At 52.3% G+C, this 68,807-nt stretch overlaps 4 protein-coding genes across 9 annotated transcripts in view; 3 read left to right on the forward strand and 1 right to left on the reverse strand.

Annotated features, from left to right (window-relative positions):
• The window catches only part of DPF2 (double PHD fingers 2), a 21,223-nt gene extending 20,752 nt beyond the window's left edge, over positions 1–471 (forward strand). For all 3 annotated transcript variants that reach the window (XM_053561024.1, XM_053561025.1, XM_053561026.1), the window contains one exon: positions 1–471. This exon is cut by the window's left edge and continues 826 nt beyond it. The gene's annotated coding sequence lies outside the window, so the exon portion shown is untranslated.
• A 2,310-nt stretch (positions 472–2,781) lies between these two features.
• TIGD3 (tigger transposable element derived 3) lies at positions 2,782–5,761 on the forward strand. Its single transcript, XM_053561020.1, has 2 exons — positions 2,782–2,902; positions 3,739–5,761. The coding sequence occupies exon 2, from the start codon at positions 3,755–3,757 to the stop codon at positions 5,168–5,170; it is 1,416 nt and encodes a 471-aa protein (XP_053416995.1). The 5' UTR covers positions 2,782–2,902; positions 3,739–3,754; the 3' UTR covers positions 5,171–5,761.
• Positions 5,762–16,790: 11,029 nt separating this feature from the next.
• On the reverse strand, positions 16,791–26,886 carry SLC25A45 (solute carrier family 25 member 45). The gene is given in 6 exon segments (XM_053561037.1): positions 16,791–19,716; positions 19,718–19,868; positions 20,004–20,262; positions 25,090–25,161; positions 25,353–25,396; positions 26,622–26,886. Coding segments are annotated over 6 exon segments (669 nt in total). The 5' UTR covers positions 26,659–26,886; the 3' UTR covers positions 16,791–19,610.
• Positions 26,887–31,223: 4,337 nt separating this feature from the next.
• Positions 31,224–54,812, forward strand: FRMD8 (FERM domain containing 8). Of its 4 annotated transcripts, XR_008374174.1 has the most exons (12): positions 31,226–31,655; positions 31,973–32,057; positions 35,316–35,483; positions 39,436–39,537; positions 39,890–39,948; positions 40,066–40,232; positions 42,179–42,403; positions 43,518–43,641; positions 44,774–44,917; positions 49,435–49,639; positions 52,968–53,146; positions 53,683–54,812. XR_008374174.1 is itself a non-coding variant. In XM_053561022.1 (11 exons), the coding sequence occupies exons 2-11, from the start codon at positions 31,973–31,975 to the stop codon at positions 53,084–53,086; spliced, it is 1,395 nt and encodes a 464-aa protein (XP_053416997.1). In that variant the 5' UTR covers positions 31,225–31,655; the 3' UTR covers positions 53,087–54,812. The 4 variants fall into 4 exon arrangements, 3 of the variants coding, with proteins under 3 accessions (XP_053416998.1, XP_053416997.1, XP_053416996.1); XM_053561022.1 differs by having other exon boundaries at positions 31,225–31,655; positions 35,319–35,483; positions 52,968–54,812; XM_053561021.1 differs by having other exon boundaries at positions 31,227–31,655; positions 52,968–54,812.
• Positions 54,813–68,807: the final 13,995 nt, after the last annotated feature.

The raw sequence follows: 68,807 nt of genomic DNA on the forward strand, positions 1-68,807 counted from the left end.
GTTTTGTGGGGAGAGGAGAAGCATCAGGGGGCCAGGTCAGCAGCTTGGGGCCACAGGGAGATGTTGGATAATGTGCCTGTTTTTTAACATGATGAAAAAGCCTACCTCCAAAATCCCCTTTTTGTTCTTCCTGGACCTGGGCATTCAGCCTCCTGCCCTTAACTGAATTGGGGGCCTCAGCCTCCTGCCCTGTGATTCCTGACTGTGGGATGACAGGGAAGCCACATAGACATCCCATTCTTCCCTTGCACGCTCGCTAGCAGCTGGTAAGGTCTTCACCCTGATTCCTCAAGTTTCCTGCTTAGTGGCACTGACATTAAGTACTAGGGGGTAGTCCATGAGAAACCCTGGAATGGCCTCCCCCTTGGCTGTGGGCAGGCCCAACCCACTGTTGCTTTGGAGTTGAGGTGTCTCTTTTTTCTTTAGTTCCTGTATTCTAAACATGGGTAAAAATAAACATTTTTACACAGAGCCCTCTGCTGGATGATTTATCTCCCAACTCTCCCAGTTAAGGACATTTCATCCTAAAACGTTTCTCCTTAACAGTGGTTTTTAAAAATGTTTTGAAATAGCTTTTTTCTCCAAAATGAAAATTTTTTTGTTGAACCCCCAATATGTAAAACAGATATGAGATTGGTTATTTTGTTAGTTTTAATTTGTTAGGCGAATTCAAGTTTATAATAATTTCTTGTTATAAAGAACAATGAAGCTGTTTTAATCAGTATAAAATTCAGGTTTAAATCAACTTTAGCATCTGTTTATTTCTATTTTTTTATTTTTATTTTTTTGGTTTGGAGAAAATTTTGCTAGACATGGATACATAGTTGAAAGTGGTGCCAAGTTTGTAACAGTTGATCTTGCAATTTCAGATACTTAAAATGGGCCCCAAAACTTGATTATTATATAAATGTAATAGCATTCATAACATAGGCAGCTACTGACATCAACATAGGATTCATGAAGGTTTTTGCAGGAGGAATGAGGACAGGGACAGCCTGAAGAACAAACTGGCCTCACCCTTGTTTGTCTGGCCTGCATTCAGTTGCTTACGGGCTGGGCTGTCAGTCCAGAGCAGGTGCCCCAAGCTTGAACTGCTTTTACTTGCACAGAGTAAATTTCCCTGAAGCCAAAGGGAACATTTTGTCAGCTTAGCTTGACTTGAGTGTTTGCTTTGAAGTGCTTTGCTTTTTCTTTTTAAAAATAAGGATTGCAAAAAAAAAAAAAAAAAAAAACAAGGATTGCTTCATGAATATGTCATCCTTGCCATCCTAATCTCTCTTTATTATCATTCCAATTTTAATACATACGCTGCTGCTGCAGAAGCACAAACTTTTTTTTTTGTAGAGACAGAGTCTCACTTTATCGCCCTTGGTAGGGTGCCGTGATAACTGTAACCTTCAACTCCTGGGCTTAGGGGATTCTCTTGCCTCAGCCTCCCAAGTAACTGGGACTACAGGCACCCGCCACAACACCCGGCTATTTTTTTGTTGCAGTTTGGCCAAGGCTGGGTTTGAACCCGCCACCCTCGGTATATGGGGCCAGCACCCTACCCACTGAGCCATAGATGCCACCCAACTTTTTTCTTTTTTTTTAAGAGTTGAATCAATTATGGGCCCCCTGAAGTATCCTGAGTATTTTTGAGAACACACTGAAAGCCATTGTTGCATATTTGAAGGTGGAGGCCTGAGCAGCTGTGCTCAGTAAGCAGGGTGCTGTGGCTGGTTGGGGGTGGGGGTGTGAGCAGCAGGACATAGCCACAGCCCGACCTCCTGCTTTGACGCTGAAGTAGGCTGGGAGTAGTGAAGCTGTGATCTTTGATGGCTGAGTAGTTTAAGGGCCAGGAAAGGTATAATAGAGAACTCGGTAGCAGGCATAAGAACAAATTTGGAAAGGATTTTCAGCAAGTGGGATTTAACGTGGGAGTTGGAGGGAAGGACAGTGGCAGCTGGTAGAATGAGTGGATGTAGATGCTTTTTGAAAGCAGAGATGGGGTGCAGAGCTGTGGGAGGGGCGAGGGACGCCCTGGACTGCAGATTAAGTTGTCTTCAGGATTTAAGATTAGTAAGGGAATGGTACTGGAGCTTTTATTACTAATACAGAGGATAACACGAATCGATATTGGACCTTGAGTTTAAGAACTTGAATCTTGTCAAGTACCAAAACTAGTAAAGTTAGTCCTTACTCTTACAACTCAGAATTGACCCCAGGCAAACTTTTCATAGCGGGCGGACAGACTTGAGGCCAGCGCTGTCCATGGTAACTAGCTTTTGTAGCTTGAAACTTGCGTCGGTTTTCTGCTTTGGTCATTTTCCCAAAACAACTGTGAGAGGGCCATTAGCCCTGCTTGGTAGTCGAAGAAGCTGGGGCTTGCTGTGGTCACGGCGAATAATGCCTTGGGACGCCAAGTCAGTTCTGCGGCTCCGGGACGTGCCCAGAGGCCCAGAGGCCGTAGGGCCAGTCCCAGGAGGCCCGCGGCGCTGCGGGGACTCCAGGAGCGTCCTGGCTCCGCCTCCCGCCCCTCTCACTGGAAGCTCTGCCCCTAGAGTGCTGGTCGAACCGCCACTTCCGCGGCCTCCAATGAGTCTTGGCCGGGGGCGGGACGCGGTACCACGGAAGGCCAATCTGGTCGGGCCGGGGCGGGGCTGCGGCGGTAGGCGCCGAGGGGCAGCAGGACGGACTTCCCAGCCAGGAGAGAGCCTGGCGCGGGCGGCGCGCACGGGGCCCAGCTGTGCGCGCGCCCGCCCACCGCCCGCTGCTGGCCGCCCACTGCTGGCGCAGCCCTTCGGCCCTCTCTGCCCTTCGAGTTGTGGCGTCTGTCCCTCTGCTCTGCCGTCACCGCCTGGACAGGGGCTGGGGAGCCGGGCTGGGGGCAGGGGCGGGAGCCACGTTCCGAGTACCTGAGGTGGGTGCGGAGCCCGAGGCCAGGCGGGCGGGCGCCAGGGTCCGCCCGGCCGATGGGCTCCGGGTCAAGGGGGGAGAGACCGGCCAGGGTGCGGAGTCCGGCTTACGGCCTGCCTGGGTCCCGAGCGCTGGTGCCCGCTCACTGGTACCCCTCCCAGGCTCCCACCTTTACGCGGGGACAACCTGCCTCTCGCTGTCCGCAGCCTCCTCACCCCTCTCGCCCTTTGTCGCCTGTGCATTTGCCCTCCCGGTCGAGCCCTGCCTCTCCCTCTGCAGGCCAGACCCTCACCCAGCCTTTCCCTACCAGGACCCAGCACCAAATTAGACTTGCTGCTTCAGACCCCTCCGTCGCCTTTGTCGTCTGCACACCTGTCACCTCAATTCTGCATTCATTCCACCACCCCACCCCCACCATCTTCATCTAAGTCCAGCCCAGCCCTTTCTCCCCATCAGGGCATCTCTGACTGTCCCTACACCTGTCCCCTCAGCCCAAGCCCCTGGTCCTCCCGTATCCTGCTCCTTTGTTGTCTTTGCAGCTGTCCCCTCTATTCATCCTTCTCCCCCAGTGGGGCCAAGCCCAGCCGAGACTCCCCTCTTCCTGACCAGAGAGACAAGCCAGCCCCGTCTCTGCTCTGACATTCCTTGGGATGGAGGCCAGCCTGTCCCTCACTCAGTTTGGCCACTGCCCCTCCTCTTTCAGCCAGTTCCATCTCCCGACCCCATCACGTTCTAGCAGGTTCCCTATCTTCATATATCCTCTTTTCCTTCCTGTGCTCCTCTCCCATCCTTCCTGGCCTCAGCCCACTCTACTCCCCTCATGCTTTCCTCCCCACACAGGGGCTCTGGAGAAGCCATGCAGCTGAGCAGCAAGAAGAAGCTGCATGCCCTGTCTCTGGCTGAGAAAATCCAGGTACTGGAACTCCTGGATGAGTCCAAGATGTCCCAGTCAGAGGTGGCCCGGCGCTTCCAGGTCTCCCAGCCCCAGATCTCACGCATCTGCAAGAACAAGGAGAAGCTGCTGGCAGACTGGTGCAGCGGCACAGCCAACCGGGAGCGCAAGCGCAAGCGGGAGTCTAAGTACAGCAGCATTGACGAGGCTCTGCTCTGCTGGTACCACATTGCCCGGGCCAAAGCCTGGGATGTGACGGGGCCCATGCTGCTCCAGAAAGCCAAGGAGCTAGCTGACATCATGGGCCAGGATTTTGTGCCCAGCATTGGCTGGCTGGTACGCTGGAAACGCCGGAACAATGTAGGCTTTGGGGCCCGCCATGTTCTTGTGCCTCCATTGCCCCCTGAGCCACCATCCCCAGGGCTCATGGCCCAGGCCCAGCTGCCTCTTTCCCTTAAAGACTTCTCCCCAGAGGACGTTTTTGGCTGTGCTGCAGTGCCCTTGCTATATCGGGCAGTGCCTGGCAGCATGGGTGCATGTGATCGAGTACAGGTGCTGCTGTGTGCCAATAGCAGGGGCACAGAGAAGCGGCGGGTGTTGGTGGGAGGGCTCCAAGTTGCACCAACATTCTTCTTTGGGGTCAGCAGTGAGGCTCTGCCTGCCTCCTACCACCCTGAGCTGGGCATCCCCTGGTCTGAGTGGTTGGCACAGTTTGACAAGGACATGGGGCAGCAGGGCCGACAGGTAGCCTTGCTGCTGGCTGCCCAAGTGGTAGAGGAGTTGGCAGGCCTGCCTGGGCTCTACCACGTGAGGCTCTTGCCCTTGTCTGCCTCTAGCACCACTCCTCCCCTGCCCAGCTCCGTGGTCGGGGCCTTTAAGGCCCATTACCGGCACCGTCTGTTGGGCAAGCTGGCTGCCATCCAGAGCAAGAGGGATGGCACCTCACTGAATGAGGCCAGGGCAGGCCTCACAGTGCTAGATGCTCTGCACATGGCAGCAGCAGCCTGGGCCAAGGTGCCTCCTCAGCTCATTTTGAGCAGCTTCATTCAGGAAGGGCTGGCTCCTGGCAAAACACCTCTGTCCCTGGACAGAGGCTCTGAGATGCCACCAGTCCCCAGTGGGCTGAACCGAGAGGAGTTTTTACGCTTTGTGGACCTGGAGGGTGAGGAGCCAGGGCCTGGTGCATGCAAAGAGGAGACAAGCACTGAAGACAAGGAGGGTGGCAGAAAGGAAGGCTTTGAGCCTCTGCCCACTAAAGCCGATGCCCTCCAGGCCCTGGGCACATTGAGGAGGTGGTTTGAGTGCAACAGCACTTCCCCTGAACTCTTTGAAAAATTCTACGACTGCGAGGAGGTGGTGGAGCAACTCTGCTGCTTGTGAACATGCCTTCAATGCGTAGCCCCCTCCTCTTTTGTTTCCCATGGAAACATCCTCTCTAGAAGGCACACTGAGCTGTCTTTTTCCTGTGGAAATACAGCTATCGTAGAAGGGAGAGAAGTTGGGACACCAAATCTGAGCTTAAAGTGGAAATTGTCCAAGCTCTGAGAAGAGGGCTCTAAAGATGCGGCCTTGGGGCTAGGAAACTAGGATATATAGTTTCTAAACCCTGCTTGAAAGTTTTAGAGTCTTGGGGGTTAATCTAGATAGGCCAAGGCTTGGAAAGGTAGATTTGGGCTTTATAGACAGGCTGATCCCTTGAACTCTATGTTAAAAGCAGTTCTGGAGCGGTGCCTGTGGCTCAGTCGGTAAGGTACCAGCCCCATATACCAAGGGTGGCAGGTTCAAACCCAGCCCCAGCCAAACTGCAACAATAAAAAAAATAGCTGGGTGTGTGGTGGGCTCCTGTAGTCCCAGCTACTCAGGAGGCTGAGGCAAGAGAATGGCCTAAGCCCAGGAGTTTGAGGTTGCTGTGAGCTGTGTGATGCCATGGCACTCTACCGAGGGCCATAAAGTAAGACTCTGTCTTTACAAAAAAAAATAAAAAATAAATAAATATAGCCTTAAAAAAAAAAAAAAACAGTTCTGCTTCTGGAAATAAAGTTGGTTTTTTTTTTTTTTATCAGAAAAGAGGCCAGGGTGTTATTTCATGGGAGAAGGGTGAAAACTTTCAATTCAGATTTGAAAAATTGATGACTGATGGTTGCTACAATACAGCTGCCCATGAAAAGTAGGGATCCCCCTCTTCCAGAAACCCAGCAGCAGGGACCCTCTGGGAATGGATACTCTCAGGCTACCTTTGAGGACAGACAGATCCAGAGTATTTCCCCAGACATGCTGCAGCTCCAATAATTTCCCCCTCAGGTTGTGTTCAGGCTTGGGGGTGGAGGGACAGGCCTGATATGTATCAGGGAAACAGAAAAGAGGCAGAACTTGAAATTGTCATTCATTTTTTTCATTTGTTCATTTCACAACACTTCTTCAGCAGGGCATCCTGTGTGACAAGGTTGCAAAGATAGTGTCTCTGCTGGGCAGGACTTTGCATTGACAGTGAAGTGTGATCAAGGGCCGTGGCAAAGTACTGTGGCCCCATAGAGCTGGGGAGATGGCTGGTGGATATAAGCTTTGAGCTGCAGCTTGGATAGACAGAGGAGTGGGAAGGACACTCCAGACCAAGGGACAGCAGGTGCTCAATTGGACCAAATGAGCACAGTGGTGCAAAGGGAGACCTAAGGGGAGGAAGGGCCATTAGCCCCAGACTTAGGAGTAGGATGTCACTGAAGAGTTTCAGGCTGGCAGGAGCAGGTTGCTATAGTTGTTCTGGCCTGATAACAGAGTCATGCTGAGTGATCAAAGATGTGAGACAGAGAGGCAGAAAGACTCTGACTGGTCTAGATCAGGGAAAGTGAAGCCTGAGCCAGATCCTGGAAGCATGAGAGGAAGAAAATGGTTTTTCCTGAACGGTCACAGGTTTTGGAGGCTGACAGACTCTGGCTGGGGCAGATTCTGGCTCTAGGCCAAAATCTCATGTGGTCTCTCAGGCTCCACCACTGGCAATCACAAGCCTGGTGCATAGCTGGTACAGGGCAGCTTTCTGGAAAGCACTGTAGTCAGGGACTTGGAGGTCCCTGCCCAGCTCTGCTCACACACACCCTGCATTCCTAGCCCAGGAATCCTTCTTGGAACCCTGGCTGAGGCATTTTCTGGGTGTTTTTATTAAGACCTCCCTCCTAAAGGCTGGGCTCAGGCCTATAATCCTAGCACTCTGGGAGGCTGAGGTAGGCCAATTGCTTGAGCTCAGGAATTCAAGACCAGCCTGAGCAAGAGAGAGACCTTGTCTCTAAAAACAGCCAGGCATTGTGGAGAGCACCTTTAGTCCCAACTACCTGGGAGGCTGAGGCAAGAGAATTGCTTGAGCCCGAGTTTGAGTTACTATAAGCTATCACACCATGGCACTCAAGCCCAGGGCAACTGAGTGAAACTTTGTCTCAAAAATAAAACAAAAAACAGGGTGGTGCCTGTGGCTCAAAGGAGTAGGGCACCGGCCCCATATGCTGGAGGTGGCGGGTTTAAACCCAGCCCCGGCCAAAAAACTGCAAAAAACCCCAAAAAATCAGACCTCCCTCTTGGGGCTATGGGGAGACCATTTGCCCCTTTCAGCACCTTCCCCTCCAGTTCTTCCTCTCCTTCCCCCCAGCCCAGAGTCCATAAAGAGGCAGAAACTTTTCATCCCCTTTAATTTGGGGCTCCTTGATAGTTAGTCAGTACCTCTGTGACATCTGCCCCTCATCCCATAAAATTGAACAGTGGGGAGCTGGGGCCCCCATTCTTGCATCTTGCAGGCTGCAGTGAATGAATAAAGGCCTTATTGTCATGTTCAGTTTCACTTGTCCTAACTGACCACCTCAGCACCTGGCAGCTCAACAGCTCACTTTTTTTTTGTTTTTGGACACAGTGTCACTATGTTGCCCTCAGTAGAGTGCTGTACCGTCACAGCTCACAGCAATCTCAAACTCTTGGGCTTAAGCAATTCTCTTGCCTCAGCCTCCCAAGTAGCTGGGACTACAGGTACCTGCCACAATGCCCGGCTATTTTTTTTGTTGCAGTTGTCATTGTTGTTTACCTGGCCCGGGCCAGGTTCGAACCCACCAGCCTCAGTGTACGTGGCCATCACTGTAACCACTGTGCTATGGTGCTGAGCCCCAACAGCTCACTTTTAAGCAGTTTATAAGGCCTCCACGGCCTTCCATTTTCTAGCCTAAGATCCCAAATTATTTAGCATTTCCTCACAGATTCTTTTTCCTACCCTGTATTCAAGTAAATTGTTCTTTTCTGAAATCCTTCCAGTTACAAAATATCTCTTTTAAAATGTTGAAGCCAGCTCATCCCTAGGTCTGATCAGAGGAGCACATCTGGATCAGAAGATGGCAGGCGCGGAGGAGCTTCCGAAAGGCAACCACGAGATGCGTTCACACAGGAGACGAACCATGTTCACTGAGAAGCAATTGGCAGCTTTGAAAGTCTTGTATGATAAGAGCCCATACCCAAACCCCAGCCTTCAGAAAGAGACGGCCTCCGAAATAGACACACATCCAACAGCACTGCGGGTTTGGTTCAAGAACCACAGAGCAAAACTCAAGAAAGCAAAATGCAAGGACCTTCAGCAACAACCTCAAGCTCAACAGCAGCCAGTGCCCGAGAGTGGAGTCAAGACAGTCCCTCCCAAGAAGATACGGACACACAACCCAGAACTCCCAGCGACAACTATCCGATAGCCCGTGCTTATGCAGATTCCCAGGCACCCTCATACCAACTGATCCTGTACCCCAGTGTTAAGGACCCTGCAGATGTCTTCCTTGGCCACAGCATAGTCTATTTTGGCTGCTGTCAAGACCCCAACATTTACCGCCTATATCCCATTGTAGAATCCCAGGTCGGTGCCCCCTGCTTCCCTTCTAATGTGCTTGGCTGTTAACTTCTGCAAAGTAGGGAGAGACCCTAGATGTAATGATTCCCCCTCAAGAATCCTAGCAGTAGACAGACACCACACAGACAGGTGGAGTTCAGAAACACGTGGTACAAGGGAAAGGCTCATGAGGCTACCTCCTGTGTAATTCCATCTGAGTGAGTTCTGAGAGAAAGCAGGGAAAACTCTGATTAGTGGCTGTTCATGTGGGCAGAATTAAAATGCTTCATATCTTGGGCGGCGCCTGTGGCTCAGTGAGTAGGGCGCCGGCCCCATATGCCGAGGGTGGCAGGTTCAAACCCCGCCCCGGCCAAACTGCAACAAAAAAAAAAAAAAAAAAAAAAAAAAATGCTTCATATCTTAATTAAGATGAGAGAATCCTGGGTGAATATATTCATTAAAACCCTAAGAACTGTGCATTTTATTTTACATAAATTAAGCCTCAATAAAAATATATAATAAAAAAAATGTTGAAGCCAAAATTACACAATCTCTGCAGGTCTGACCAAAGTGTCAATGAGCATGACAGATCAGCTCCTGTCCTCAGGTGTCCTGTTCCCAGCATAGTAGTGGGAGATAACACAACATTTCACTGCTGACTTCTTCCCAGAGCTTTTTCTTTCAAGCTATAATTAATTTCTTCCTTCTTCCTTCCTTGCAATATCCTGTGCTGTAGATTTCCTAATTGTGGGTGACTTTGTTGGCTTATGCAAGCTGCATTTACTGAACACTTAGTGTGTGGGTCAGGCCCCATTCTAGAACCGCAAAGCCAGTGCCAAGCAAGACAGAGGATCCCTCCCCTGCTCTCTAGCAGGGGGAGATAAAGGATAAACAATAAACAAATGAACACCGTAATTTTAGATATTGAAAGGGCCAAGATGAAAATAAAGCTATGATGTCAGAGAGAGTGAGGAATGGTAGTCAAGGAAATCACATTTGAGTCATGTCATGAATGACTTCTCTGGAAAGGGAACAGTAGGTGCAGATCTGAAAGTTTAGAAACAGCTTGACAGGATTGAGAAATAGAAAGAGTCCCTCTGAGGGAAGTGAGAGGACCAAGGAGGGAAGGAGGTCAGCAGTGTGGTCAGGGGCCTTGAAACAACTTAGATCCCATTCTAAATGGGATAAGAAATCAGCTGGATTGTCTCACTATGTTGCCCTAGGTAGAGTGCTGTGGTGTCATAGCTCACAGCAACCTCAAACTCCTGGGCTTAAGCAATTCTCTTGCCTCAGCCTCCCAAGTAGCTGGGCCAATGCCCAGCTATTTATTTATTTATTTATTTATTTTATTATTATTTTTTTTTTTGTAGAGACAGAGTCTCACTGTACCGCCCTCGGGTAGAGTGCCTGAGCTTATGTGATTCTCTTGCCTCAGCCTCCCAAGCAGCTGGGGCTACAGGTGCCCGCCACAACACCCAGCTATTTTTTTGTTGTTGTTGTTGCAGTTTGGCCGGGGCTTGAACCCGCCATCCTTGGCATATGGGGCCGGCGCCCTACTCACTGAGCCACAGGCGGCGCCCTCAGCTATTTTTTTAGAGATGAAGTCTTGCTCTGGCTCAGGCTGGTCTTGAACCTGTGAGCTCAGGCAATCCACCTGCCTGGGCCTCCCAAGTGCTAGGATTACAGGTGTGAGCCATCACGCCTGGCCAATGTTTCTTTGTTTTTTGCAGTTTTTGGCTGGGCCGGGTTTGAACCCACCACCTCAAGTATATGGGGCCGGTGCCCTACTCCTTTGAGTCACAGGCGCCGCCCACGGCCAGTGTTTTATGTTTTGTTTTGTTTTGTTTTTTGTAGAGACAGAGTTTCACTTTATTGCCCTCGGTAGAGTGCCATGGCATCACACAGCTCACAGCAACCTCCAACTTCTGGGCTTAGGCGATTCTCCTGCCTCAGCCTCCCGAGTAGCTGGGACCACAGGCGCCCGCCACAACACCCGGCTATTTTTTTTGTTGCAGTTTGGCAGGAGCCGGGTTTGAACCCGCCACCCTCGGTATATGGGGCCAGCACCCTGCTCACTGAGTCACAGGCGCCGCCCTTTTTTCTTTTTTTTTGAGACAGAGCCTCAAGCTGTCACCCTGGGTAGAGTGCTGTGGCATCACAGCTCACAGCAACCTCCAACGCCTGGGCTCAAGCGATTCTCCCACCTCTGCCTCCCAAGTAGCTGAGGCTACAGGCGCCTGCCACAACGCCCAGCTATTTTTTTGGTTGCAGCCGTCATTGTTGTTTGGCGGGCCCGGGCTGGATTCAAACCCACCAGCTCTGTTTTATGTTTTAAAAATTAGAATTCTAAGTCCAGGCATGGTGGCTCACACCTATAATCCTAGCACTCTGGGAGGCTGAGGCAGGTGGATTAGCTGAGCTCAGGAGTTCAAGACCAGCTGGAGCAAGAGCGAGACAATGTCTCTAAAAAAATAGCTGGGCGTTGTCCCAGCTACTTGGGAGGTTGAGGCAAGAGGATCATTTGAGTCCAAGAATTTGAGGTTGCTGTGAGCTGTGATGTCACAGCACTCTACCAAGTGTGACAAAGTGAGACTGTTTTGATGAAAAAAAAAATAGAATTCTAGTTCTTATGCGAAGAACAGATGGGGAAGTAGGGAGCAAAGTGGAAACAGGAAGACCATGTAAGTTCTCGGAAGTTCCTGCCTTTGACAGGATTTCCTAACAAGGCATAGGAATGAAGGGAAGAGCGGCAGCAAAGATGGCGTCCACTTTTCCCAACAGAGCCCATTTTTTCATCAAGCTCAGGCAGTCCCATCCAATTTTGCTGGTGTTGCCACGTGCTAAGCAAGAATGGAGGAGAGGACAAAGAAATTATGTGTGTTATTTCAGTTTATTTCCAAACCTATAATGAACACCATGTTCAGATGGTACACAAGTCTCCAGGGCAGCAAAGATGAAGACACAGTCTCTGTTCTTCAAGTGCTCACCAACCAGAGGGAGAAATAGGAAGCTACCTGCAACACAGGTCAGTGAGCAAGACAGCAGGATCCTTCCTCTCAAGGAATGAATTAATATTCAGAAAATGCTTACTACTTGCTGGGCATTATTTTAAACTCTATCTACCTACCTATCTTAGATATAATTGGTATATGTTGGAGATACTTTTTTTTTTTCATTTTTTGTGCCTGGTCTCAGTCTGTTGTCCAGGGGAAAGTGCAATAACATCATCACATCTCACTGTCACCTCAAACTCCTGGGCTCAAGTGATCTTCCTCCCTCAGCTCCCTGAATAGCTGGGACTACAGGAGTGTGTCACCACACTCAGCTAATTTTCCTAATGTTTATAAGGATGGTGGACTTGCTACGTTGCTCAGGCTGGTCTCAAATTCCTGGTCTGAAGTGATCCTCCCACCTCAGCCTCCTAAAGTGCTGGGATTACAGGCGCCCTACTCCTTTGAAAGAGCCAATGTATCTGGCCCAGATATTACTGTATTATAATCATCAATTTTTTAATGTCACCCTTGATAGAGTGCTGTGGAGTTACAGCTCACATCAACCTCAAACTCTTGGGCTTAAGTGATCCTCTTGCCTCAGCCTCCCAAGTAGCTGGGACTATGGGCGCCCACCACAACGCCTGGCTATTTTTTGGTTGCAGTTGTCATTGTTGATTTTAGCAGGCCCGGCTGTGTTTGAACCCCCCAGCCTCAGGTATACGTGGCCAGCGCCCTAACCGCTATGGGCTCTGAACTGAAGGATTATTATTATTTTTTTAAGTTGGACTTAATTGCTGGAAAATTTGAGGATCCTACCACAGGGTCCTCTCACTGGGCGGCACCTGTGGCTCAAGGAGTAGGGCCCCAGCCCCATATACCGGGATGGCGGGTTCAAGCCCTGCCCTGACCAAAACTGCATTAAAAAAAAAAAAGTGCAGTTACTCCTATGTGGCACAAGGGGGTGCTAATAACATGGGAAAGGTTTTCTCTTTTTTTGTGTGTGTGTGGTTTTTGGCCGGGGCTGGGTTTGAACCCACCACCTCCGGCTTATGGGACCGGCTCCCTACTCCTTGAGCCACAGGCGCCACCCTTTTTTTTTTTTTTTTTTTGAGACAGCGTCTCACTATGTTGCCCTGGGTAGAGTGTTGTGGCGTTACAGCTCACAGCAACCAGGAGTAGGGCACCGGTCCCATATGCTGGAGGTGGTGGGTTCAAACCCAGCCCCAGCCAAAAACCACAAAAACAAAATTGGCACCTGTGGCTCAGGAGTAGGGCGCCAGTCCCATATGCCAGAGGTGGTGGGTTCAAACCCAGCCCCGGCCAAAAAAAAACAAACAAACTCTTTGGGCTTAAGCTATTCTCTTGCCTCAGCCTCCCAAGTAGCTAAGACTACAGGCATCTACCACAAACCCCGGCTATTTTTTGGTCCCAGTTGTCATTGTTGTTTAGCAGGCCTGGGACAGGCTCCAACCAGCCAGCCTTGGTGTATGTGGCTGGCACCCTACCCACTGAGCTACCGGCACTGAGCTGGGAAGGTCATTTCTTTCTTTTGTTTTTTGAGACAGAGCCTCAAGCTGTCGCCCTGGGTAGATTGCCGTGGCATCACAGCTCACAGCAACCTCCAACTCCTGGGCTCAAGCGATTCTCCTGCCTCAGCCTCCCAAGTAACGGGGACTACAGGCGCCTGCCACAACGCCTGGCTATTTTTTTGGTTGCAGCTGTCATTCTTGTTTGGCAAGCCCGGGCTGGATTCGAACATGCCGGCTCAGCCTTAGCCATAGGCATGGAGCCGAGAAGGTCATTTCTTTTTTTTTTTTTTTTTTTTTTTGTAGAGACAGAGTCTCACTTTATGGCCCTTGGTAGAGTGCCGTGGCCTCACACAGCTCACAGCAACCTCCAACTCCTGGGCTTAAGCGATTCTCTTGCCTCAGCCTCCCGAGTAGCTGGGACTACAGGCGCCCGCCACAACGCCCGGCTATTTTTTGGTTGCAGTTTGGCTGGGGCCGGGTTTGAACCCGCCACCCTCGGTATATGGGGCCGGCGCCTTACTGACTGAGCCACAGGCGCCGCCCGAGAAGGTCATTTCTTTTTTTTTTTTTTTTTTGTAGAGACAGAGTCTCACTGTACCGCCCTCGGGTAGAGTGCCATGGTGTCACACAGCTCACAGCAACCTCTAACTCTTGGGCTTATGTGATTCTCTTGCCTCAGCCTCCCAAGTAGCTGGGACTACAGGCGCCCGCCACAACACCCGGCTATTTTTTCGTTGCAGTTTGGCTGGGGCCAGGTTTGAACCCGCCACCCTGGGCATATGGGGCCGGCGCCCTACTCACTGAGCCACAGGTGCCGCCCAAGAAGGTCATTTCTTAAAGGCAGGTGTCCCAGACCTGAGAGTGGTTTAGGGAGCAGGGACATGGTTCCTACTTCACACACAGGGGAGCCAGATTTCATTCTTAAATGTTTTTCACCACAAAAGAGAAAGGCAGGCTTTTTTGTTTGTTTGTTTTTGAGACAGAGTCTCACTCTGTCGCCCTCAGTAGAGTGCTGTTGCATCACAGCTCACAGCAACCTCAAACTCTTGGGCTTAAGTGATTCTCTTGCCTCAGCCTTCCAAGTAGCTGGGACTACAGGTGCCCGCCACAATGCCCGGGTATTTTTTTTGTTGCTGATGTCGTTGTTGTTTTAGCTGGGTTCGAACCTGCCAGGCTTGGTGTATAGCACCCTACCCACTGAGCTACAGGCACCACCGGGGCAGGTTTTTATTTATTACACTTGATCTTAGCCAAAAGGCCGAGAAGCGATAGGTTTTTATTTATTTATTTATTTATTGGCCAGGGCTGGGTTTGAACCCACCACCTCCGGCATATGGGGCCGGTGCCCTACTCCTTTGAGCCACAGGAGCCACCCCTGGGCCAGGTTTTCAATCTCCAAAGTTGTGGAGCCAGCATTTGCCCCAGGGCAGCCCAATTTTAACACTGTGGTTTCTACTTGCTTTCTTCACTTCGGGAGGGGTGCTTGGGAAGTTCTTTTGCAAAGTTAGCAATGGTTTAATTTAATTTAATTTATTTAGGCTGGGCGTAGTGGCTCACATCTGTAATTCCAGCACTTGGGAGTCTGAGGCAGGTGGATTGCCTGAGCTCACAGGTTGGAGACCAGCCTGAGCCAGAGCGAGACCTCATCTCTAAAAATAGCTGGGTGAGGGCGGTGCCTGTGGCTCAGTGGGCAGGGTGCTGGCCCCATATCCCGAGGGTGGCAGGTTCAAATCCGCCCCGGCCAAACTGCAGCAAAAAAATAGCTGGGCATTGTGGCGGGCGCCTGTAGTCCCAGCTACACGGGAGGCTGAGGCAAGGGAATCGCCTAAGCCCAGGAGTTGAAGGTTGATGTGAGCTGTGTGAGGACATGGCAAGTAAAGGGCGATAAAGGATTTGTAGAAGGCTACAAAAAAAAAAAAAAAAAAAATAGCTGGGTGTTGTGGCGGGCACCTGTAGTCCCAGCTAGTTGTGAGGCTGAGGCAAGAGAATCTCTTGAGCTCAAGAGTTTGAGGTTGCTGTGAGCTATAACGTCATGGCATCCTAACAAGGGCAACAAAGTGAAACTCTGTCTCAAGTAATTAATATGAATAATAATAATAATGTATTTATTTAGGGACAGAGCCTCACTCTGTTGCCCTGTGTAGAATCAGCAGCATCTGTGAATTTAGTGAAATGCAAATTCCCAGACCGTCCCCAAACCTACTGAATCAGGAACTCCAGCAACTGGGGCCCAGCAATCTGCATTTTAACAAATGTTCAAGGAGATTGTGAACAACTGTCATAAACCAAAGGAAACTGACCTCAGCAGAGGCACTGAGGAGGGTCTCCAGAAAGACAAAGACACGGTACTGAAATGACAGATGAGAGGGAGGGAGGCATGTGAGCAGTGAGAAGAGCAGAAGGTGGACATCCCAGGCCCTTGCCAGTGTGAGAAGGATGCCCAGATCTCCCTGGAAGCCACTGGGAAGCAAGACAACATTACCAGAACTGCATTTCAATATATTAAATTTCTACCCGGGCATGGTGACTCATGACTATAATCCTAGCACTCTGGGAGGCCCAGGCCAGTGGATTGCTTGTGCTCAGGAGTTCAAGACCAGCCTAAGCAGGAGTGAGACTCTGTCTCTACTAATAATAGAAAAACTAGCCAGGCATAGTGGCAGGCACCTATAGTCCTAGCTACTCAGAAGGAAGAGATCCCTGTGAGCTGTGATGCCATGGCACTCTACTGTGGAAGACAAAGTGAGACTCTGTCTCAAAAAAAAAAGTTAAATTTCTTATCCAGATTCAGCAGAAGACCAGGGCTGTGATATTAGGATTGAAAAACATGGAGTAGACCCCAGAAAACCTTTACAAGCTGGTTAATGGGAGTTAGGGATTCCTTGGATGTGGAATTGGAGAGAGGGAGAGCTGCTGTGAGGCACTGCCCACAGTGGAAGCTGAGAGCATGCCTGTCTCAGGTGCCTTGGGATGCCCACAGGTTCATGAGCAGAGATAGACAGTAGTGCAGACCTGGAGCTCAGGGACTTGGGAAGGCTGGAGGCACCACTTAAGTCACATTCACAGAGCGAATCCTCTTAGCTCAGCTGCTTAAGGAGTCTGGTAGAAGTTAAGCCAGAATTGGGTGGCGCCTGTGGCTCAGATTAGGGCACCAGCCCCATATACCGAACCCGCCACCAGCCAAACTGCAACAAAAAATAGCTGGGTGTTGTGGCAGGCGCCTGTAGTCCCAGCCACTTGGGAGGCTGAGGCAAGAGAATCACTTAAGTCCAAGAGTTTGAGGTTGCTGTGAGCTGTGAGCTGTGATGACACCGCACTCTACCGAGGGCGACAAAATGAGACTCTGTCTCACACACACAAAAAAATTCAGCTGGATGTAGTGGTACATATCTGTAGTCCAGCTACTCAGAAGCCTGAAGCAGGAAGATAACTTCAGCCCAGGGGTTTAAAACTGCAGTGAACTACGAGCGTGCCACTGCACTCCAGCCAGGGCCACAGAGAAAGACCCTATCTCTAAAAAATAAAATTAAAAATATATACATTGGGTTCCTACCTGCCCGTCCTTATCTTCCTCCCCTCCTCTCTGCTGGAGTTGTGTCTTCTCCCTGGGCCCCTACACAAGAGGAGTGAGTTGTTTTCTTACCAATCACTGCAAGCTTAATCCTAAAGTCACTCCATGACTGTCTCCTAGCCCAGTGGGAAGAACTTGAACCTGGAACTCCAAGGCTCTGCTCTCTCTGGTTCTAAAGGTGAAGCCAGGCCCTGTAGGAAATGACTCTAGATAGAACCAGGGAGAGAAAAGGGGAGCCTGTGCCCAGACAGTGCAGAGGCCGGCCTACAGGCAGTTATGACCCCAGTAAGGATTTAATTAAAGCAAAACCAAAAAAAGAATTTTTGGCTTTTACTCTTGTGCTAACTGGCCATGTGGTAAGAAATGGCTAAGTATAGAGGACAATCTGACTTCCTGCCCCTTTCTTGCCCCATTTATAAGAGCCACATGCATGCTATTTGCTTCCTTCAAGTTGCCCACTGGCCCAGCAGTGTTCCAATGCCATTGCTGCCGTGTCCAGCCTAGAATTCCTGTGCTGCACTGGCTTGCACACTGTACAAATAGAAGGGACCATAGAAGGGACACTGAGGCACAGAAAGGGCAGTGACCACCTCAAGTCACCTGGGAACTGGCCTCAGGAAGACCCTTCTCATATGTTTTCCATATGAGACAGCTCATTTCCTCTATCAGGAGTATCAGACACTGTTTCTTAAGCATTAGTCTGTGTGAAAATCCCGGGAAAAGCTTTTCGCAACACAGATTCCTGGGCCCCATCCTCAGACACTGAGTTGCTGGTGTTGAAGGTAGAGCCGGAAAGGCTACATTTCTAAGCAGCTCTGCTTCCCCACGGATCACACTTCTATCACCACTGACCTAGAAACCTTCAGACCTTGCCCACTGGGTTAGTTTGAGTGAAGTTTGCTAAACCATCATGACACAGAGACCTCAAAATGCAACAGCCTATGGTGGAGAGGTGAGCTGTGCTCCCAAAATCAGCCTGGTGCTCAACAGCGCCTCTGAGAGTCACTCCCATTGTCACCACTTCCAGCCAACAATGATGGGCAATTTGCACACATCCCATTTGCTCTCTTCTCTCTAGCAAGAACCTAACTACAGATTAGGCCCTACCTAGCTGCAAGAGAGGCTGGGAAACATAACCCAGAGGCCACGCCGGGTGGCCACACTATGATGATGGAGGTCAGGAGAATGATTTGGGGGCATCCTCCAGCAGTCTGTGGCACAGGATCTGGGGAAGGAGCACTCGATGAGCATGTGAAGGGAGCTGGACTCAGCAGGTCCAGCCCAGGGGAATTTGAACTTTGGTGTTGCATGAGAGATGGCCACAGTGTCCTGGGAGAGCAGGGGAGCAAAGCAGCAGGACTCTGGAGTTGAGGGCTTGGATACTGTCCCCTCCTCATGTGACTTACCAGCTCTGTGACAGGGACAAAGCCAAGGCTGCTCCTCTGTAAACTGTGATGATGATACCACAATAGTTTCTATAGGGAGTCCTTGGCAAATGGCAGTAACTTCAGGAATCAAGGTCACCGTGAGGTGAACTCAGGTTGATCTCAGATCAGATGAGGGTATTAGTGGGTACAAACTATGCTCAGCTTTATTGTCATTAAAATAACCTCTTAGCCAGTTTTTCATTCCCACTTAGCAATTGAGATGGGTAACAAAACAAGTGCCATCAGCTCAGAGTGGGCAAGGCAGACCCGTCAACTTCTTGCACAACTCCACAGATGAACACAAGAGAGTGGCAGATGACCACAAGAGAGTTCAGGGCAAGCAAATGGGACCTGGGAGGTTCATGGACAAATGTGTGTGGCAGGACCAAGGAAGCAGGTGTTTGCAACTGGAGAAGGGAGAGATGGACCACGGGTGCAATGGACACTTCATTTAACAAGCGTTTACGGGCGGCGCCTGTGGCTCAGTGAGTAGGGTGCCAGCCCCATATGCCAAGGGTGGCGGGTTCAAACCCAGCCCTGGCCAAACTACAACAAAATAAGTAAATAAATAAAAGAAAAATCTTAAAAAAAAAAAAAAAAAAAACAAGCGTTTACACAATCCGTGTCCATCCAAGCAGTGGGCTTTGCGCTGAGACCCAATCAGAAGTATAGTATAGTCCCTGACCTCAGGGACTCACCACCGTCTAGAAGCGAACCAACAACTCTGAAGTGGCACAGGCAGCGCTATGATCACAGAATGTGAGCAGGGTGCCTGGGCATCCCAAAGTCAGCCTGGGGTGATGAGAAGAGCCAAGGAAGGACTCCAAGGGACAGAGTGCTCAGCCTGGGTCTTGGATGAGGATGGGGTCACCTCCTGACCCTGGACCCAGGAAATAAGCCTTCCAGGCCAGGGCAATGACAGAACACAGGTTGTTCAAGGCCCAGGAAGCCACTAAGAGAGAACAAAGCCTAGTAGGCAGGAGGGCCCAGGTAGTGGATGAGTTTGGGCTTTTTTCTAAGGGTGGTGGGAATCACTGAAGGAGGGAAGCGATACCAAGGTCACACTGAGTCGTGGAGAGTTAAGGTGAGGGTTAGTGAGAGGTTTGAAAGAAGGGGAGGTGAGCAGCAGCAGGAGGTTGGATGGTGCCAGAAGGAGAGTCTCCAGAGCTCTTCAGGAGGCGCAGGGGCTGGGATGCTCCCAGCACCCTGGTTAGTCCCCTGGTGCATTGCGTTCCTTGCTCCACAGACCTTACAGAGGGTCACGGTAGGCTGAGTCTGGCACCACTGTTGGCCCCTGGCTGGTGGGAGGTGCCTTGATTCAAAAGAGCTGAGCCTCCTGGCTGGAACTGCAAACCATGCTTTCAAATTGGCCTCTAATCCCAGCCCAGTCTCGCACTGGTAGGCAAGATTGGGCCTGCTGGGAGCTACTGGCATTGCCTTGCCTCATCTCAACCCCACTAGCAGAGAAGATATTCATAGCTGAGGAAGGTGACAGCATTGACAGGAAAGGCACGGGCACTATTAATGGTGAGGCCATGGAAGAAGACCCCAGGGCCTTCCTGGCACGCTGCTCACCATACAGTCCAGCAAGCCCTGGTACGCCCTCCGCGTCAGCCCGTCCATCTGCATCCGGGACTTGATCACGTCCAAGGGCATGGCTATGATCCAGGAGGTGATGCCAGCAAAGCCCCCTGCCACCAGCACTGTGGAAGAGCCTGGGGCAGAAGGAGCCCACGGGAAGTCGGACCTGGAACAGAGGTGTCCCCAGACCTCCTTCCCAGCCTCCACAGTCCAGTCTGCCCGTGACCTGCACCTCTCTGTCCCCCACCTTTTTATGTTGCTCTACTTACTGGGATTTTGGCCCTCTGGTGTACACTGGCGACAGAGTGCTTCATAGGTAACAAAGTAGATTCCCATTGTAGGAGTGTCTCTCAGTGTCAGAGCCCAGGCTCCTCGGAAGAGCCCCCGTGGCCCTTCCTTCTGAAAGATGGAGGTTGCACACTACACAGGCCCCCGGTACCGGGGTGGGGGGCTCCCCGGCTGGGCCCTTGGCTCTGTCTGGTTTTGTAGCTGGACTTTGGTGAGGTCAAAAGGGGTCAAGCAGTAGGCCTGTCAGGAAGGAAACAGGAAGGCTCTGGATGGGGCTTTGGGCTGGGAAACATGAGCTCATACTAAGCAGAAGCAGGAGAGCGGGGTGCAGTATCCTCCCGGAGGACCACTTTGGCTCCTGCTGCCAGCGCTCAGCCTCTCACATGCACCACTGAGGACAGGCTAGGACATCTGCATCAAGTGGGGACAGGTCACCTCCCCTAGCATTAGGCCCATGTAGGCAAGCAGTACTGTCCCCTTCTCATGCAACAGTGTTGAACTCATCATGCAGGCACCCGGCACTGGGGGACAAGCTCGGATTCTTTCCTGGAGTTGGGGGAAGTGTCTGGCCTCCCTAAAGCCCAGCACCACTGGCTTCCTCTGCCCCACTGGTGTTTCCCCAGCCCAGTCTAGGTGGCTGAGAGGTGCCTTGATTCAGAAGAACTTGAATGTCTTGCATTGAATTGCAAAGTGAGCTTCCAAATTGGCTGGGGCTGTGACCATGAAACAGCAAAGAACTGACCCCCTCCCCAGGACATAGAGGTCATCTCATTAGTGTCCTCACTTCAGAGGTGCTCCCTCCTTTCCCTTCTGCATGACACAGCTCAAAGGCCCCCGTGGGGGGCAAGCACTGGGCCAGCCCTTCCTGCCCCTAGAAACTCCCTACCGTTACTGTCGCAACAAAGAGACTTCTAGGTGTAGGGAGGTGGGTGACCGTGGGATTAGGCCAATCTTAGACCTCTCATCATTGGCTGCAGCAGATGGGACACAGATCTGGGACAGTACTGGGACTTGGCCCTGGGTAAGGGTAAGTGCTGGGGGGATGTGGAGGAAGACCAGGCAAGGGTTAAGGTTTGAGTCAGGGATGTGACTAGCTCAAAGCCAGCTGTTAAGTCCAGGCAGTTCTCCCACCTAAAGGGCACAATGTAAGGCTATATGGCAAATCTCCTGGGAGCAGGACACAACTACAACAGGGACCTTATTTAACAAATGCAAAATTGTAAACTAATCTTTCGTACCCTCATATTAATCTGAAATAAAAACAGAAAAGTCGGGCGGTGCCTGTGGCTCAGTCGGTAAGGCACCGGCCCCATATACCGAGGGTGGCGGGTTCAAACCCGGCCCCAGCCAAACTGCAACCAAAAAATAGCCGGGCGTTGTGGCAGGCGCCTGTAGTCCCAGCTACTCGGGAGGCTGAGGCAAGGGAATCGCTTGAGCCCAGGAGTTGGAGGTTGCTGTGAGCTGTGTGATGCCATGGCACTCTACCGAGGGCCATAAAGTGAGACTCTGTCTCTACAAAAAAAAAAATAAATAAAAATAAAAATAAAAACAGAAAAGTCCAGGTGAGAATGGAGGTCCAGGCTGAGGTTGACCTATTGCTGGGCGGGGAGGGGGGGGTTATTTTGTGAAAGGTATATGTGCTCAGTTCCTCATGCCTATAGACAGCTTGTGGAGGGGGCTGGTGGTCACCTCCAGTAGTAGTCTTTAGAGTGTGGCCAAGCAAGTCTCATCTACTTCCATCTGGGCAGGAAGGGTAGTGGGTTGGGGACTCTACCTTGTGAGATAGGGCAGGACTGTGCTGAGGGCTTCCCTGAGGGGTGATCTCCTGAGCTCTGGGCTCCTGGGGATTGAAGAAGGGCTGGCCAGGGACAGGGTGGCAGACAGCACCTGGGAGAGATGGAGCTCCAGATGTTACTTCAGCGTACCCAGGTCAGCCTCAGCTAAGCCCAAGGCAATGTCTGTACCCATCAGAAGATGTTAAATCCTGCCTCTTCCTGCCTCCTTCAGACTAAAATATATTTTTGTTCCAAGACCTTATTTTTTTTTTTTTTTCCCTGGAGCTCTGGCTGGAACAAGTTAGCACAGCTTTTCCCTTGGAAGGGGTGTTGTACGACTCACCCTCCAGGCTTGACTTTCTCTTTTGCCTAAGCAGCTGGGGGAGGGTGGTCCTGAGATTTTTGTTTGTTTGTTTGGAAACAGAGTCTCACATAGTCGCCCTGGGATTGAGTGCCATGATAGCTAGTGAGAGAAGATACCCAGAAAAAGTAAGGTCTAAGAGAACAAAGGTCTTTTCAAGGAGACACCAAGCATATGCCTGCAATGTCCTCCTCTCGGTGACTCAACTCTTAGGAATTTGTAAACTTAAATTCCTGGGACCTGGAGGCTGATGCTTACTTCCGCTTCTGTAAAAACCAGAGCTGCTTCTCCAGCTTGATTCAAACTGACCAATAAGAAAGGTACCGTGGGCTGGAACTTTTTGACTGGGGATAAAAAAAAGAAGACTGAGCCACTTGGGGAGTGTGGCCATTTCTCCGCTGGCTGAAATAAATCTTTTATTTATTTATTTATTTATTTTTGAGACAGAGCCTCAAGCTGTTGCCCTGGGTAGAGTGCAGTGGCATCACAGCTCACAGCAACCTCCAATTCCTGGGCTCAAGGGAGTCTCCTGCCTCCGCCTCCCAAGTAGCTGGGACTACAGCCTGACACAACGCCTGGCCATTTTTTGGTTGCAGCTGTCATTGTTGTTTGGCGGGCCTGGGCTGGATTCGAACCCGCCAGCTCAGGTGTATGCAGTTGGAGCCTTAGCCTCTTGAGCCACAGGCGCCGAGCCCACCCGGCTATTTTTTGTTGCAGTTTGGCCAGGGCCGGGTTCGAACCTGCAACCCTTGGTATATGGGGCCAGCACTCTACTCACTGAGCCACAGGCATCACCCAAACCTTTCTTCTTTCAAACGCAGCGTTTGGGTGCTCTTTCTCTCCATTGGGCCTCGTCTTCCTGCAACACTGGGACTACAGGTGCCTGCCACAACACCTGGCTATTTTTCAGAGACGGGGCCTCAATTTTGCTCAGGCTGGTATCAAATTCCTGAGCTCAAACAATCCACCTGCCTCAGCCTTCCAGAATGTTGGGATTACAGGTGTGAGCCACCTCGCCTGGCCTGATTTTTTTTTTTTTTTTTTTTGTAGAGACAGAGTCTCACTTTATGGCCCTGGGTAGAGTGCCATGGCCTCACACAGCTCACAGCAACCTCCAGCTCCTGGGCTTAAGCGATTCTCTTGCCTCAGCCTCCCGAGTAGCTGGGACTACAGGCGCCCGCCACAACGCCCGGCTATTTTTTGGTTGCAGTTTGGCCGGGGCCGGGTTTGAACCCGCCACCCTCGGTATATGGGGCCGGCGCCTTACCGACTGAGCCACAGGCGCCGCCCTGTTCCAAGACCTTATTAAACAGAAACTATGGGCTTAACAGTAAATGCAGGCTTTGGTTGGCTCTGGCCCCCTTGGTGGTCCTGACGATCCTAGGTTCTGCTTCTCACAGAGCAGCAAGGGGGGGTGGCTTCAGAGCTGGTCCTGGCTAGGCCTATAGCCTAGGGTGTCAGGTCTCTTCCTTGTTTTGGAGGGTGGCAGGTCTCAGGGCTTAGGACAAATGTAGGTATACACCTTATACAAAAAAAGGTAGAAGTGGGGTGGCACCTGTGGCTCAAGGAGTAGGGCGCCAGCCCCATATACCGGGGTGACAGGTTCAATCCCAGCCCTGGCCAAAAACACTGCAAAAAAAAAAAAAGGCAGAAGAAAAGCCAGGACTTTGGGGGGTGGTGTCCTCACTAATCATTAATTCATTTGATGAGCAAACTGACTCTGTCCTTTGTCCTTGCTCTCTGCCCCATGAAGTATGTCAGGGGCACCAGGGTGGACACCTAATAGAGGCTGCCGCGGGTGCCTGGCTGGGGTGTGAGAGGGAGCTGTGTGTATGTCCCTTTGCCTCTTTAAGCTCCGAGGCCCCATTCAGCATGGTCCCCACTGGTGTCTACAGGTCCCTCTTCCCTCCACCCCACCATAAACCCTAGCTCTACAGTGCTGAGAACAAAGACCAAAGGCAACTGACTGGAGTGACTTAATGGTTAATACCCCGGGCCTCTCCCATGAGAGATGTCTCCCAGGCAGTGGCCACCCTGGTACTGCAGGCAAAGGGCTGAGCTGGGCGGGGGTGTGCCAGGACCACATCAGAACCAAGCCAGAGGGGCTGGGCTCACAGGTCTGCTGGGCCTGGCAGCTCTCCAGAGACTATGGTGCACTGGGGAGTGGGCTTCCCACAGCTCTGAGACTGGCAGAACCCCTTGGAGGTGGGTGAGCCCTGACAACCTGAGTGTGGAGCATGGCTGCTTCTACGTAGCATCCTCTTTGCAGCATCTGCAGCTTGGCACAGCCCAGGCCAGGTCACCAGCACCTGCAGCTTGGCACAGCCAGGCCAGGTCACCAGAGCAGGCTTAGGGGAGATCTGCCCATTCACAGCTGTGGGTCATCAGAGGGGAGTGGGAAGGGACAGATCAAGCTGACCCTCATTGTGCCACCTGTGTGTGCCCGTGTGCTCTCCTCTCATCTGCAGGAACCCCCCAGCGCAGCCCGCTATGAAGACGTGTGTAGCTGGGTGGCTGGACCCGCCGTTCCCAGTGGGAGGTCTCGGTGAGTGCCAGCAGGGAGTTGCTGTACACTCCAAACAGCACAGAGTTGACCACAGCTATGCTTGCGATGGGGAAGCTCATGCCCTTGAAGAAGCCCAGAAGCTATAGAGAGACATGGAGACACCAGAATAGGTGCCCTGGGGCCTCCCTTTTACTTTTTCCAGCCCTGGCAAGGTCATGTTTGGCTGGAAACCCCTCCCAAGCCCTGCCACAGAGCAGTGGGGACAGGCTGAGGATGGGAAAGGCCTCAGCTCCCCTGTTTGGGTACTGAGCTACTACCAAGTCCCCCCAGAGGTCCTAGGCTTGGATCTTCTCTCCACCAGGGGAGAAGGAATTTGGTACTAAACACCCCTGATGCCTCCTACCCCAAAGAAGCAGGCCACCCACCGACTCATGGCGGTAAATCTTCACCATGCAATCAGTGATGCCCTGGTACATGGTCTGGGTCTGCAGACGCACCTGAATGGGGAGGACAAAGCAGGTGGGGTGGTATGGCAGGTGGGCAGCCACTCTTCCCTCCAGCCCCTGGAGCAGCACGCAAGCAGGCAGGAGAGGAGGAAGAGCCTCCGTTAGCCAGCCCTGATCTCAGGGCATGCTGATATTTGGTCTGGGTAAGATCTTTCATTCTCAGGTGCCGCTCCTAGACTCACCTTTACAGTATCAAAGGGGTGTCCCAGGACCAAGCCCAGAGCTCCTGTGGTGACAAGAAGATGCTATGAGTGAGGGCCTCATGCCAGACCTAGGGTGCAAGTCTGCTGAGACAAAAGAGGGATTCAGGCAGGAGGAAGAGGGGCAGGACCTTCTCAGATACATGCAGCCACCTTCCTGCCAGCCTTCAGAGAAACTCCAGCTGTCCCTTACCCCCTCATCCACACGGGACTGGAAGGCACTGGGACAAGGGAGTGAGGCCCCGGCCCACCTGACAAGGCACACCCAGAATGGAAGAGCCAACCAAAGACACTTGTGTCCTTGGCTGGGAGCCAACCCCAAAGTGTCCTGCTGCTAACGAATCGGGGAATTCTGGCTGAGTCCCCAGTGCTCCCGCCTCCTGTCAGCTTTACTCCTACCTTCAGTTCATAAGGTTGTCGCCTTGATCCAGAGCAGTCCGCACCACCAGTCAGCAGTACAGAGCCAACTGCCCTTTGAGGAGTAGTGCTGACCCTCTTAAGAGACCCTTTCCAGGCCGGGCGCAGTGGCTCACCCCTGTAATCCTAGAACTCTGGGAGGCCGAGGCAGGTGGATTGCCTGAGCTCACAGGTTCAAGACCAGCCTGGGCCAGAGTGAGACCCTGCCTCAAAAAATAGCCAGGTGTTGTGGCGGGTGCCTGTATTCCCAGCTACTTGGGAGGCTGAGGCAAGAGAATCGTGTGAGCCCAAGAGTTTAAGGTTGCTATGAGCTATGATGCCATGGCACACTATGGAGGGCGACAAAGTGAGATTCTGTTTCAAGAAAAAAAATAAATAAATAACAGAGCCCTCCCTGCCCCTCACCTAGTCTTGTCCTCGATATGGGGCTAGTTCTGGAGTAGGGGAGGTCTCAGCCCAAGGAGGCAAATTCAGAATGTCTCTCCCTCCTAAGAGGAATGTTACCCAGAAGCTGGGTGGGAGTGCAACCTTTTGCCAGGTGGGGCAGAGACCCAAAGTGAACTCAGGATAGCAGGCAATGTCAAAGGTGAACTTCCTTTCTGAGCCCCACAGGGTGGGCCTGGAGAGTGGGGCTTCAGCCAAGAGGTGCTCTCGGGGCTCTCCCACCCTGGGCAGGTGTCTGTCCAGTTACTTGGATGCAAGCAGCACCTCCCCCCCACCCCACCCCCGCAGGCCACTCTCAGCAGGATTGGCCTCAGCACTTCATGTCACTCACCTTCCCTAGGAAGTCACCTAGTTGGGTGTGAAGTGACAGAAGGAATGAAAGTGTCTCACCCGAGATCCAACCAGCCACGAACTCCTCCACAGGCATTATCTGGGCTCCTTGGGGACTGGTGACTCCAGCAGAGAAGATAGTGAAATTTTTATTTCCCCTCACCCTCCTCTGTACAGCGCTGATAACTCCCGCTAATGTTTAACCCTGGCTGGAGGATGAGAAGTGGCCTGGTGCCCAGACCTGGGGCAACTGGGAGAAGGGAACCAGCCAACTCTGGTGACCCTAAGGCTGGAGGTAGTGTGCAGAGTGTGGAATCTCATGGCCCAGGGGTGATGGATGTATGGAACCATGGTGGCCTGATCCCCTAGTCCAGCAATGGCATGACAATGTTGGGGATGGCAACCCAATGTCAGCCTCCTGGGCCCTGCCTGCCACTGTAGCCCAGCCCAGCTCCTCAATGCCCCATCCTACCTCCACCCACCAGGACTGAAGATTGGTGGGGCTGGCCTGTGTCCACCAGGGGGCAGGCCCAGCCCACACTTGCCTGTAGCTTGGAGGAGCCACTCCCAGGAGTGACTCACCCACGGAAAGTTGTTCTTTCCAGAGTTGTTTACAACTCCCCTGCATGAGTCAAACACAGCCTGCCTAGGCCTCTTCTTTCCCAGGGGAAAGGTGGGAGGTTGGTTATATGAAAAGTCCTATGTCAGGGTGGCGCCTATGGCTCAAGGAGTAGGGTGCCGGTCCCATATGCCGGAGGTGGCGGGCTCAAACCCAGCCCCGGCCAAAAATCACAAAAAAAAAAAAGAAAAGAAAAGTCCTATGTCTATCTGCAAGGGCCCACCCTGCTTAGAGGCAAAACTGAAATCTTTCCTAGGCCCTGGGAGCCACAGGGTGCTGCCCATCCTCCCCCTACCAAATCCATCCTCCATGGCCTCCTCACTCTTCATCCAATAGGCTTCTGACTCCAGGCCTTTGCACTGGCTGTTCCCTCTTCCTGGACACTGTCTGCTTACCCCCTGCCTCAAGCCCAGGCTCAGATGTCCCTTACTGACTGAGCCCCAACAAACATTGCTCTTTGCCCTGCCCCACAGCAGTCACACCCAGCTCTTTCTCTTCTTCCTCCCATCACAGTTATCACTTGTGACCCATGATGTGTCTCTCTGGCAGGGATCTCTCACTGTTTTATTCACCGATGTATCTCAAAGGCTTAGAAGAATGGGTAGCACAGGGTGGGCACTCAATAAATATTGAGTGGAGTTAGAATACAGCCTGGGCAGGCTGAACGAGATGGCTCATACCTGTAATCCTAGCACTCAGGGAGGCCAAGGCAGGTGGACTGCCTGAGCTCACAGGTTTGAGACCAGCCTGAGCCAGAGGAAGACCTAATCTCTAAAAATAGCTGGGAGTTGTGGCAGGGGCCTTTCATCCCAGCTACTCGGGAGGCTGAGGCAAGAGGATCGCTTGAGCCCAAGAGTTGGAGGTTGCTCAAAAAAAAAAATATATATATATATATATTTGAGACAAAGTCTCACTTTGTCCCCCTTGGTAGAGGGCCGTGGCATCACAGCTCACAGCAACCTCCAACTCTTGGGCTTAAGCAATCCTCTTGTCTCAGTCTCCTGAGTAGCTGGGACTACAGGCACCTGCCACAACGCCCGGCTATTTTTTGTTTGCAGCTGTCATTGTTGGTTAGCTGGCCCAGGCCAGGCTTGAACTTGCCAGCCTCAGTGTATGTGGCTGGTGCCCTATTCACTGAGCTATGGACACCGAGCCAAGACATATATATATATATGAGAGAGAGAATCTCATTATGTTGCCCTCGGTAGAGTGCTGTGGTGTCATAGCTCACAGCAACCTCCGAATCTTGGGCTTAAGAGATTCTCTTGCCTCAGCCTCCCAAATAGCTGAGACTACAGGTGCCCTCCACAAGGCCTGGCTATTTTTTTTTTTTTGGTAGTTGTCATTGTTGTTTGGCAGGCCAGTGTATGTGGCCAGCTCCCTAGCCGCTGAGCTACAGGTGCCAAGCTGAAAAAATAAAAAAAAATGGAGAGAATGAATGGAAATGTCAGGGAGTAGCATCAATGGCCAAGCTCTGGTGCTCCAGTCTTCTCTGGGCCCTAGAGAACGTAAAAGTTCAACAGTACCCCTGTCCTCCCCACTAGGTATTCTAGGAGCTTTTAGTTTCCTATCAGGTGCCCAAGGTCCGGTTCTGCTCACCGTCCTCTCTCTCTGTGGCCAAAGCAGAACCCAGCCACCCCTACTACTTCCTCATGGGTGGACAGGTTCTAGGAGGCAGGGCTTCATCCTGACCTCTTTCCTCTGGAGCTGCCTGTGGCTCTTTGGGCCACCCTAAAGACCATAGGAAAGACTGACCTCTTATGGTTGTCGTATTGCAATCCTAGTTCTACCTCTTGTTCTCTCCCTGAGTGGTGTGGGGGCAATCTCTGGGCCTTTGGATCCTTTATTGTTTGCCAAAATAGGGGATCAGGGCTCAAGGAGTAGGGCACTGACCCCATTACCAGAGGTGACAGGTTCAAACCCCGCCCCAGCCAAAAACTGCAAAATAATAATGATAATAATAATAATAATAATAATAATAAAATAAAGTAGGGGATCAGCTGGTTGACTGCTGATGTCTAAGCCTCAGCTCTAAAGGTCACAGGCCTCCTTCTTCCTCACTCCAGAATGGGCCCCATTCTCTCTTCCTCCTCCTGGAGCTGCTTATAGCCACCCACCCAGTTCGAGGTCCTCATTCTTACTTCCCTATAGCCTGGCAGAAGAAAAGCCACCTATGCATGGCATAACGCTGCTCTCATCTCATCGCTCTCTAGCTCACAACCTCTAAGACATCCTCACTGCCAGACAAACCTGCCCCATACACCTCACTCTGTAGTTCAGGGGACCAACTTCAGTGCCACTCCACCCACTGTGCTCTGATGCAGAAGGGTCCTAATTGTGTACTTGGAATGCCATTCCTCCCCCACCTACCAGCCAGCACACTACTCAGCCTTCCAGTTCTCTGCCAAACCCTTTCCTCAGTCAGATCTGGGTTCTGGTTCCCCACTGCCACCACACACACTGGAGATGTCAATCTTTCCAATCTTCTTTTCTCCTTCATGAAACAGAGATAGAATACTCACCTCTTAGTGTGTTATAAGGATTAAAGCACTTGGAACAGTAGCAGACACATAAATGGTAGCTGCTAATACTCTTTTTTTTTTTTCTTTCATTTATTTATTTTATTTTATTTTTTTGTAGAGACAGAGTCTCACTTTATGGCCCTCGGTAGAGTGCCGTGGCCTCACACAGCTCACAGCAACCTCCAGCTCCTGGGCTTAAGCGATTCTCTTGCCTCAGCCTCCAGAGCAGCTGGGACTACAGGCACCCGCCACAGCACCCAGCTATTTTTTGGTTGCAGTTTGGCCGGGGCTGGGTCCGAACCCGCCACCCTCGGCATATGGGGCCGGCGCCCTACTCACTGAACCACAGGCGCTGATTTCCACTCACAGGGTACATAGGATGACATGAGGGAACACATGGGAAAGGTCCTGGCCCAATGTCCAGCACACAGCAGGTGAGCAGGGACTGAGGACCCTCCTTTTCCTCCTTATAGCATTTTTTTAGCTCTTAGGGCAACATGGTCATTTTCTGAGGTTTGAAATATGCTGTTCTCCTGGGCTTCTTTCTCTTTCCCCTCTTCCTTCACTCCCAATTAAACCATAACATACACTTCCTGAGGGCAGTGGCCATATCTCACCTGTCTTTACCTCTTGACCCAGCACAAGCCGCCCCGCACCCAATAAGCAACACTCAACAGCACAGAGTTGTGTTCCCACCCTGTTCCAGCCAGTTTAGGGAAGCCACAGGGCTATTGTGTCTTAGTCTGAAGGTTCCAGGGCTGCACACTCTTCTCTGCAGCCTACATCCGTGCCTCTTCCAGTCCTTAGGTCATGTCAGTAAGACCCACATGTTGTAATGGGCCCTGTTGCAGGTGGTGTGGGTCCTGAAGGGGCAGGCAAAGAGCTGGTCCAAATACTGAAGATTGGACTAGGCCAGGAGCCAGAGCTGCTTTCCAATCCCAGGGCATTTGGGTAAGGTGAACCCACTGCCCTGTTCCAGATTGTCATTTGGAACGGTTTCTGCTTCCTCTGGCTCTGGAAGGCGCCCAATGGATCTATTTTCTCCTGAGTTCTACACCTCAGGTACACACATGCTGGCATTGCCAGGATATATTGGTCACATGGCCCTGGGGATAAATGGTTTCACACCTGCCTCTTTAGTGCCCCAACATCGCTTCCCAGCCTGAAAATAACCTCAAGGTCTCAGAGGCTGTGTGTTTAAGATGGCGAGGGATTGCAACTGCTCCCTGGAAAAACAGTGTGCCTGGCCCGGGTTTCTGACATACAAGTATGGGTCCTCGGAAGTTATCGAGTCCAACATCCTCATTTTACATATGAGGAAACTGAGGCCTGGAGAGGAAGGGACTTGCCCAATATGAGTTAGGGCTAGGACAGTCTCCTGACCACAGTACAAAGGCCATCGCCCTTCACAGCCGGGGGGCGCTGCAGTACAGGCCGCTGCGCCCAAGCAGCGTGACTCTTGACACGTCCCAGAAAACGTCTCCGTTTCCTAAGCCTGGCCCAAAGGCACACGGCCAGTGAGCCCCAGCCCAGATTTTCTTGAATCTTCGCCACACTCTGTTAAGGCCAATGGCCGGCGCCTGCGTGAGGGGCAACTTGCCCAATCACTCGGGTTGTAGGGGAAGGGCTGTCTCGTGACACCGTGGCCACACATGCAACGACCCGGCCCAGATCGCCTGGGTAAGTGCGGGCCCGCGGGAGCTGTGAAAGCGCGCGGGGACCGGCAGGGCGCGTGCGCAGCAGCCCCGGCACCCGATTGGTTGCCATGGGCCGGGGGGCGGAGTCCTGCGTGCCGCGCGTCCTCCTGCCGTAGCTTCCGCGTTGCAGCCCCAGCCCTGGATTCCTAGCGGGAACCGGAGTCCCGGCGGTGGCCCGCTCGCGGCGGGGCCGGGACCTGAGCTAGGAGCCGGAGTCAGGTTAGAAGCCTGGCTGAGGCGGCTACGTCTCTGTGAGGTAAGAGCCCAGCGACGCCCTGCTCTGACTCCTGCCCGCGGATGGGGGTGAACCTTGCTCTACCTGGGCATCCCGGGGAGTAGAGGTTGGACCTCGGTTATTGACAGTCACAGTCCTGATCCCTCCCACCAGCTCTGACCTCGAGTCGGCCAAGGGACATCCCAACCCAGTCTGCACACTTGGTCCCACCTTCCAGCGCTCTTTAGCCTTGCAGACCCAACCCGGGACCCCTTTCCTTACTCATTGAGAGCTTGTGGAGACCCCCATCTCCTTATCTCTGGACCCCCAGTAACTGCTGTTTCTCTTTTCCTTCGCAGATGGACGGGACGGAAGGCAATGCTGGACAGCCCGGGCCCGCAGAGCGGTCCCATCGAAGCAGTGTGTCCTCTGTGGGAGCCCGAGGTGGGTCCCTGTTGGCCTCTCTTCCCCTCTAAACCCTTTTGGGACCGCAGCCTCGGGCAAGTGGCTCTGGTTGTTATTCTTTTTCATTAAAAATAATCTTACATATACTTTAAGAAATAAAGTACATTTAGATATGGGAAACTCACCGAAGTGAGTCAGAGCATCTGGCTCTGTCACTAGCTTACTGGCCAAGTGGAGTCTTCTTAAATCTCACTCTCCTCATTTATAAAATGGGCATTTGAGCCGAGCATGGTGGCTCATGCCTGTTATCCTAACACTCTAAGAGGCGGAGGTGAGTGGATAGCTTGAGCTCATGAGTTGGAGACCAGCCTGAGCAAAAGCGAGACCCCTGTCACTACTAAAAATAGAAAAACTGAAGCAAGAGAATCACTTGAGCCCAAGAATTGGTGGTTGCTGTGAGCTATGACGCCACGGCACTCTACCCAGGACAACAGCTTGAGACTCTATCTCAAAAATAAAATAAAATGGGCATTTCGTATAGCTGTGAAATTCAAATATGATCACATGTATTCAGAATAAACTGTGTCCTTCCCTGTCACAGGCTTCACCTCCTTAGATTCATAGCCACTCTGTGAGGCAGAAGTATTAGCTCTACTTTTACAGATGAGGCAGCTGTTACTCAAGCTAACTTGTTGAAATCAGCCAGCTAGCCAGGGACCAGACAGAATGGAATCCAATTGTGTGGGCCTTCAAGCTCAATGTTCCTTCACCTGGCTGGTGGTTCCAGGTGTGGGGATTTGAATCTGCTTACTCTTCCAAGACTCTCCCTTTGGCTCTGGGCTCCAAATTGAAGACCCACAGGTTGTCACAAAGAAATGCTTAGTTATTGGGGTTGTGCTTCCCTAGCCTGCTTACAGCTGTCTGAAAGGCTCCAGTATTGACTCCTAAATCTTGGAGAATCCTAAGGAAGCTAAGACCTGGAATTTGTTTTAACCTGAGGGTGACCTAAGTAATCCTCTGTTCCTTAGCCTGGGCCAAAGAGACACAGAGACCAGCTCCTCCCACACCTTGATAAGCTAACTGCTGTAACCTCAGGATGGATTCAGCCTATTTCTACCTCAGTTCCCCACCGGTGGAATGTTCTCATTCAGGGCAGAAGCACAACAGAATCCCTGGGTCGCCATGGGAGTTGGGAGGGGGGCTGCGATGGCCAGCTCTGATTTGAACCTTGGGGATTGGAGTACGGCTGGTTTCTGGGCCAGAGTTGCTGGGTTTCTGGGTGGTTTGAGTGTCTCAAACTCCTAAGCGATAGCATTTCTTTTTTTTTTTGGGACAGAGTCTCACTTTTGTCACCCCTGGTAGAGTGCTGTAGCATAATAGCTCACAGCAACCTCAGACTCCTGGGCTCAAGCAATTCTCTTCCCTCAGCCTCCCAAGTAAGTTGGGTCTACAGGCGCCTGCCACAACACTTGGCTATTTTTAGAGATGAAGTCTCGCTCTGGCTCAGGCTGGTCTCGAACCTGTGAGCCTAGGCAATGTACCTGCCTTGGCCTCCCAGAATGCTAGGATTACAGGTGTGAACCACTGCACCTGACCCGAGATAGCATTCTTTTTTTTTTTTGAGACATAACCTCAAGCTGTTGCTCTGGGTGGAGGGCCGTGGCATCACAGCTCACAGCAACCTCCAACTCCTGGGCTTAAGCTATTCTCTTGCCTCAGCCTCCCAAGTAGCTGGGACTACAAGTGCCCACCACAACACCCAGCTATTTTTTTTTTTTTTTTTTTGGCAGTTTTTGGCCAGGGCTGGGTTTGAATCTGCCACCTCCGGCATATGGGGCTGGCACCCTACCTCTTTGAGCCACAGGCACCACCCACCCCGCTATTTTTTTATTGTAGTTGTCATTGTTGTTTGGCGGGTCTGGGCTGGATTCTAACCTGGTGTATGTGTCTGGCACCTTAGCTGTTTGAGCTATAGGCACTGAGCCACAAGATAGCATTCTTTTCTTTCTTTCTTTTTTTTTTTTTTTTTTGAGACAGAGCCTCAAGCTGTCACCCTGGGTGGAGGGTCGTGACATCACAGCTCACAGCAACCTCCAACTCCTGGGCTTAAACGATTCTCTTGCCTCAACCTCCTGAGTAGGCTGGGACTACAGGCGCCCGCCAGAATGCCCAGCTATTTTTTTGTTGCAGTTTGTTTGGGGCTGGGTTCGAACCTGCCGCCCTCTGTGTATGGGGCCGGAGGAGCCCTACCCACTGAGCCACAGGCATCTCCCGAGATAGCATTCTTTTTTTTTTTTTTTTTTTTGAGACAGAGCCTCAAGCTGTCGCCCTGGGTAGAGTGCTGTGGCATCACAGCTCACAGCAACCTCCAACTCCTAGGCTCAAGCGATTCTCTTTCCTCCACCTCCCAAGTAGCTGGGACTACAGGTGCCCGCCACAACACCCGCTATTTTTTGGTTGCAGCTGTCACTGTTGTTTGGCGGGCCTGAGCTGGATTCTAACCCGCCAGCTCAGGTGTACGTGGCTGGCGCCTTAGTCGCTCGAGCCACAAGCACTGAGTCTGAGATAGCATTCTTTTTTTTTATTTTTTTTTGTAGAGACAGAGTCTCACCTGATTGCCCTCGGTAGAGTGCTGTGGCGTCACATAGCTCACAGCAACCTCCAAATCCTTGGGCTTAGGTGATTCTCTTGACTCAGCCTCCCAAGTAGCTGGGACTATGGGCGCCAGCCACAACGCCCGGCTATTTTTTTGTTGCAGTTTGGCCGGGGCTGGGTTTGAACCCGCCACCCTTGGCATATGGGGCCAGCGCCCTACCCGCTGAGCCACAGGCGCCGCCCTGAGATAGCATTCTTTTTTTTTTTTTTTTTGGTAGAGACAGAGTCTCACTTTATGGCCCTCGGTAGAGTGCCGTGGCCTCACACAGCTCACAGCAACCTCCAACTCCTGGGCCCAAGCGATTCTCTTGCCTCAGCCTCCCGAGTAGCTGGGACTACAGGCGCCCGCCACAATGCCCAGCTTTTTTTTGGTTGCAGTTTGGCCGGGCCCGGGTTTGAACCCGCCACCCTCGGTATATGGGGCCGGCGCCCTACCAACTGAGCCACAGGCGCCGCCCGAGATAGCATTCTTAATTAACAGAGTCTATCACGGATGCTGGGTTCTGCCTCAGGAGTATAGCCTTGGTCACCTCTGAGAGCCATAGGATGGTGGCTCTAGCCACTGAATGATAGAGGGTGTCTGTTGGCCTGGCTGTGCCTGGACAGTGGGCCTCCACTGACCCTGCCTTAACTTTATCGCAGCAGCTGACGTGCTGATATACCTGGCGGATGACACGGTTGTGCCCCTGGCTGTGGAGAACCTGCCCTCACTTAGTGTCCATGAGCTGCACCGCGCAGTCCGTGAGGTCCTGCAGCTCCCAGATATCGCTCTGGATGCCTTTGCACTTTGGCTTGTCTCTCCTCTGCTGGGTAAGGCTTGGCGGGGGGTAGGGTGGGGGTGGGGAGCCCAGACTGGAGGATTTGAAAGGGCACTGACCAGGGAGGGAGGGAGGGGGGCGGCTTCTGGAACCTCTGGCTACTGTACATCAGGGGAAGGTGGGACTCAGCTGTGACCTGGAGCTATTTGCCCCTTTGAGGAACAGAGCCCTGAGAAGACTCCTGGCTCCTCCACCCACTGCCTTCTTTATTTTTGCTAGTAGTAGAGGAGCCACCAGTCTGCCCCTCACCTGAGCGTGGGAGCCAGGTCATAGGAAGGAGCCAGACCATGAGGACAGGAGTGAAGGGGCTGTGCCCCCTGAGCACACAACCTGTGCCACAATCCCAGAACTTTGTGAATATGATCTTGCCTTATCTTCAGCCCATGCTCATCTTGCTGATGAGAAGCTGAGGCTTGGAGTGCTCAGACCACTGACTGGGAGGGCCTAGATAGAACCTGGGTGGCCTCGGGCGGTACCTGTGGCTCGGTTGGTAAGGCGCCGGCCCCATATACCGAGGGTTGCGGGTTCAAACCCAGCCCCGGCCGAACTGCAACAAAAAAAAATAGCCGGGTGTTGTGGCGGGTGCCTGTAGTCCCAGCTACTCGGGAGGCTGAGGCAAGAGAATCGCTTAAGCCCAGGAGTTGGAGGTTGCTGTGAGCTGTGTGATGCCATGGCACTCTACAGAGGGCCATAAAGTGAAACTCTGTCTCTACAAAAAAAAAAAAAGAACCTGGGTGGCCTCTAAGAGGCCTCTTTGAACTGTGTCCTGTTTCTTGGGGGGTGGGCAGAGGGGGACACAGGCTAGGAAGCAGCCCCCTCTAACTTTGAAGCTCTTGCTGGGAGGGAGGGCTAAGAAGAGTATGCACACTTCTCTGCTGGGGCGGGGGCTCCAACCCTGCCTGTTATCTGGCCCTGTGACTACCCACATCCTGCCCTTTCAGGCAGAGATTCCAAGGTAGAATGGGCATGGGGACAATGGCTCTCAGACCCTCAAACCTGGATCCCTGGATGAATAGGGTCTCTGAGCCTGCTGGCTTGGATAGCAGGGGTCCCAAAGGAGAGGGTACCCCATGTTGTCGTTTAGGGATGTAAATTGATGATTGGTGCCAAGGCCAGGCATGTTTTCTAAGTTTAAATACTGTATTTATTGTAGAGGAATGGGAATGGGGCAATAAGGGGGGGTGACGTCCCATTGAGAGTGAGCAGGATGGCTGCGTACAGTGGCTCACACCTGTAATCCTAGCCCTCTGGGAGGCCAAGGCAAGTGGATTGCCCAAGCTCATAGGTTGGAGACCAGCCTGAGCCAGAGTAAGACTTTCTCTTTAAAAAAAATTAAAAAATAGCCGGGCATTGTAGCAGATGCCTATAGTCCTAGCTACTCAGCTGAGATAAGATCACTTGAGCCTAAGTGTTTGTAGTTGCTGTGAGCTGTGACGCCACAGCACTCTACCAAGGACAACAAAGTGAGACTCTGTCTCAAAAAAAAAAAAAAAAAGAGAGAGAGAGAGTGAGCAGGATGATCTAGTCTAGGCCCAAGGGGCCCCCAGTGATTATTTTCTCTTCTGAGGCCACTGGGGTCGGCCTATACCCCAGAAAGGGAATCTCAGTCAGCCTGGTAGGAGGGAGTGCTGGTCCCTCCCCCACATCCTCCTCCAACCCCCGGAGTCAGAGCTTCCTGCCCAGCTGCTGCTCCGAGGCGCTCGCCCACTCTTTTCCTGCTGATCCTGCTGACCCGTCTGCTTACCTCCGGACTCATAGTCAGTAATGTGGGCCCCTTGGCTGGCGTCTTTGGAAAGCTGGAGGAGGGTTCCAGGATCAGTCCCTGCCCTGCCCTGAGAGGCTCCCAGTGCCTGCCCGTCAGCTCGCTTCTTCCTCCTCTTCCTCCCCCTTGAATATTCAGGAATAGGCTGCCTGTATGGCGTGAGATAGGCCCAGCACAATTGCACCCACTTTGTTCCTGGACCAGATTCCAAGAGGCTGAAAGGCTCCTTCCTTCATCTTTGACTCGGGTATCCTAGAACCTCTGGCTTCCCCCTATCCTCAGACTGAGTGAATCAGTGACAGGTACCTGAGGTCCTGAGCACCCTGTATGAGAGGGAGAGGGTGCTGTCTGCTGGAACCACCCTTCATGTCAGCTATTTTGGCGGGGTTGGCCTTCTCAGTGCCAGTGTCACTCTGCATGGGATAGGACTCCGTGAACTGTCAAGTCTCTGTTGGGTAACAGCCTCTGGGCAGGAAGGCTCATCTGAAAATTCATGGGACCATGGGGTCAGCATAGATCTGTTTTTTTGTTTTGTTTTGTTTTAGGCGGTTTCACTTTGTCGCCCTTGGTAGGTGCTATGGAATCACAGCTCACAGCAACCTCGAACCCTTGGGCTCATGAGATTCTCTTGCCTCAGCCCCCCAAGTAGCTGGGACTACAGGCAACCGCCACAACGCCCGGCTATTTTTTGGTTGCAGTTTGGCCAGGGCCGGGTTTGAACCCTTCACCCTCGGTATATGGGGCCGGCGCCTTACCAACTGAGCCACAGGCGCTGCCCACCCAGCTATTTTTTTTTAGAGACCGGGTCTCCCTCTTGCTCAGGCTGGTCTTGAACTTACGAGCTCAAGCAATCCACCCACCTAAGTCTCCCAGAGTGCTAGGTTACAGGCATGAGCCACTGCGCCCAGCTCTGATAGTTCTCTTCTAATTATGGGAGTCCTCTGAGCTGCTCGGCTAGGGGTTAAGGATGGCCAAGACTGGGCTTTATGCGGGAAAAAGGGCACCCTGGTCCCTGGGGTCTCCCTTCCTCACAGAGGGTCCCAGTTAGTTACCTTGTTCATTCTGCAAGGAAGTGAAAAGCCTCCCTTGTGCCAGGCAGTGTTCTAGATGCTGGTGTGGGCTTCAACTTCCCCCCTATAAAGTGGCTTATCTCCAGACAGAGCATGAGGAGAACTCTGGCCAAGGGATTGAGTGGTCCTAGGTAGACAGTGGGGTAGACTGGAGTTCCCCTCTGACTAAGGGGAACTGGAGCTCCCCTGACTGAGATCCCCTCTCTAGGGTATAGGCCGACCCCAGTGGCCTCAGAAGAGAAAATAATCACTGGGGGCCCCTTGGGCCTTGACTAGATCGTCCTGTAGTTCCAGAGGAATGTGTTCTTCCCAAAGCGTGTTCTCTCTCTGCCTTGGAATGGTTCTGATGAGGGAGCCCTTTCTGGGGGGAAAGGAAGGTGGGTGTTAGGATCAAATGGCACATCCCCCTGATGGTGACAGATGGGTAGTGCCATAGATCTAGGCTGGAAATGAGAGCTGTGAGGCCTCTGGAAAATCTAGATCAGAAACAGCAGGATAAGAAAAAAGATCAGGACAAGAAAAGGTTGAAGCTGCTGGGTGCAGGGCTTAGGTAAAAAGGGCTTTGGCTGCTTTGTGAAAGTCAGGGCCCACACGAAGGTCAGATTACCCAAAGAACAGAGATGAAGAAAGACCCTTGTCTTCACGCTAGCAGGATGAGGTGCTCAGACATCGGGGGGTGGTGGAGGCATAAAGTGAGGAGATACAGATCAGAGAGGGACTCAGAGGCAGGGTAGAAGACTGTCTCCCCTGCCACACCTTGCATATATCCTTGTTCATCTTGGGTAAGCATTCATCTCACCCCTCTCAGAGGCAGTGTGGATCCCCCCTCCTCCACGGCTATGGTAAACAGTCAGTCTGGAGCCAGGCCCATCTCACTCGCTGTGTGACTTTGAACAAGCAGCTTAACCTCCCTGAGCTTTGTTTTCTTCATGGGTGAAATGGGGCTTAGGGTAATTGTAGAGTAAGTATGTAGAAACCACTTGGAATGGTTCTGGATGCTTAGTACCTGCTCAGTTACTATTGGCTGTGACTATTGTTAGTAGGCAGTGATTGGGGTGGGTGGCCAACTGCTGGAGACCTGTCAGGGCTACGCTTCCCATCTCATCCTGCAGAGGTACAGCTGAAGCCCAAGCACCTGCCCTACAAGCTGGGCCGCCAGTGGCCAGAGCTGCTGCTGCGCTTCACCGACGCGCCAGATGATGATGTGGCCATGGGTCAGTGCTGCTGCCTTCCTGTCCCTGCCTTGGGCCCACCTGAGTCTGGAGCACTGCTCCCAGCCCAGCCAGGCCACTGCTGGCGGGTGGAGCTGCCCTAGCTGAGGGGCAGGGCCTGCGTCTCCCCCAGGTTCCCTCAGCCACCCTGGCAGGGAAAGAACAAGTCCTGGAGGGAAGCCCCAAGAAGGGAGGTGGGGAGGGCAGCGAGCACACTGAGATGAGTGTGCACCTCACTCTCTGGACGGCCCTCAGTTCTCTTGGTCATGCTGGGTAAGGTGGGAACTGGGGCTCAGTTCAGGGAAGAGGATAGGGCTGGGTTAAGCCAGGAAGTGACCCCCACTTCTGTCCCCAGATGAGCCTTCCCTGCAGTTCCGAAGGAATGTGTTCTTCCCAAAGCGGCGGGAGCTCCAGGTGAGGCAGTACCTGGTCTTGCCCCTGCGCCCACTCTCCCCTGTCCCTAGACCCCTGGATATTCACGCCTGGCTCCTGCCTGGCTGAGCAGCCTCTCCCTACTGCGTCGGCCCACAGATCGAGGATGACGAGGTCCTGCGGCTACTCTACGAAGAGGCCAAGGGCAACGTGTTGGCCTCACGGTACCCCTGTGACGTGGAGGACTGTGAGGCGCTGGGTGCCCTCGTGTGCCGTGTGCAACTTGGGCCATACCAGTCTGGCCAGCCTACGGCCTGCACTGTGAGGTGAGTGGCTGTGTGACCTGTGGCAGGACACAGGGGGAGGGAGGTTGCCCCCAGAACCCTACTTACAAGGGGTCTTAGGTCTGCAAGGTAGGGTCACAGTCTCGGAGTCAGGATTCCTCAGTCTGCACACACTCACTAGGTGGCCTTGGGGAGGTCATTCCACCTCTCTCAGCCTCTTTTCCTCGTCTGCTCTGGGCAGCAGGATACTCAGGTGAAGTGATGTCTGTGAGAGGAGGCCACAGCCCAAGTGGCCCCAGCTGCACATGACAGTGGAGCCCAAGCTCTGGCTTGTTCTTTGGGAGTCATAGCCAGGGACCACATACATACTGACTTCTGGTCCCAGTAACAGTCAGCTTAGTTCCACGTGCTGGGGATGGGGCCCACTCCTGATACTCAGCACGCCTGCTCGCTGTTTGCCACCCTCTGTCAAGAAGCCATGTAAACTAGCAGGGCTTCAGAGGTCACGAGGGCTGAGTCTGCCCTGGTCACAGACCTGGCAGCCAAGCTTAGATTCTGTCCTGCTCTGTGTGCCCTTTCTTTCACGAGCCAGGGCTGATTGTAGGTTCTCACATCCTATCAAACAGAGCAGAATGTTGAGAGTGTTGGGCCATTTGCACCAGGTTATAAAAGTTCCACTAGTTGGCGGGGCCTTTGGCTCAGTGAGTAGGGCACCGGCCCCATATACCGAGGGTGGCGGGTTCAAACCCAGCCCCGGCCAAACTGCAACAAAAAAATAGCCGGGCGTTGTGGCAGGCGCCTGTAGTCCCAGCTACTCGGGAGGCTGAGGCAAAAGAATTGCCTAAGCCCAAGAGCTGGAGGTTGCTGGGAGCTGTGACGCCATGACACTCTACTGAGGGCAACAAAGTGAGACTGTCTCTACAAAAAAAAGTTCCACTAGTTTAGAAATTCCGACTCAGACACAGGCGTTGCTCTGGAACCTCCTGTCATAGGCTGGTTCTGTTAGGCGGCTGACTGTAACTCTCGTCTCAGCCTCCTGACGTTCCCTTCAGCCTCTCACCTCTGCCTTGAAGCCGCAATCCTAGGCCCATGTCCCAGGCCCTCCTTCCACTCCCTTGTTCGCTCTGACCATCCACGTGCCTCTAGCAAGACAAGGTGGGGGGCCTCCTCCACAGTGCCCAGCACACCATGGGTCGTGGAGTAATGTATGTCTTTCCTTCTTGGGGGTGAAGACAGCCTGGTGTTTCTGGAGTTTCCTGGGTGAACAAATAGTGACTGGCAGGGAAGGAGGCAGGGCCAGGCCTGTGGGGCCCCTTGGTACCGACAGGGATGCAGTGCAGAGGCCATCAGCTGATGCGGGACTGGGCAAGCCAGTGCTGGTGCCTGGAGCAGCAGGATAGAACACGTGACCATGGGCTGGGCAGACAGAGGGACAGCTCCAGTGGGCCTCATCAGGCTCTTACCTCAGTCCTGGGCCTGCACTTGAAAAGTCTTCTCATGTTTTAGGGTCAAGGGAACTCACTTAGGTGGGGCCATTATCATCCCCTCTCTGCAGAGGACCCAAACACAAGGACAGGAAGGCAGTTCTGGCTAGTTGTGCAGCTCGTCATGGCAAAGGCAGATGGTCTGGCCCTGGCCATCTCTTCAGATAGGGGCTAAGAGCCCACTTCTGTCTAATGCCTGGGTCACCCCACCAAGGCCCCTTAACCAGTCTCTGGCTTGGAAGTGGCTTTTGTGTTCCCTTCCTCTAGGCAGCCGTGCCCCTACCATCACCTTATAGGGAGAGCTCCCCACCTGCCATGAGGGTGCTCCCTGGACATGGCCATGTTAACTAGGCTGCCACTGGAATGGAGGCACTGAGGGTTTCTCTGGTGGTCAGTGTCCAGGGCAGGGGAGGGCCCCATCAATCCTAAGCCAAGTCCCTGCCTTCCCCTGCGAGTGTGCCACCTCTAGCCAGGCTGTCAGTCCCCATTTTCCTTCCTCCACAGGGAGAAGCTGGACTCCTTCCTCCCTGCACACCTCTGTAAACGGGGCCACAGGCTCTTTGCTGCCTTCCGAGGCCGTGGGGCCAAGGATGGGCCAGGAGAACAGGGCCTGCTGAATGCCTACCGCCAAGTAAAGGAAGTGGTTGGCGGCGATAGTGGGCATGAGGCCACCCTGGGCACACACTACCGTGCCTACCTCCTCAAGTGCCATGAACTGCCCTTCTACGGGTGAGCAGCCCCAGCCCTGGGTCCCCTCTGCCCCCTCCCCCCGCAGCCCAGCAGACTATCCTTGGTCTTTACTAGCGTATTGGAAGCCTGATTCTGCTTCAGCTGAGCACTGTCCTTCCATGAAGCAATGTCTTCATACCGGCCCCTTTGGCCCTATTGGCCCCAGGCTGGACACCTGCCCTCTCTTCTTTCTGTCATCTGCCGGGGCACCGTGAATGGATTCTCTCCTTCCACCTGTCACAGTCATTTGGTATATCCCTGCTGACCTTCCTTTCAGCCAGCCCTCTTTCCCTCACATAGCCAAGCACCTAGCAAATATTTTCTCATATCTGCTGTGTGCTGGGCGCTCTGTGGAGACTGGAGGTCCCTGGGTGTGCCAAAGATACCATATCCCCTACCTGGTGTAGCTAACTTCTTGGTGGGGGGAGATGAGAGCACAGAGGTTGAGGACACCCTGCAGGTGGGTGGCAGCAGCCCCCAGCCAAGCCTGAGGACATAGAAGTCCTCCAGGAGAGGGGCTAGAGTGGGACCATCTTCGGGAATCAGGGGATGGCCAATACTCATATCAGCCTGTCCCCCTGCCATGTGGAAAGATCAAGATGTAACTTGGGTTCTGGCGTAGCCAGGGGCAAGGGCCACTGTCCCCTCCCCTTCTCAGTTTCAAGCCTCGAAGCCATCCCCCTGGGCAACCCTGCCCTCCTCCCCAGCAGGTCCCTGCTGCTGAAAGTTCTTTGCCAAACAGTGGGCAATGGGTCTCTCCTGCCCTGACACAGTCCACCCTTCCCGCAGCCCCAGCCCTAGTGCCTGAGCAAACGAACGTGACTTGCCCTTTCCCCTACCTGGGGCCATACTTTTCCCTCTGTGCGCAGCACCTGCCCTTCTCTGTGCCATCCTGGCCCTTCTCCCACCCAGCCAGCTTTCCAGTCTTGTGTGACCAGCTCAGATGCCACTGCCCCATAGAGCCTCACTATCCTCAGTGTCTTTGCCCCGCTACTGGGCTGGTTTCTGTCACCCACATAGCTTAAGCTGCTCAGGGGCCCAGGACAGGCCCAGAGCAGGCCTCCCAAGCATTTTCTGTGCTGGAAGGGAAGGCTGACACCTGTCCACTCCCCAGGTGTGCCTTCTTCCACGGCGAGGTTGACAAGCCAGCCCAGGGCTTTTTGCACCGAGGTGGACGCAAGCCAGTGGCCGTGGCCATCAGTCTGGAGGGCGTGCATGTCATCGACAACAGGGAGAAGGTACCTTCTCCAGCATGAAGAGGAAGGGGTTAGAGGTTCTTAGCCAGGCCTCCCTGATTCCCCTGGGCCTGTGGGTGACCTGGTAGAGTGGGTAGACTGGAAGGAACTCTGCCTTTCTTGGATACCTTAGGACTCCTATGGTCCTCCCGAGGGCATCCCTAGATCTTCCCTGGCTCAGCTTTCTTGGCCTGTGTGCTAGGCTGAAGGGTGGCTAGGGTCAGGAGGCTGCAGCTGGCATTTCTGTCTCTTGAGTGGAGGGAATCTAGCACTGTCCAGCCACTCTGGTGAACAGCTTAGCTTTCCAGACAGACCCCACAACTGGGATCCCTCCTGGGCTGACAAAGTCCTGCTTCTCACTACATTTGGCAGCTGGCCTTGGATAGGTGGTGGTATCAGCTAACCTGTGGGGCAGCTCTCCCATGCCTGAGCAGGAGTCCCCTCCTAAGTCAGAAGAGTCTTGGCTAGGCTCAGCACCTGTGGCTCAAACAGCTAAGGTGCCAGCCACATACACCTGAGCTGGCGGGTTCAAATCCAGCCCAGGCCCGCCAAACAACGACAGCTACAACTAAAAAATAGCTGGGCATTGTGGTGGGTGCCTGTAGTCCCAGCTACTTGGGAGGCGGAGGCAGGAGAATCACTTGAGCCCAGGAGTTGGAGGTTGCTGTGAGCTATGATGCCACGGCACTCTACCCAGGGTGACAGCTTGAGGCTCTGTCTCAAAAAAAAAAAGAGTTTTGGCTGACTTCTGGTTTTCCCTGGAAAAGGACTCCAGCCCCTCCTGGGCAGCTGTGCCTGGCAGGCTGGGGCCAGCTCAGCCTGCCGAGATGCTACCCAGCTGCCCTCTTAGAAAACACCTCCCTGGCCCCACCTGACTCCCTGGCTGTACTCAGGCTCAGCCCACCACTAGGAAGTGTGGGATAGGGTTCTCATAACAGCCCCCCTCCCAGGGGGTGTTCTCCCATACCCCCTGGGAGGGTCTGATGAAAGCCAGGGCTTCTCTCCTTAAAGAAGACTGTCTTGGAGGAGCAAACATCCAAGTGTCCCCTCCTTGTGGCACCCGAGTGGGATGGGGTGGGGAGCAGTTCTCTGCCCTAGGTTCTCCAAGCCTTCCTCTGCATCTCCTACTGGCCAGCACGTCCTGCTAGGCCTGCGTTTCCAGGAGCTGTCATGGGACCATACCTCCCCTGAGGAGGAGGAGCCTGTCTTGTGGCTGGAATTCGATGGGGACAGCGAGGGCACACCTGTCAACAAGCTCCTCAGGATCTACTCCAAGCAGGTAGTGTAGGCATGACCTGCCCCAGGGTGGGGGAGACTGGGCCCACATGCTGGGGGCCCTAGGCCATTGGAGGCTCCAAGCTGCCTGGGAAGGAGAGAGCATAGCCAGGGATGCAGAGCACCTGACTTCTGCTGACCTGGAGCCACCCTGGTCTGCAGATCCTGTGACAGGTGAGGCAGCTGTGGGTGGGGCAGCAGTTGAATCTTCCCCAGTGCCGCAACCAGCTTGCACCCTCCCCTCCTGCCTTCCAGTCCACTGTGACACCAGTGCTGTGGTCCCCACTGATAAGAGAAGTGGACAGAGAAAAGGATCAGGCCCTTCAGTGCCTTTGTCTGACTTTCCCATTCATTCTGGCACCAGATCTTCCACCCAGCCTTGTTCCCCTGTCCCTTCCTCTGGTCACAGCAGAGCCCTCCTTGCAGAGACCCTTTCAGGGGCTGTTCCTCAGTCCTCTTTCCTCTAGTACAAAGACACACCGTAGGGACTCCCATGGCCACAAACACCCAACCCCTCCTGCAGCTTCTGGGTCTCTGGAGCCTTCATTGTCAGCTGCTCCCAGCACCCTTTCACAGCCAGTCCCCCTCTGCACAGCCAGCCCCCACTGTTGGGCTCCCTACACAGCTTCAAGCTGCAGCAGTCTGCTTTGTCACACCCGCAGGTCAGGACTGGTCTCTGTCCCTCCTTACCCATTTCAGCTTGACTATGCTCTCCTGGAAATGCCTGTTCAGCCTCTCTCCTGGGCCCTGTACCTCCCACCTGGCTTGTCTCCCCACTCCCCCTCCTCACTGTCCACCTGTACCCCTCGGGAGTGCCTCTCCCTTTGCTCAGTCCATCTATGATCTCTTTCTTCTCATGGCTTTGAACTTTGATGCTCATGAGTTCATGGTTTTCACATTACTTGTCTAGATCCCCTTTTATTTTTTTTTTGAAACAGAGTCTCACTATGTCGCCCTTACTAGAGTGCCGTGGCGTTACAACTCACAACAACCTAAAACTCTTGGGCTTAAGCAATTCTTTTACCCCAGCCTCCCAAGTAGCTGGGAATACAGGCGCCTGCCACAACGCCCAGCTATTTTTTTGTTGTAGTTGTCATTGTTTGGCAGGCCTGGGCTGGTTTGAACCCGCCAACTCTGGTGTTATGTGGCTGGCGCTCTAGATGCTGAGCTATAGGCACTGAGCCTCTATACCCCCCTTTTTTTTCCCTAGAGACAGAGTCTCACTTTATCGCCCTCAGTAAAGTGCTATGGCACCACAGCTCACAGCAACCTCCAGCTCCTGAGCTTAGGCGATTCTCTTGCTTCAGCCTCCCGAGTAGCTGGGACTACAGGCGCCCATCACAACACTTGAGGTTGCTGTGATCTGTGATGCTATGGCACTCTACCACTGGTGGGTTCGAACCCAGCCTCGGCCAGCTAAGCAACAATGACAGTTGCAACAGAAAAATAGCTGGGTGTTGTGGCGGATGCCTGTAGTCTCAGCTACTTGGGAGACTAAGGCAAGAGAATCGCTTAAGCCCAAGAGTTTGAGGTTGCTGTGAGCTGTGATGCCATGGCACTCTACTGAGGACAATAAAATGAGACTCCGTCTCAAAAAAAAAAAAAAAGAAGAAGAAAAGACCCCAGGCAGCGCTTGTGGCTCGGTGGATAGGGTGCCGGCCCCATATGCTGAGGGTGGCAGGTTTGAACCCGGCCCTGGCCAAATTGCAACAACAAAAAAAAATAGCCGGGCGTTGTGGTGGGCGCCCGTAGTCCCAGCTACTCAGGAGGCTGACAAGAGAATCACCTAAGCCCAGGAGTTGGAGGTTGCTGTGAGCTGTGACACCACGGCACTCTACTGAGGGTGATAAAGTGAGACTGTCTCAAAAAAAAAAAAAAAAAAAGAAGAGACCCCAGGCAGTGCCTGTGGTTCAGTGGTTAGGGTGCCGGCCCCATATATCAAGGGTGGCAGGTTTGTACCCAGCCCTGGCCATCTAAAACAGCAATGACAACGGCAAAAAAAAGGCCAGGCATTGTGGCGGGTCCCTGTAGCCTAGCTACTTAGGAGGCTGAGACAAGAAAATCACTTAAGCCCAAGAGTTTGAGTTGCTGTGAGCTGTGATGCCATTGCGCTCTACCGAGGGTGATAAAATGAAACTCTGTCTCAAAAAAAAAAAAAAAAAGAATGGGAATACTTTCTACAAAATGCATTGTTGTGCAGCCTGCCACACTCCTAGGCTGTGTGCTGTCGCCTATTGTTCCCAGGCCACATTCCTGTAATGCTGGCACTCTGGGAGGCTGAGATGGGTAGATTGCTCGAGCTCAGGAGTTTGAGACAACCTGAGTAGCTCTGAAACCCATCTCTAGTAAAAATAGAAAAACTAGCTGGGTGTAGTGGTGGGCACCTGTAGTTCTGGCTGCTTGGGAGGCTGAGGCAAGAGGATTGCTTGAACTCAAGACTTGGAGGTTGCTGTGAGCTATGAAGCCATAGCACTCTACCAAGGGCAATAGAGTGAGACTGTGTCTCAAAAAAAAAAATTGTAGTTTTCAGGATACAAATTTTGTACATCTTTTGTTAGATTCCTCCTTATTTCTTTTGGTGCTACTGTAAATGGCACTTTTTCTCTCTCTTTTTTTTTTTTTTTTTTTTGTAGAGACAGTTTCACTTTATTGCCCTCGGTAGAGTGCCGTGGCATCACACAGCTCATAGCAACCTCCAACTCCTGGGCTTAGGCGATTCTCTTGCCTCAGCCTCCCGAGTAGCTGGGACTACAGGCGCCCGCCACAACGCCCGGCTGTTTTTTTGTTGTAGTTTGGCCGGGGCTGGGTTTGAACCCGCCACCCTCAGTATATGGGGCCGGTGCCCTGCTCACTGAGCCACAGGCGCCACCACTTTTTCTCTTTTCAATTTCCAATTGTGCATCACGTTATATGGAAATGCAATTTTATTTTGTCATCCATATATCTTGCAACCTTACTGGACTCCTTTGCTGGTCTGGTCAGAGTAGCTTTTCTGCAGACCCTTTGGGACTTTGCATGTAGACAGTTACATTATCTGAACAGGGACAGTCGTGTGTCCCGCTTCGAATCTGTGCACCTCTTGCTGGTCTTGCCTGGCACCACTCACTGGCCTCCCAGTCAGTGTTGGGTAGACAGGTACAAGCCAAGGGTCCTACCTGCCCCAGGCATGAGAAATAGCATCCTCCTCTGAGTAAGTGTGGTGTCAACTGTGGGTTCTTCATAGATGTACTTTATTGAATTGAGGAAGTTCCCTTTTGATCCCAGTTTCTCTAGATAGATGTTTTATTCTAGATCTTTAATTCCAGATGCACATTTAATGGTGCTTTGTTTTGGATGACTGTGAACCTCAGAACCACTGTGCTATGCTGGAGGTTTGCCCCAGAGAACTTAGAGGGCTTCCCTGCTGTTTGTAGCTCAGGACCTCTGTCCTCACCAGGTGCCACTGTCTCCCCAGCCCACTTCCCACTCTTGGTTAGTGGAGGCCCCTTGGTGAGTGAAGGAGGTGCTGCCTGTACCCTGCCTTTCCTTCTGGACAGCGTCGCCTGCTGTCCTGCCCTCCCAAGGGGCCATGGTTTGGGTTCAGAAGGGCAGGAGCCAGGCCACCCTGAGCCCAGCAGTCAGGAGCACAGGCTGACTATCCACCTGGCCCCTGCCATATCCCAGGCAAGCTTAGGGGAGGTGCTCAGAAAATACATGTTACCTGACCAAGGGCTTTTAGACACCTGTGTCTGTGACTCCATCAGAGCGCTGAGGCCTCTACCATGTGGTGCCTAATTGTGCCCACAGACATTAGCCACTTCACTTTTTCTTGAACCTGTGAGATCAGGCAATCCTCCCACCTTGACCTCCCAAGTGCTAGGATTACAGGTGTGAGCCACCACGCCCAGCCCACACTTTACCTTTTCTGTCAGCATATGTTGGGTTTCAGATCTATTGAGAAAGTGTCACTTTTTTTTTTTTAGACAGTCTCACTTTGTTGCCCCCGGTAGAGTGCTGTGGCGTCATAACTCATAGCAATCTCAAACTCCTAGGCTCAAGGGATTCTCTTGCCTCAGCCTCAGCCTCCCAAGCAGCTGGGACTACAGGTGCCTGCCACAACGCCTGGCTATTTTTAGAGATGGGGTCTCGCTCTTGCTCAGGCTGGTCTAGAACCCGTGTGCTCAGGCATTCCACCCGCCTCTGCCTCCCAGAGTGCTAGGATTATAGGCGTGAGCCACTGTACCCAGCCTGGACTGTGCTTTCTGACTAGAATGTTCTTTCCTTCCCACCCACCTCCCAGACCTGGGGACCCCTCTCATACACTAGGAGTCACCTCTGAAGTCACCCCAAGTGAGATGTCTCCCCTGTCCCCTGATCCACAGAGCACCTGCCTCACCTCTCCCTCTCCCTCTGTGATGGTGTTTCTTCCCACTCCTGCCTCCCCCAGCAGGGGGCAGGGGCTGTGCATCTGATTTCTCTATCTTAGCCATGGGCATGGAAAGCTGGGCCTGGCCCCTCACACTGGCTCCGCTTCCTCCACAGGCTGAACTGATGAGTAGCCTCATTGAGTACTGCATTGAGCTAAACCAGGCCACAGAGGCCACCGCTCACCAGGAGAGCATATCCGGGCCCCCCTCAGCTCCTACCTCCTCACCATCCCTGACTCAGCGCCCCAAGCTGCGGAGGCAGGGCAGCGTGGTGTGCAGCCGTATCCAGCATCTCTCCACCATCGACTACGTGGAAGATGGTGAGCCACCCTGTGTGTGCGTGCACCCACACATGCTTACATACATGCTACCAGCAGAGAAGGCAGCTTTTGCCTTCTGCCTCCCCACCCACAATGGGAGATGGTTCTGAGAGAAAGAGTGTGTCGGGTGGGTGTTTGAGCACTAATGATTCTGAAATATCTTTATGTCCTTTATATTTCCATTATGAAAAACTGTTCATTTTCTTTTTGCCCATTTTTCCTCTGTTACTTAATTTTTATTTTATTTTATTCCTTTTTGTTTGTTCGTTTTTTTTGAGACAGTCTCACTATGTTGCCCTTGGTAGAGTGCTGTAGTATCATAGATCACAGCAATCTCAAATTCTTAGGCTGAGTCAATTTTCCTGCTTCAGACTCCCCAGTAGCTGGGACTACAGGCGCCTGCCACAACACCCAGCTATTTTTTAGAGATAGGGTCTCGCTCTTGCTCAGGCTGGTCTTGAACTCACTTCAGCCTCCCAGATACTAGGATTATAGGCATGAACCACTTCACCTAGCTAAAAGGCCTCTGTTTTTGGTTTGTTTTTTATCAGGCCCAGGCGAGCTTCTAACTCGCAAGGGATAGCACTTTAGCTACTGAGTTATGGCCCCCAACTTTCTTGATTTTAAAAAATCAATACCTTATAGTAATGTGGTAGGTACTTCTTCAGAGTTAATGACAATACTGGTATATTATTATTAACTAAAAGACCATACTTTAGCCAGGTGTGGTGGCTCACGCCTGTAATCCTAGCACTCTGGGAGGTGGAGGCAGGTGGATTGCTTGAGCTCATGAGTTCGAGGTTGCTGTGAGCTATGATGCCACAGCACTCTAGCCAGGACAACAACTTGAGACTCTGTCTCAAAAAAAAAGAAAAGGAAAAGAAAGTTCATACTTTATTCAGATGTCCTCAATGTTTCCCTAATGCCCTTCTGTCCCAAAATCCTATGCAGGACGCCACACTACATGTGGTTATCATGTCTCCTTAGGGTATCTTCTTGGCTGACAATTTGTCACACTTTTACTGGTTTTTGATGACCTTGGCAGATTTTTTTTTTTTTTGAGACAGAGTCTCACTATGTCACCCTTGGTAGACTGCCGCATCACAGCTCACAGCAACCTCAAACTCTTGGGCTTAAGCAATTGTCTTGTCTCAGCCTCCTTAGTAGCTAGGACTACAGGTGCCCACCACAACGCCTGGCTATTTTTTGGTTGTAATTGTCATTGTTGTTTCGAAATGACAAAGGGTTTGAACCTGCCAGCTCTGGTGTATGTGGCTTGCGCCCTAGCTGCTGAGCTACAGGTGCTGAGCTGACCTTGATAGGTGTTTTGTTTTTTTTTTTTTAAGACAGCCTTAAGCTGTCACCTTGGGTAGAGTACCATGGCATCACTGCTCACAGCAACCTCCAATTCCTGGGCTCAAGTGATTCTCCTGCCTCCGCCTCCCAAGTAGCTGGGACTACAGGCGCCCACCACAACACCCGGCTATGTTTTGGTTGCAGCTGTCATTGTTGTTTGGCAGGCCCAGGCTGGATTCATACCCGCCAGCTCAGGTATATGTGGCTAGCGCCTTAGCTGCTTGAGCCATAGGCGCTGAGCCCCGACCTTGATAGGTTTAAGCAGTGCTGGTTGCGTATGTTGTAGGTTGCCCCTCTATCAGAATTTGTCTGATATTTTCCTCATGATTAGACAGGGGTTAAGAGTTTTGGGAGGTAGGGCGGCGCCTGTGGCTCAGTCGGTAAGGCGCTGGCCCCATATACCGAGGGTGGCGGGTTCAAACCCGGCCCTGGCTGAACTGCAACCAAAAAATAGCCGGGCGTTGTGGCGGGCGCCTGTAGTCCCAGCTACTCGGGAGGCTGAGGCAAGAGAATCGCTTAAGCCCAGGAGTTGGAGGTTGCTGTGAGCTGTGTGATGCCACGGCACTCTACCGAGGGCCATAAAGTGAGACTCTTGTCTGTACATAAAAAAAAAAAAAAAGAGTTTTGGGAGGTTATTGCCAGGCGCGGTAGCTCACGCCTGTAATCCCAGCACTGTGGGAGGCTGAGGCAGGAGGATTGCTTGAGCTCAGGAATTCGAGGCTTGTTTGAGCGAGACTGAGACCCTGACTCATGAAAAAAATGGAAAAACCCAGCTGGGTGCCGCTGCGAGCACCTATAATCCCAGCCGCTTCAGAGGCTGAGGCAGCAGGATGCTTACAGCCTGAGTCTGAGGTTGCAGTGAACTGCAACGCTATTGCACTCTGCTCAGGACAATGGGGAGAACTCTTTGTCTCAACAACAAAAAAAAGAAAGGAGTTTTGGGAGGAAGATCACAGAGGTAAAGTGTCGTTTTCACCACATCACATCAGAGGTACCCATCCGTGTGATTTATGACTGTCAGCATTGACCTTGCTCACTGGCCTAGTAATTTTTTTTTTTTTTTTGAGACAGTCTCATTTTGTCATCCTCGGTAGAGTGCTGTGGTGTCACAGCTCACAGCAATCTCAAACTGTTGGGCTTAAGCGATTCTCTTGCCTCAGCCTCCCAATTAGCTGGGACTACAGGCACCCGCCACAACGTCCAGCTGTTTTTGTTGTTGCAGTTGTTTAGCTGGCCTGGGGCCGGGTTCAGACCCACCAGCCTTGGTGTATGTGGCTGGCGCCGTACCCGTGTGCTATGAGCGCCAAGCCTGGCCTAGTATTTTTAATTTGTAAGATTTCTTTTTGTCAGCCAGGTACAGTGGCTCACACCTTTACTCCTAGTACTCTGAGAGGCCAAGGTGGATGGATTGCTTGAGCTCAGGAGTTGGAGACCAGCATGAGCAAGAGGAAGACCCCGTCTCTACTAAAAATAGAAAAATTAGCTGGGCATTGTGATGGGCACCTGTAGTCCCAGCTACTTGGGAGGCTGAGGCTAGAGGATCACTTGAGCCCAGGAGGTCACTATGTTGGTGACACCATGGCACTCTACCCAGGGCAACTGAGTGTGACTCTGGGGAAAAAAAGAAAAAAAAAGATTTTTTTTTTCTTACGGAGGCTCAACTTCAGCCAGTATATGTTACAGATAGTTGTTTCTTTGCTCTGAAGTTTTAGCAAAAGCTCCTCAGATACCACAGCTGGCCAGCATCAAGTGTAACCCTCTGCTTTTGACCTATGAGGCCGGCCACATGCCCACCCAACCTGTGATAGAGCTGGAGGTGGGAGGACTGAGGCTCAGAAAAATGGCTGCTGTGGCAGGTGTTGGGGGAACTTAGTCTGAATAGGCCTCAGAAGGAACCAGAACCCAGCTGCCTGGGGCCAGGCCCTCACCAGGCATGGTTGCCTCTCAGTATGTTCCTCTTGCTCCCTTACAGGCAAGGGGATCAAGCGGGTGAAACCAAAGCGCACCACATCCTTCTTCAGCCGGCAGCTCTCCATGGGCCAGGGGAGCTACACTGTGGTGCAGCCCACCGACAGCCTGGAGCAGGGCTGAAGGCAGCAGAACCAGGCAGGAGGGCACATGGGGGAGACCCTCAGCACTCAGAGTCTGCAGGTATTTCAGATCATGGAGAAGGAACTTCTGTGGCTGGACCATGCCTGGGTTGTGCAGAGCTGCCTGCCCCTCTCCTGAGGGTCCCTCCCTCACGGTCTCCTTTCCCCTAGACTCTGGGCCCAGCTGCTATCTCAGAGACATCTGGTCAGGCCCCAGCTGCCTTCTCCCACCCAGAGACTCACCTTTATGCCCATTTCAAAATGGACAGTGTCCCCTGCTCTGAAATTTTATTGGCAGCTCTGATGGCAGGTGGCTGAGGGTTATAGCTTGGGACCCTCAGGCCCTGTGTGTGCCTTTGGCCTTTCCCCTAGACTTTGGTGACACCTCCCCACCTTCCTTCAGCTGGCATTTAATCACCAATTCCAGGCTGAACAGCTGCTCTGAGGAGGGCAGGAGGGGGCCTCTCTGAGTTGAATCATGGTGGAAACAAAGTGAAGGTCCTCACCCTGGATCTTCCTGGAGGGGACGGAGCCTAACAGGGTCCCGTAAGGTTGAGGTGGAGGGCCCTGTGCCACTTACTCCAGTCTCCCTTGCAGGCACGAAACACTCTGGCAAGAAGGAAGGTGCCTTTTTGTTAGCCTCGGTGAAGTCACTGTGCTGGGACGTGGCTGTCCTATGATAACAGGCCCACCAGACCCACACTCAAACTGCGAAAAGCTCCTCAAACCCCCTGGGTACTATGCTGGGCCCAGGGCCTCTCAGCAGATGAGTAAAACTTGCCCTTTCCTCCCAGTGTCCTGGGTCTTCGGGTTTTAGTTTTGGTCTTTGTTCATCTGCTTTGGTTCTATGAAGTCTGTGAACTTTTGGCAACTCGAGAAACCAGCCTCGTTAACCTCAGAGCTGCTGGCTCTCCTTCAGAGACAGCGCTGTGGTTTACCAGGGGGCCAGCCTGTGAAAGGCCCAGTAACACGGAACAGTGTCTTCTTTCTCAAGGATGTTTGGAAAGGTGGCTTTGATGTGGATGCTTGGCTTCACTTTGCCCCAGCTTTGCCCACCTGAAGACAGTGGCACAGTCTCTCCCTGATGAGCTGGGCTTCTTCCCAGGAGGGGGGCTTTGCCAGCCCCTGGGCCTCACACTGGTGGGTGTTTCCTGGGACTTCTGCAGAAGAGAGGCAGGCCCTGGTCAGGTGGGGCCTTTGTCTTCCCTTCCCAGCGGGGGCCTGTGGGAGAGGAAATGCCAGCCTCTCAGCAGGTCTGAGAACCTGTTCACCTCCTCCATCGGTAGCTGAATACTCCGGTTTTGAGGTGAGCCAGTCTCCTAGCAGCAGCAGCTTTGTTATTTGTCATAATAAATAGATGGGGAGGTGTCCCCAGCCTTTTGGAATGTCCCAGGCATGGGGTGGTGTCAGCTACCACATCTGGACCTGTCCTGACCTTACTGAGCTGCCCAGTCCTTGCTGGCTCCAGCCATCTTGTTATCTCAGTCCCACTGACTGTTGTGATTCTGGGGAATTATCTGATGGGTGGACCAGGGTGCGCACACATGTGCACGCCCATACACAAACTACATATTTTTCCTCCTCTGCCTATTCCTTATATTTTCTGAGCATCCATTGTGCCTTAACCTTTTCTGCCTGCCCTTTGGGACAAAGCAGTATTTCACTAAATGCCCTTTGACTGTTCTCATTCTTTTGTATCATGTGACTTAATAATAAAATCAGTTTCTATCAAACTCTAGTGTGATTTATGATATGAAATAATGAGGGTGGGATGGCCTAGGAGTTAATTACAGGCTGTGTACTTAGTTTTCATTAAACATGCATGAGGGATGTGGCCCTCGGGCCCAAGCTGAATGCTAATAGCCCAGTGGAGCTGTCTGATCTTGGTGGTTCGTCTGGGACTCCCATGCTTGGGTGGACCCAGAGGGGTGGTACCTGTGGGAACCATTCTTCTGCCCTCCTGGAGGGCACCTCATGCCCTGGGCCTGGCAGGAGGACATCTCTTTCCCATAGGTCCTGTTGTCAGCACGGAGCTTAGAGTGAAAGGACAGCACCTACACAAAGCTTTGGCCTGTAATGTGAGCATTGTGGGGGTGGGAGTTGTTTCACATTGTAGAGCATTTCTGGAGACAGAAGGATCAAACCACGTGTCCCAGTGTGGTGGGCCTTTGACCCAGTGTGTGCCTTTGGCCTAGACTTTTAGATCCCAGGACAATCTCTCTGTACAAGGGCAGCTGGTGAATAGCTTTAACTCCCCTTTGCCATGGAACGTGGCCTGTTCCCAGGCTCCAAGATTGAGATGTAGAGGTATTGGAGGCCATCTGCCAACCATGCCACCCCTTCCAACTCTGTCCATCTGCACGGGACTTCAGACAGGAATAGTCAGATGCTGTCCTCCCAGCTGCTTCCTGGTCCTTCCCACTCCATGTCTCTGACTAGACCTCATGTTCCCTGGCTGGGCTGAACATCCATTTCTGTAAAGGCTTAGGCTCTGTGGCTGACTTAGGGAACCCTCACAGCCATGGAGGAGCTTCTGCTCCAGGCTGGCCCTTTCTCCAGCTCACCCTGCCCAAGGGGCAGCCCCCAGGACTGCTGCCCAGTTTCTGCCTCTAGGTGCCTACTTGTTTCTGAGGTATAAGTTCAGAACAAGTCTTCCTACCAATTCCAGGCACCCCTTGATATGGCCAAACAGGACTGGAGGAGCCAGACCTGGGTGGGGAGCCCAGCTCTCTGTGGCTAGTCCCCTCTTCCAGCTCCCCTTGCAGGTGACCTCCTGGTCTGTGATTCTGTCTGCCCCCTTCTTCCACACAGTGCATGCCGCCCATGTGTGGGGTGTTTTCCCACTACGTCCCCCATGGCACCCCGTGGTCAGGGCCCTGGTTTACTCATCCCTTGAGGCAACCATGGTCAGCAACAAGTGGCTGGAAGGTAAGAGCAACACTGTCAACTCCAGCCCCCTCTAATTCCTCTGGAATGAGTGAAGGTCAAGCTTCGGCTCCTCCCCTTGCCTGGAGCCCCTTCCAAAACCGCGAGGGGCCTGGCAATGTATTCAGTGGTTTTGTAAAATTCACAGAACAGCTTTTAAAAATTATTTTTCTTAAAGAGAGCTCCTAAAAATAGGTTTCAGGCCCCAAAGGTCCTGGATTGGCCTCTGCCCACCAGACATACAGTTCCACTTGTTTCTAGAACATACCCTGTACCCTCTTGCCTCAGGGCCTTTGCTCAAGCAGGCTCCTCTCCCTTTGGGAAATCTAGGCGCCTTCAACCCCTCCCCGGCCCACTTCCCTATGTGCCTCCAGCACCTCCCCCTGCCCCCTCTGCAGCCTTTCCACCCACCATCCCCCAGCCTATGGGCTGGGCTGCTCCTCCCCTGAAATAGACCATTCTCTCTCCACAGAGCCAAGACCTTATTCATTGTTGAACTTCCTCCTTCCTGCTGTATGGTCTTGGACAAGTTTTCACCATCCTGAGACTTCCTTTCTTCATCTCTAAAATGGGGATGGTGGGCGGCACCTGTGGCTCAGTGAGTGGGGTGCCGGCCACATATACCAAGGGTGGCAGGTTCAGACCTGGCCCCGGCCAAACCACAACCAAAAAATAGCTGGGCGTTGTGGTGGGCGCCTGTCCCAGCAACTTGGGAGGCTGAGGCAAGAGAATCACCTAAGCCCAAGAGCTGGAGGTTGCTGTGAGCTGTGACGCTATGGCACTCTACCAAGGGCGACAAAGTGAGACTCTGTCTCTAAAAAAATAAAAAATAAAAACAAATAAAATAAAATGGGGATGGTAAGCATACTTCTTCAGGTTGTGGAGGAGATGTGGTGTGCCACCTCCAGCCTAGCTGGCAGTAAATGCTCAGAGTAATGATTTATTCCCATCCCCAAGGGTGCGATGTTCCATGCACGTCTGCAAATGAGAGGCAGGAACATGAACTCTCAGAGGCCAGGGACATGGTTATGCCATCATGGGGCCAGAATTCGGCTGTCTGATCCCTGGACTCATCATTTATACAATGGGGGCAGTCACCCCTGCTTCCTGGGGTTATGGGTGACACTGGGTGACAAAAATGCAAGCAGCTGAGTGAGTGAGTGATTATGTCAGGCTCATTCATTAATCATTTCCTTAAGACCTAATGTGATTCAGAGGTCATTTTGTTCCTGTCTTAGTTTCCTAAATTAAAAAAAAATCAGGCCAGGGCGGCGCCTGTGGCTCAGTCGCTAGGGCGCCGGCCCCATATACCGAGGGTGGCGGGTTCAAACCCGGCCCCGGCCAAACTGCAACCAAAAAATAGCTGGGTGTTGTGGCGGGCACCTGTAGTCCCAGCTACTCGGGAGGCTGAGGCAAGAGAATCGCTTAAGCCCAGGAGTTGGAGGTTGCTGTGAGCTGTGTGAGGCCATGGCACTCTACCCAGGGCCATAAAGTGAGACTCTGTCTCTACAAAAAAAAAAAAAAAAAAATCAGGCCAGGCGAGGTGGCTCACACCTGTAATCCCAACATTCTGGAAGGCTGAGGCAGGTGGATTGTTTGAGCTCAGGAGTTTGATACCAGCCTAAGCAAAATTGAGGCCCCGTCTCTGAAAAATAGCCAGGTGTTGTGGCAGGCACCTGTAGTCCCAGTGTTGCAGGAAGACGAGGCCCAATGGAGAGAAAGAGCACCCAAACGCTGCGTTTGAAAGAAGAAAGGTTTGGGTGATGCCTGTGGCTCAGTGAGTAGAGTGCTGGCCCCATATACCAAGGGTTGCAGGTTCGAACCCGGCCCTGGCCAAACTGCAACAAAAAATAGCCGGGTGGGCTCGGCGCCTGTGGCTCAAGAGGCTAAGGCTCCAACTGCATACACCTGAGCTGGCGGGTTCGAATCCAGCCCAGGCCCGCCAAACAACAATGACAGCTGCAACCAAAAAATGGCCAGGCGTTGTGTCAGGCTGTAGTCCCAGCTACTTGGGAGGCGGAGGCAGGAGACTCCCTTGAGCCCAGGAATTGGAGGTTGCTGTGAGCTGTGATGCCACTACACTCTACCCAGGGCAACAGCTTGAGGCTCTGTCTCAAAAATAAATAAATAAATAAATAAAAGATTTATTTCAGCCAGCGGAGAAATGGCCACACTCCCCAAGTGGCTCAGTCTTCTTTTTTTTATCCCCAGTCAAAAAGTTCCAGCCCACGGTACCTTTCTTATTGGTCAGTTTGAATCAAGCTGGAGAAGCAGCTCTGGTTTTTACAGAAGCGGAAGTAAGCATCAGCCTCCAGGTCCCAGGAATTTAAGTTTACAAATTCCTAAGAGTTGAGTCACCGAGAGGAGGACATTGCAGGCATATGCTTGGTGTCTCCTTGAAAAGACCTTTGTTCTCTTAGACCTTACTTTTTCTGGGTATCTTCTCTCACTAGCTATCATGGCACTCAATCCCAGGGCGACTATGTGAGACTCTGTTTCCAAACAAACAAACAAAAATCTCAGGACCACCCTCCCCCAGCTGCTTAGGCAAAAGAGAAAGTCAAGCCTGGAGGGTGAGTCGTACAACACCCCTTCCAAGGGAAAAGCTGTGCTAACTTGTTCCAGCCAGAGCTCCAGGGAAAGGTAAAAGGCCTTGGGCATCTACCAGGACTGCCTCACAGGTCACTCATAGGAAACTCCTGCCGGCCTCCCATACACACAGGCAGGCAAACTGTAACTTTAGGTCTGCAGGCCAAGTCTGAGTCTTAAAACTAAAGTCTGTTGGATTCCACACTGAGCTGTGTGAGGCCACGGCACTCTACTGAGGGCCATAAAGTGAGACTCTGTCTCTACAAAAAAAAAAAAAACTTCACAGCCTCCACTGCCCCTCCCCTCACATATTGTTACAGGCCCCTGTACACCCTGCAGAAACAGAAAGGTAAGTTTAGATTTGCAAGATCATGAAAACTCCCAGAATGCAAAACCTGCCATCCTTCAACGCCCTTTTGTGCCCACTTACCCCTCCCTATAGACTCTAATCTTGCAAGTCTTGCTTCTGTAACTGCTTCACTTTTAGAAAAAATCCCTCCCAATTCAAAGCACAAGTTAAAAACCCTGCTCCCCTGCTTCTCTTGGCCAAGAGTTCTTTAGGTATGAACCCCCTTTTGGTGCCGACTAAATAAAAGACCCTAAAACTCAATTGAACTCAGTGTGCTGGTGTAATTCTCTATAATTTCCCTCTCATTTGGGTACAACAGATAAGCCTCCATTGATTGCCATCTTTGCCTCAGTCACTTATTTTAGCTTTTCAGTTTCCTAGGGCTGCCATCATGAAGTGAAGTCCCACAAGCTCCGTGGTTTTTTTTGTTTGTTTTTTTTTTTTGTAGAGACAGAGGCTCACTTTACTGCCCTTGGTAGAGTGCCATGATGTCACAGGACTCACAGCAACCTCCAGCTCTTGGGCTTCCGCGATTCTCCTGCCTCAGCCTCCAGAGCAGCTGGGACTACAGGCGCCTGCCACAACGCCCGGCTATTTTTTTGTTGCAGTTTGGCCGGGGCTGGGTTTGGACCCGCCACCCTTGGCATATGGGGCCGGCGCCCTACTCACTGAGCCACAGGCACCACCCACAAGCTGGGTGGTTTAAAACCCAGTAGAAATGAGTGGGGAGGGTTGTTGTTTGATTGTTTGTTTTTTTAGAGACAAAGTCTTATTTTATCACCCTTGGTAGAGTGTAGTGGTGTCACAGCTCACAGCAACCTCCAACTCCTGGGTTTAGGCGATTCTCTTGCCTCAGCCTCCTGAGTAGCTGGGATTACAGGTGCCCGCCACAACGCCCAGCTATTTTTTTGTTGCAATTTGGCTGGGACCGGGTTTGAACCCGCCCACCTCGGTATATAGGACGGCGCCCTACCCATTGAGCCACAGGCACTACCCTTGTTGTTTTTTGAGACAGAGTCTCAATCTGTCACCCTGGATGGAGTGCCATGGCATCATCATAGCTCACGGCATCTCCAACTCTTGAGCTCAAGCGATCCTCTTGCCTCAGTTTTTTGTACATTTTTAGTAGAGACAGGGGTCTTGCTCTTGCTCAAGCTGGTCTTGAACCCGTGCTTTGGTCTCCCAGAGTGCTAGGATTATAGGCATGCGTCACTGTACCTGATTGACAATAGAAATCTGTTGTCTCAAAGTTCTAAAGACTAAGCTGATTGTGTTGGCTCATACTTGTAATCCTAGCACTTTGAGAGGCCAAGGCAGATGGATTGCTTGAACTCAAGAGTTCCAGATGAGCCAGGCGAGGTGGCTCACGCCTATAATCTCAGCACTTGGGAGGCCAAGGCAGGTGGATTGCCTGAGCTCACAGGTTTGAGACCAGCCTGAGCCAGAGTGAGACCTTGTCTCTAAAAATAGCCAGGTGTTGTGACAGAGGCCTGTCATCCCAGCTACTTGGGAGGCTGAGGCAAGAGAATCACTTAAGCCTAGGAATTTGAGGTTGCTGTGAGCTATAATGCCATGGTAGTCTACCAAGGGTGATAAAGTGAGACTCTGTCTCTAAAAAAAAAAAAAGAAGTTCTGGCAACTAGAAGGTGTCAGCAGGGCCATATTCCTTCTGAAACCTGTAGAGCAATCCTTCCTTGCCTGTTTCCTACCTTCTGGCACTTTGCTGGGGATCTGTGCTGCACTGCCCCAGTTTCTGCCTTTGTGGTCACATGGTGTTTCTCCTCTGTGTCTGTCAGATTAGATTAGGGGCCTAAACAACTCCACTATGACCTCATCTTAACTAATTACACCTCCAACAACCCTATTCCCAAATAAGGTCACATTCTGAGATACTGTGGGTTAGGACTTCAGCATGTCTTGGGGAGGAGGGGCAGGTACAATTCAAACCATAATACCACCCACTAAGGTTTATGGTCTTGGTCTTTAGGGCTTTTTATTGCAGCAAAGGCTGTTATTTTAAGGCATCAGCTACTAACAAAAGAACAATAAACAAACAAACAAAAACAAAACACCAGCTACACTTGGGTTTCAGAGCAACTTGCCTGACTCAGCCAGCACCTAAATCCAGAGGCCCCCAGATCAGAGGAGGCCCTGCCAAGACTGCCCCTGGGGGCAGTGCAGTGGGACAAGGCCTTTTAGAGTCCCCAAACACTCCTTAACTCTTCAGAATCTGGGTAGCAAAGGCGACTGAAACAGTAATACACAATCCCTGGGGCATTTCTGGGTCATTCTCTATCACCTATAGCACCATCTGGGCATTCCTGCAGGCCTTCCCAACCCTGGCTAACTGGGCACAAGAGGCTCCTGCCATAGCTGCAGGCCAGCAACAGGCTAGCTGAGACCTACTGGTGAGGCTTTGTGTTGCTGTCACCCACATGTGCGCCAATGCACTGAGAGACCCACAGGAGGCCTCACTGGATTCTATCACACTATAGTGGGACAACACAGGAAGCTGCCCACACTCAGCCTGAAAAGACAAAGGCTAAAGGAACACTGATAAAGCTGGGAAGGAGAGGGCTGGGGTGAACAGGCCAGTGAACAGGAGTCTAGCTGCTCCCCCGCACATGGAGTTTCAGGATTAGTGATTGAGTTGCCTAAGAGAGTGTCAGCTCAGAGTCCAGTCAGCTTTTCAGGGGACACTGGAAGTGGAAACACAAATAACCAGGAAAATGAGCCACTTTGCATATGCGTGATGTTCCTGACAGATGAACTGGCCACACCCAACACAAGACAAAGAGGAACAGACAACAGATTCAGAGGAGGATCTGTTAGGCTCTTGAAGGAGATGGACTTACAGGCTCAGTAGGCAGGACTCGTGGAGCAAAGTGAGAGGGCGTGGGCATAGAGCAGGGACAGCCAAGCAGAGCTAGGCTGTGACTTTGAGCCTGACACTAGTAGCCCTGGCCCAAGGGAAGTGCAAACCTCTGGACAGATTTTCCCTGCTCATCCTTCTCCCTGGCCGGGAGGATCACCTGGCATTTTAGAGCCACTTGGTATTTTCTCCCATATCCACCCCACATTTCAAAGAAGGCAGGAAGATTACTCAAACTCACCCAGAACAGGGGTGGCCAGGGCTGGGCTTAGTCTGAGAACATCAGTTTTAAGCAGCAACTCTGGTGGGAATAGTGGACTTCTAGTCTAAGAGTTGACAGAGTGGGGTGGTGGGTGTTGTCACCCTAGCTGCATGCAGGGTGCTGGTCAGCTCCGGCCAGCAGGGGGCAGCTGAGCCCATCTTTTCCTCCCACTCAGCTGCAGAAGAGGCAGGCACCTGGCCTGGTTCCAACCAGGCAACCTGGAGCCATGGTGGAGCCCCAAAACAAACTCTGGGGTACCTCAGGCCTGGCGCTGCATGCCACCCTGTCTCAGAGTGGCCTCCCTGGCTCCTGACTCCCCAGACCTTTCTCCTGCCCCTGGATCCACAATGGGTGTGCCGGGCCTCCAAGAGCACCAGAGAAGGGCTTTGTTTCCCTAGAAGGTCCTCAGCTTGGAGTTTTACAAAGATCAAGGTCTGCATCCTGGAAAGAAATTTTGCTCTGGGGGCAGCACCTGTGGCTCAGTGAGTAGGGCGCCGGCCTCATATACCGAGGGTGGCGGGTTCAAACCCAGCCCCAGCCAAACTGCAACAAAAAAAAAATAGCCGGGCGTTGTGGCAGGTGCCTGTGGTCCCAGCTACTCAGGAGGCTGAGGCAGGAGCATCGTCTAAGCCCAAGAGCTGGAGGTTGCTGTGAGCTGTGACGTTACAGCACTCTACCGAGGGCGACAAAGTAAGACTCTATGTCTTAAAAAAAAAAAGAAAAAGAAAAAGAAATTCTGCTTTGGAATTGTGCTTTCCTGTGAAAAGACAATTTAATCAAAATATTTAAAACTAGAGCTACGTAGCCGGGTGCTGTGGCGGGCACCTGTAGTCCCAGCTACTCGGGAGGCTGAGGCAAGAGAATCGCTTAAGCCCAGGAGCTGGAGGTTGCTGTGAGCTGTGTGATGCCACGGCACTCTACCGAGGGCCATAAAGTGAGACTCTGTCTCTACAAAAAAAAAAAAAAAAAAAAAAACTAGAGCTACGGACGGCGCCTGTGGCTCAGTGAGTAGGGCGCTGGCCCCATATATGGAGGGTGGCGGGTTCAGCCCCGGCCCCGGCCAAACTGCAACAAAAAATACCTAGGTGGGCGGCGCCTGTGGCTCAAAGGAGTAGGACACGGACCCTGTATGCTGGAGGTGGTGGGTTCGAACCCAGCCCCAGCCAAAAAAATAAAACAAAAAACTCTTGGCGGCGCCTGTGGCTCAAGGAGTAGGGCGCCGGTCCCATATGCTGGAGGTGGCGGGTTCAAACCTAGCCCCAGCCAAAAACCACACACACACACACAAAAAAAACCTAGGTGTTGTGGTGGGTGCCTGTAGTCCCAGCTACTCGGGAGGCTGAGGCAAGAAAATCACCTAAGCCCAAGAGCTGGAGGTTGCTGTGAGCTGTGATGCTACAGCACTCAACTGAGGGCAACAGAGTGAGACTCTGTCTCAAAAAGAAATAAATAATGGGTGGCGCCTGTGGCTCAAAGGAGTAGGGCACTGACCCCATATACCAGAGGTGGCAGGTTCAAACCTGGCCCTGGCCAAAAAAGATAACTGCGAAGTAGCCCTCCTTTAAAATAAATAAATAAATAAATAAAAATAAAACCAGAGCTATTAGGAAAAATCCAGACGGTGGGGTGAGCCCATTCCGGGGCTGGTCATATGCTTCCTGCTGCACCCGTGGCCAGAAGCTAAGTGCCCCCGCCCTATTCAACAGCCCTTCCTTCTTGCCAGCTGCCTGGGCCTCCTCTCAACACCTCCCCCTCCTCTCCACACACATACTGAGCCTTCCAGGAATTTTTAACTATTTGATGTAAATATAATTTGCAATAGGGAGAATACCGGTATTCTCAGATTTTCCCTAAGACTTCTGTGTCCCCTACCCATCGGACCTTAGCATTTTGTGGTGGGGAAAGTGGTGGCACTGTCCCAGCCATGAGAGCACAGGCCTCCCTGCAAACTCAAGGTCAGCAGCCTCCAGAGGGTATCCATTCTCAGCAGAAACTGTGGCACCAGGCATGGACTTGTTCACAGATGGCACTCAGATAAGGGGAGTTCAGAGCAGAAAAGACTCCTTCAGAAGTTCAAGGACAGGCTAAACAACTGGTGGTCCTATGCTGTCACTGTGGAAACAGGCAAGGCTCAGAATGAAGACATTCCTATCAACATGGACCCAAGGGGAGGTGGGAGATGCTGGCAGGCCCTGGAGAAGTTTCTTGTGGGTAGAGATGACAGATTGTCAGCCTCCCAGCAGCTGGCTCCCTGCCCAGAGGAGCTGGCACCAGGATTGCTGCTGGTTGGGTTTGGGGAGGAGGCAGGAAAGGCGGGCACAGGACAGAGTGGGTGGTTGGAGAAAACTGGGACTTGCTTCACTGGGAGCAGGAAGGTGGAGAAGATTTAGGGGCGCTGGAAGCACAGGGCAGCCCCAGGAGGCAAGGCTTTGGGGACCAGGCCATGAATTCTATAGGCCTTCCCTCTGTACAGCCCAGGAGTGAGGATACAGGCGCTCAGTGTGGCAGGGGTGGAAGCAGGTGGGTCTGGTGAGTGCTGTAACAGGATCAGGGACAGCCGTGAGCCAGGAAGGGAGCTGGCAGGAGGCAACAGTCAGGGCGTTGGGTGGGGGGAGCAGCTGGGCCAAGCCTGGGGAAGAGGAAATGGTACAGGTGCATGTTCAGCAGAATGGACTCTAGGGGCCTGGGATAAGGGGCAGGAGGCCACATCTCAAGAGTGGCAGAGAACAGGGAATAGTCCCAAGAGATCCAGCTGCAGGGGACTGACGCCACCAAAGTCCTTTCTTGGAAGGCATGGTCTGAGGCCTGGTACTAGGTGGAGAAAGCTCCTGTTACATCTGCCCCAAAGTGTTGAGGAAAGGGCAGTAGGGACCCAGAGCCCACAGACCCCCGCACCTAAGGGGTGATGAGGGTCAAATGCCTGAGTAGCCCTCTCCTGACCAAGCAGGTCCTCCCCTTCCTCCCTTTGGTTGCCTGTTTTTTGGCCTATGTGGCTAGCTGGTCTAAATTACATTTATGTCAAATAATTTTTTTTGAGGCAGAGCCTCAAGCTGTCACCCTGGATAGAGTGCTGTGACATCATAGCTCACAGCAACCTCCAACTCCTAGGCTTAAGCGATTCTCCTGCCTCCACCTCCCAAGTAGCTGGGACTACAGGTACCCACCACAGTGCCCAGCTATTTTTTGGTTGCAGCCATCATTGTTGTTTGGCAGGCCCAGGCTGGATTTGAACCCGCCAGCTCAGGTGTATGTGGCTGGAGCCTTAGCCGCTTGAGCCACAAGCACTGAGCCTATGTCAAATAATTTAAAATGGTTAGAGGGCTCAGTATGTGTGGGGGTGGGAGGTGCTGAGAGGGGCCCAGGCAGCTGTGGAGGAAATGTCCATCAGGTGGGGCTGGGACAATCAGCTCATGGGCACAGTGCAGCAGGAGGGAGATGACCATTCCCAGGGAGCCCCCCACCTCCTCTGCTTCAAACTAGGATTGATGCCCTCTGACTCCTAGGCTCCCCACCCCCAGCCCCAGGTATCCCCAGTCTTCCCAGAGCAGCCACTGCCCATCCTGTCTCCAGACCTGGGAGCCCAGGGCTGCAGGCCCACAGATCTGGGTCTGTCATTTTATAGTGGGGCCAAAGCTGACCCAGGGACTCCCTTCCATCAGCCAGTCCACAAATATTCCCAAGAGCCTCGCAGTGGTCAGAGTGACCTTCTCAAAATGTAAACTCCAGAATCATACACATTTACTCAGGTCTACCACATGCCAGGAGCTCTGCCTCACACACAGATCTAGGACAAAACGGAGGAAACCCCCCCTGGAAGAGATCAAGATGGTGGGGGTCCTCTAGACATGCTGTCAGGCCTCTGTGAGAGGTGACTTTGGTGCAGAGGCCTGAAGGAGCTGACAGTCGGGTGGGCCAGGCTGCTGCTGAATGAAGAACACTCTAGGCAAGACTATTCATTGGAATTATAAAATGTTAGGGTGGGAGGGGCCTGAAGATGGTGAAGGCAAGGCTGAAAGAGGTGAAGGGCTTGTCCACAGTCAGTTGGTCACTTGGTGGGGTGGGGTGTGGAGCAGCTGGAGTGCTACAGGAAGAGGCCTGGTGGAGCTGGGGGGCAGGGCTCAAGCTGTGTTCCAGCTCAGGCTACAGCAGGGAGGCAGCAGAGAGACAGGCTTCAGGCCAGCACATAGTGACTGTGCAGTTTCCACGCCCAGGGCCCTGGGCCACAGGGCCTTAGGCCTCAGAGGGAAAGGGCCAAGGACCTGCATGGAATGGGAGCCCAGGGTTGCCCAAGAGGCACAGCCCTGGAACTGGATCCAAGAATGTGGGGGGCTAGAGTTTTCTGGCAACTTCTCAGCAACACCACATTATCCTGCCCTTGTATAAATCCGGAGCACCACATTTTCTTACCCTTTTCACTCTCTTCTTCTTCCTTGGGAAATCCAGGGTCCTTTTCCAGACTGCTATGTACATGTCTTTGGAAATTATAGTGTTGAGCTGGCTTCAGAATAAGACAGGGAGGAAGGTCACTGGGGAGACCAGTGACTTTGGTTGGACAGGCTGTGAAGAAGGGCTTAGAGATAGGGCCTTGTCTCTGGAATCCAGACATTGCCACTGGCCCCTTCTTGTTCTTTCCCCTCCAACCCAGAGCCCCTAAGCAGGCTGCCAAGAAGGAGCAAGCTGCGCCCACCCACACAGGCAGTACAGGCCCATCATTACCCAACCCCACCCTGGGATCCAAGTCGCTGGGTTCGCTGCTGTTTTCTGGAACAACTTGTTTTGATCTAGAGAAATGTGCTGACACACTAGCTGCCCTGCTTTCATCCTTAGTCAGGGTGGAGGTATTTTTAGCCTTATGTGCAAAGCAAGAGGGTAGAACTAGGCCCAGTGTATGTCCACCATACTGTGGCCACAGCCTGGGCCTCTAAGGGAGGATGGAGATAACCCCTGTGTGGTTTTCTACCCTTAACTCATCTCCCTTAAATACATTCCTTTCTCAAGGAAAACAAGCTGTGTGGAAGTGAGAGGCCACCAGAGCTTCTACATAAAGAGCCTCTGAAACTGTGCCCTTTTGTCCTTCGAAAGCAAGGGTGGCTGGGGCAGCTCCCAACACAAGGGCACAAAGGAGCCTTATTTCCCTTTGTGATGGAGAAGCTATGCTTTATAGAACCCTATGCCTTGTGTGCCGCTAGTTTTTATTCTTTTGAAAAATAAAATCTCGGGGCGGCACCTGTGGCTCAGTCGGTAGGGTGCCGGCCCCATACACCGAGGGTGGTGGGTTCAAACCCGGCCCCGGCCTAACAGCAACAAAAAAATAGCTGGGTGTTGTGGCGGGCACCTATAGTCCCAGCTACTTGGGAGCTGAGGCAAGAGAATCGCTTAAGCCCAGGAGTTGGAGGTTGCTGTGAGCTGTGTGAGGCCACAGCACTCTACCAAGGGCCATAAAGTGAGACTCTGTCTCTACAAAAAAAAAATAATAATAAAATCTCACATAATTTGTTTCTGGGATTTGGAGATGATATATGAGAATGAGGGAGATTTTGAGATCAAAGGTGAAGAAAAGCAAAATGAGATGTCAACTGGGTCCTGGGAACAGCCCTACTGTGGTGACTACCTATTTCTCAGACACCTTGTCAGACAAATAAAATACTGGCTCCACAGCACCCAACTGTCCCAGTTTTCCAGAACATTCTGAGAGGCAATTTCCAGAGCTGTCCCACCCCAATCCACCCCTGGAAATGTTAAGAACAACGCTGACAAGGCAGGTGTAGAAGGGTGAGCTGACTGGCTTAAGCAGAGCTGGGCTAAGTAGCGCCCGTAGACAAGCCTGGGCTTCCCACCTCATCCATCTTCCCTGCTGAAGGTCAGATGACACACAGTCACCAGTTTTCTGGGAACCACAGGGAGGGGTGCAGCGCTGAGCCCCACCCTTCCTGTTGATGCCATCTCACAGACTCGAGGGAAAAACAACTTCACCAGATTCCTCCCAGTGGCCAAAGGAGCCTGTTGTCAGGGTGTTTTTGTTTAAGGTGTGGGTGTTGCCATGACTTCCTGGCAGGAGTTTGCCAGATGCCATTTTCAGTTCTGGTTACTTGGACCACCAGTGTCCCTTTCCTACTTTACAGCTAAGCCGGGGAGGGTCGAATGGACGTCAGGAGGATCCCTGAGGTTGCCAGCGGGATGTCCGGAGAGGCCAACTATGTTTTTCAAAATCTTCACAGACACCCAGGCCTTGCCTGGCACGGACCACCACAAGTGATCCCCAGATTTGCTTATAAGACCCACACAGGGCTTGGCCTGCTCGAGTGGGCAGCAGCGCTTCAGACCCTGCCCTGAGGCAGTCACAGGCTCTAAACTGACCCATCAAGATCAAGTGCGGGTTAATAAAAAAAAAAAAAAATTAACTTTTCTCCCCACTCCCCCATCCAAAAGTAAAATCAGTTGAAAACCGATATACCCTTTGGCTATGTTACCAGGAATTACTTGTTTTCAGCACAAAATCTTGCTTTTGTATTATTTTGCAATAATTAAGTGGCCTTATTCCATTTAGTACATCACGAACACATTTCACTGAGTATTCAACCCCCAGCGGGGACGTCTGTTCTTAGGAATATTCCACTCTCCAGGCCCCTGGCAGCAGAATAACAAAACCATAAAACACCGCCCGCAAAGAGACAGCTCAATCGGAGCTTAACTTGACACCACCTCGCTCCGCACTTTTTAAAGGA

The sequence above is a fragment of the Nycticebus coucang genome, chromosome 14 (assembly GCF_027406575.1).
Source record: "Nycticebus coucang isolate mNycCou1 chromosome 14, mNycCou1.pri, whole genome shotgun sequence".
In the NCBI taxonomy this organism is placed as follows: Eukaryota; Metazoa; Chordata; class Mammalia; order Primates; family Lorisidae; genus Nycticebus; species Nycticebus coucang.

Bases quoted from the DNA above. Each gene is read 5' to 3' on its own strand.
- TIGD3 (XM_053561020.1), top strand. From the start codon at position 3,755: ATGCAGCTGAGCAGCAAGAAGAAGCTGCATGCCCTGTCTCTGGCTGAG.
- FRMD8 (XM_053561021.1), top strand. From the start codon at position 31,973: ATGGACGGGACGGAAGGCAATGCTGGACAGCCCGGGCCCGCAGAGCGG. The intron at 44,918-49,434 runs GTAGTGTAGGCA...CTTCCTCCACAG, and splicing joins TCAGGATCTACTCCAAGCAG to GCTGAACTGATGAGTAGCCT. The intron at 49,640-52,967 runs GTGAGCCACCCT...GCTCCCTTACAG, and splicing joins CATCGACTACGTGGAAGATG to GCAAGGGGATCAAGCGGGTG.